Source organism: Prionailurus viverrinus, chromosome D2 (assembly GCF_022837055.1).
Source record: "Prionailurus viverrinus isolate Anna chromosome D2, UM_Priviv_1.0, whole genome shotgun sequence".
NCBI classification, from domain to species: domain Eukaryota; kingdom Metazoa; phylum Chordata; class Mammalia; order Carnivora; family Felidae; genus Prionailurus; species Prionailurus viverrinus.
This window is the reverse complement of record NC_062571.1, coordinates 7,360,461-7,431,013: the sequence shown is the minus strand read 5'-3', so window position 1 is coordinate 7,431,013 and position 70,553 is coordinate 7,360,461. Positions and strand designations below refer to the sequence as shown.

The window sequence follows — 70,553 nt, the reverse complement described above, 5'->3', positions numbered from 1 at the left end:
GCTCAAATGGAACCCCTTACAGGCCTCCGGAGTTTGGAGCAAAGCCCCTCTCTGAGCTCCTACAGTTGCTCGTTCTCAACCATGGAGCTGGAGTAGGGTTTCCGGCAGCTCGTGTCCTCTGCCGGACCCTGAATCCCTGACTGAAAGGAAATATTTAGAGTCTGAACACAGGTCACAGAGCAATAAGGGTCAAGAGGAAGGAAATGTGTGAGGACCGGTGACCCAGAGAGCAGAGTGGGGGGTGTATCTGCCCAAGCAAAGACCAGAGGGTTTCAAGAGTTACTGACTTCGCCCCTCAGCAGAGCCTTAGTGTGGCTGCTTTTAGGGCCCGCCTCTCCCACCTGTCCGGGTTTCTCACTTTCGTTCACCTATTCATTTAACAAAATCGTGTCACCTGTCCAGGGGCACCTGGCTGGTTCAGTTGGTGGAGTGTGTGACTCTCGATCTCCGGCTTGTGGGTTCGAGCCCCACTTTGGGTGTCGAGATTACTTACAAATTAAAAATCAATACATAAAATATAGAAAAACGGAGCGCCCGTGTGGTACCAACATGGCAGGGATGCTGGGGAGATAAACAATGAGACCGCTCTCACCCAGGAGTAGTTTGGGGGCGGAGTTTGGGGGCGGGATTGCACGGGAGGGGTGGTGTAGGGTCAAGGAAGCCTCCAAAAGGAAGTGAGGTTTAGTCTGGGGTCCGACAGCCGGCTAAGGGCTGGCCAGGTAAGGAGAGACGAGTTCGTGATGCGGAACCCGGTCTCTTTAGTTTTTTGAACACACTGAGCTTATTACCATCCAGTCCCTGGAAATCTCCATTCCCGCTATCTGGAATGCTATGCTTCCCCATCTTTACGTGGATGGCTTCTCTTCATCTCGGATGTCACCTTCACAGAGAAACCGGCCGTAACTACCCCACCCGGGGGATCCCCTTTCCAAACACTCTCTAGCACGGTGCTCCTCAAACATGAACATGTGTAGGAATCATGGGGATGGTGAGGGGGATCTGGTTAAGGTGCAGACTCTGATTCGGGCGTCTCCTGAGATTCTGCATCGTAACAAGCTCACTGCCAATGATACGCCAGCGATATGATGCCGCTGACCCAGGGGCCAGGCTACGGGCAGCTCTAGCTGCGACACATCGTCGTGTCTGCTTGTACTTCGTAGCCCTTAACACTGCAAAATCTCCGTGTTCGTTAACTTCCTCTCTTTATTTATTTTCTCCTACCCGCTAGGCCTCTAGCCTAGCTAGACATCAGCCCTCCATGACAGACCAGCGTGGGAAATCTTGAGTATCAGCCAGTGTCATGAGGGTGGGTCAGCGTGAGCCAGGGGTCCGCGGTTCCTGCCTCATTATTCCCCCCAGCAGCCATCCTGAGCTCTTCTCAGTGCTGGGAACGCTCTGTCCTTTCCTGCTCTGTTTCCAGGGTAAGCCCTCGGTGTTTCCGGTCTCAGCTACCCTCTCATCTGAACCTTGCCCCGGTAGAATTCTTGTACTCTATACCATCTTTCCTTTAGTCTGTCTGGCTTCTACTAGGCCCCATGGGCAACAGCTCTTGAAATCGTTCTTGAACAAGCTTCTCTCTGGCGAGATCACGTGTCTCATTCCGCTGCTGCTCAACGAGCCTTTCAGTCGGGGGTGGGGCACACTTTCCTTTTTTCGGGCCCCCGTCTTCTTCCTCCCTGACCCCCGTGGGCACAGATCGTCCCTTCCAAGCAGAGGAGCATCAGCTCAAGGTCAAGCGCAGTGCTTGGACCGTAGAACTCCAGGGCACAGACAGGATCCTGGTCCCTGGAGACCGAAGGCTGGACCACAGAGGGAAGTCGGCCCCCACACAGGAAGAGCGATAACCTCCCAACGCAGGACACAGAGAGTGCACGTGGGGCCACGCATGAGTGAGATGGGCTCAGAAAGTCCACTTTCCTCACCCCACACGGCTCTCTGGCTTCTCCTCACCAACTACGCCTTCTTGGTCCCTTCTACGGCAGTTCTCCCCCTCGCCCTAACTGCTGACGTGATCTGCGTCTAGCCTTGTTTCCTTCCACCTTTATCCTGTCCTGCTCTTAGAAATCCCAGCCCTTCCCAAGACCTTAAATGGTATCTCTACGCTGTCAGCTGCCTGATTTCAGTCTTTATTCCAGATAGGAAGGATCCGTCAACAACAAGATCGTGTAATCGACTATTGGGTTAATATCACCACCTAGATGTCTCACGCTTAACATACGCAAGACGTCGCAAGTGTGACATATTGCAAACCGAAAGTTTTGGATTTCACCTGTCTGTCTCTGTCTCTCTGTCTGTTTCTCACTCGCTCACTCACTCACACACATACAAACACATACATGTATTGACACACACCACCCCTGTTTAAATTTCGCTCCTCACCCAGTTTTCCAATTACCTACTTGCTCAGGGCCACAAAAAAACCTCAGACTATCTGATGCTCCTTCCTTGCTTCCCCTATGTCCAACCTGAATCCATTAGAATACGCTTGGGAGGAGATAAACAGAACGTAACTTGCAATGATTTAACCACATGAGAGTCTGACCACGCTTCTCACAAATGAAGGCCAAAGAGGGGTAGTCCAGGGTACGGCGGAGGCTCCAGAATGTTATCAGAGATCTGTCTCCTAACTTTCTGTTTCCCGACGGGCCACTGTCCTCACACTCGCTGCCCCTTGTCCGCAAGACGGCTGCTCTACCCACACCGGTGTCTGCAGCCAGGGCAGGAAGGAAGGGAGTAGCAAAGGGAAAAAGATGACTTGACGGCTGAATATCCAGGAAAACCTTGGATTGCCAGTGACTTGTTCTGCGAATGTTCCGCAAGACAAGCAAACATTTCTAATAAATTGTAACTTTATAAACAAGCCGTGCCTTGCAATATGAGTCGAACGGGATGCCCAACGTCACAGGATCGGAGCTGAGCCAATGGTTTCTTGAAATTCGCCTTGATAGACGGGTGCTTCAGATGACAAGCCTGTTTCTGGAACGAATTATGCTCGCAAACCAAGGTTTTACTGGACTTTCTCTTAAAGAGCTTTGCAAGACGCCCTGACCAGCAACTCCCTCTGATGTCTTGTTGACTAGAACCGTATCGCATGGCCTCCCTTAGTTGCAACAGAAGCTGGAAAATACAGATTATTCTTTTAATTAGGTACATTGTCACCCCCCCAAAACATTTCTATTATAGCAGTTATATAATTTACATTATGTAGCATTAAATTAGTGAGGAGCAAGGAGAGAGTGGATATTGGGAAATCAGTCTGAGGTATCTGCCACACAACCCCTCAACAAGTCATTATTCCTACCTCCCAAGGTATCACAAATTCATCCCTTTCTCTGTCTCCACTGCCACCAGCACATGTCCCTCCTTTCTACAAGTCACTGCGATAGCCGTTTAAGTGACTTTGATTCTCCGATTGCACGTCTCCGATTCTTTTCACACCACAGGCCAGAGTCGTCCTTTCAAAGCGTGTCTCACATCATGTAATTCTTCTGTTGACATAATTCTTGTGTTGCCCTCTTACCTGCCACCGCACGCAGACTACAACCCGGGCACCCATCTTAACCCACAGCCCCTGTATGATTTCACCCCTACTCGCCACCTCTCCGGTCTCTTTGCATTGCACTGTTTACTCATCCACCCGTGCATTCGTTCCCGGAAATGGATTCACCGAGCGCCTACTAGGTCGTAAGCACTGCTTTAGGCACTGGGGATAAAAGAGCAAACCAATGAGACAAAAGCGCCCTCCTTCGCGGAGCTCACACTCCAATGGAGGGAGACAAACTACCCAAAATAGGTGAGTGAGAGACTTAGGGTGTTGGGTGGTCATAGCCACTCACCCTACTCCAGCCTCACTGACTTCCTCCATCATTCTGGCTCTTCTCACTGAGGGGCTCATCTGCCCCAAATATTCTTTCCTCAGCAGCCCCACTGCCCTTCACTTGCATCCTGTGGTATCGGCTTGAAGGTCGCTTCTCCAAAGAAGCTTTCTCGGAACATCTGTTCTAAAATGGGACCACCTCGGTATTCTCCTTTGTAGCACTTACCGCGCTTCGAAATTGGATGGATGGACAGATAATTCGTGAGATCATACGTTTACTTGTCTCTCACACCGAAAATTCACTTCTGCAATTGCAGAGACCATGTCAACTTGATTCCAGCCCCGGGGCTTAGAACAGCCAGTGCCTGACACACGGAAGGCTTAATAAATATTTGTTGATGGATGAGTAAATCAGTGAATGAGTGAAGCGGATGGGACAGGGTCCTTTGAAAAGTAATACAAGTAGATGATAAGCAGAGAGAGAGAGGGAAAAAGTTTTTCTTAGAGGGAATGAAGTGGGCAAAGACAGAGAGGCAGAAATCGGGTTGGTCTGCAGGGCAGTTGGCAATTTGGGACCAGAATCTCCAAGAGGAGGGGCGCCTGGGTGGCTCAGGTTGGTTGAGCATATGACGTTTTTGTTTTTGTTTTGTTTATTCTTGTAATGTTTATTTATTTTTGAGAGAGAGAGAGACAGAAAGACAAAGTGTGAGCAGGGGAGGCGCAGAGAGAGAGGGAGACACAGAATCCGAAGCAGGCTCCAGGCTCTGAGCTGTCCGCATGGAGCCGGACACGGGGCTTGAACTCACGGACCGCGAGATCATGACCTGAGCCGAAGTCGGATGCTCAACCGACTGAGCCACCCAGACGCCCCAGCATATGACTCTTGATTTCGGCTCAGGTCATGATCCCAGGGTCATGGGGTCGAGCCCTACGTCGGGCTCCACGTTGAGCAATGAGCCTCCCTCTGCCTCTCTCCTGTACTCTCTCTCTAAAATAAAAAATAATCATAGTAATAAATATAAAAAAACTTTTTAACGGAAAACAAGCACCCCTTCACAGACCAGAACCACATGTCCTTGGAACAACACGCATACCCAGCCCAAAGTCACCACAACAAGCCACCTGGAAATCCAAAGGCAAGATAAGTCCACGTGGAATTACCCCATGCTTGGCTTACAAATAGCTTCTTTCTTGCTACCAGCTTAATATATTTTTTTATTTTAATTAATACATATGTATTCTAGAAAATTTGGAAGTCACAGAAAATGGAATATCCGTCCTGTGAGCATGAAGACAGGCTTTCACCAACCAGGGAGCCCCTTCCTCGGGGCTCCGCACAGCGCACGGGAGGGGTGGCCGTGGCCGTGACTAAATCCAGGACAACCGCTGGAAGAATGGCCCCCCCAGTCCCGATGAGTTCCTGCCGTGGGTGACACTGCAAATTGTCCTCTCCCCTGTACTCTTGGTTCCTCGCCAGTCAGAGAAGGAATTTTCTGATCAGCGGTTTTCAAGGTGTGTTCCCTAGAGTCTTGTGGAGTTTTCAGAAAGGCTGGTGGGGGAACGGGGAACGTCTCCAGGCAGTGGAGTTCCATAACTACCTGTGTCTCGTTTTGGATTTTGGCCTAGGTTCTGTACATTGGATTTTTTGGTTGTTGTTTTAGTTTGCCTTGCTTTTAACAACAGATGGGGGCGGGGGGGAACTAACACAAGATTGTCATTAATTTTTCCAAGTCCTCAATAAAGTTACTTCCAACTCTGACTTTTAACGAGGATTTGAATTCCTTTCTGGTAGAAAGCAGTACAGTCATGAACTAGGCACGATGGAAGGCGTCTTTTCCTAGGGGTCTAGAGGAACTTAGAGCAGATTCTTTAGGACATCGAGGTGTCCTAAATAGAGTAGCTGCTATTGGCTTAGCTACAGCTGTATATGACCTCAGACGAAACATTTAACCTCCCCACGCTTCAGTCTTTTCATCCTAAAGAGAAGGATTGTATCACCTCCTGTACTGGAGGCAGGGAAAAGAAAATCATATCGCGTACATAAAAATGCCCCACACGCAACAAGGATCGTAGCCGGAGCTTACGTTCCCTGACTTCCTACTGTGTGCCAGGATCTGGCATACATTCCAACGTTCCACCTGCTCACACGCCTATGAGGCAGGCGCTTTTTAAGAAGCGTCTATTACTGTCCCCACTTTGCAGATGGGAAAGTGAAGTTCGATGAGATCACGCAGCTCCCTTTTTGTAACTTCGCACAGATCTTTGGTTCATGAGACTAACCACAGCGCGCCTGTCTTGCGCGCTTGCGTGATGGGAGATCCTGTTATGAGGCTTTGGCTCATTTAATCCTTAGGTCAATCCAATGGGGCAAGCACTACTTTTACAGGCTGGGAAACTGAGTCACGGGGAGGCTGAGTGCTATGGCGCCTCTGCTCTTTTTTCAGTCGACTGCTTAGAACTGGCTGTACTTTCTCGACCGGACATTAGAAGCCTGTACAATTCGTCGTCTAAATGATCTTCGCAAAAACAAGGAAGAGGAATTATCCTCTCAAATGAGAATTCCCAGGGCAGGGAGGGCGTTAACTCAAAACTTACAGCAGGACAGGGCAACCATCCCCCGGGCCCTCCCCTGCTGCTGCCAACATCCATTCAGCTACGGGTCCTTCGGTCTCACCTCCTGAAGACCTGAATATTTCTCAGGTGTAACCCTTCCCCTCCGTCCAGCCCCACTGCTCGTTTGGCCCATTTGGACTCTCCCAGCTCGTGGCCCTGCTGCAAGCCCGGCCGCTCGTAGCCCCCCCCTAAACCCGCCCACCACACTGAAACGGCTCCCCCATGACCCTCAGAAGAAAGTCAAGTCCGTACTCCCACGTTTGTGTCCAGCCTCATTTCCTAGCCTCGACCCCGCACCTCAACGCCAACCAGTCGCTCGCAGGACCTCTCCCCCACGTGGCTGCTTCCCACCTTCGTGTCTTTTCACGTGTTCGCCCTGCACAGAAACCTTTCCTGTCCTTCTGCACGTTTGCTCTTCCTTCCCCGCAGAGCCAGGCTGACCCGTGCGCCTCTCCGCCAGGCAGCGAACCAAGGCTGCATCCTTGACACATGAAGCCGAACCTGTCCACTTTTGTGTCTGTCTACACGACCCCCCGACCCGCACTCGTGCATTTCCCCAGGGCGGGACCCGCAGAGTTTTATCCCTCCCCGCATCCGTGACCCTTGTACAGTGTGTGACATAGAGGAAGCACGCGATAAACATCTGCTGAGGAATCGAACCAGTCAGGAAACTAGAGAGTATAATGGCCACTGTGCAAACTCGTAAGCATGTCATCAGGTGTACTTATCACTCAAAGTCTCCTGAGCTTGAATACTGGCCTCAAGCAGCTCACCCCAACCATCTGTCCCTCTAAGCACTTTTTTTCTCGTTTCATCTTCCCGGTAGTCCCATGGGGTGCCGTTACTGTCCCCAGTTCACAGATGCAAACACCAAGAGAAATGAAGCAGCTTTCCCAGGGTCGCAGACCTCAGAAGTGGGAGGGCTGTGGCTCGACTCTGCCCGCGGGGTCCCGTTGTGACCCAAGAGGCACAGGGCCGTCATGAGCGCCAAAAAGCTTGTGTCATAAACTCAAGGCAAGGGCTGCCAGTGCGGCCTACGTGGGGGCAAAAGTACGGGGTCATATCCGTCTTGAAAAGAGAACCAAGAGAGACCCGTAACCTGCATGGGTCGTCAGGGCAGGGCTCGGGTCCAGAAGAGAGAGTCACCGGGCTTACAGCTCTCCAAGCAGCTCTGTTCCTCCAAAATGAGCATCTGGTGCTATGGCCGCATCCACGTAAGCCACCGTTGGGCCGTGGACAGTGAAGTCAAGTGGAGTCCCACAGACCCAGATGGAAAGCTCAATTCCAGGGATGCCTGGGTGGCTCGGTCGGTTCAGCGTCCGACTTCGGCTCAGCTCACGATCTCACCATGCGTGGGTTCGAGCCCCACTTCGGGCTCTGCACTGACAGCTCAGAGCCTGCTTGGGATTCCTTCCTTCTCTCTCTCTCTCTGACCCTCCCCTGCTGGCTCTCTCTCTCTCTCTCTCTCTCAAGATAAATAAATAAATAAGCATTTTTTTAAAAGTTTCAATTCCATTCACTTGAGCAGCAAATCCAGGACTTTGTCTAAGCCTCAGTATCCTCATCTGCAAACTAGAGATAATGACACTTACCCCGTTTTGAGGACTAAAGGAAATAATATAAGTATCTAGTGATGTGCGTGACTCATAGAAGGCAGTGCGAGCAGCTACTGTCGTTGTTGTGGAGCTGATTATGGCCACGCAGACACCGAATCAGGAACCGTCCTGGGAAGAGGGAGGTCACACTGTGCGCATGGGTGCTGGGCATCCATCCTTCCCTCTGGCAGCGGGGTCCCTCGTGACCTGGGAAGATACCCCTAGAGGATCTGGTGGACGATACCACCAGAGACAGCCGAGCGCACGTGCTCCGGGAGAGGCATGAATAACCCAGCAGGACTCACGACACAGCCTGAGGAAAAGGCCCCCACAAGCGTCCGGTTTCGCGTGTCTCTTTATTTCCTTTTAAAAGTTAGTGGGTCAGAAATGCAAGGATGGGTCAGAAAAATGACGTCTTCCAGGTCTCCCCACCTCTGCCGGTCGCTGGTCAGAACATCCCGGAAGAATCGTTTTCCATCCAGCCCCCGGGAAAGGTGATGTTTGGATGCCCTGAATTCTCATCACTGGTATTGACGTGATCAGCTGCTGGTAAACCCTGGTCTTGGCAAAGTCTTCTTCTGCTAGCAAGGCATTGTAGGTGGCGGACTGGGGCGCTATTTGAAAGCCCCATTTGTGAGGGGCTACTCAAGACTCTCCTTGTAAAAATCCTGTGACTTAACCGGAGCGGGATCGGAAGCCATGAAACAACCAACAGGAAAGGGCTGAAGGAGACTGTTCAGCCGTCAACCTTTGGCGATGCTGGGAAGGGGCCCCACCACCAACAGCGCCCTCCGCATGTCGAACATAAGGGGTCCTTCTTCTCCTCTGCAACATCTCCTCCCTGCTTCCTATCTCACCCGCTCTACCTCTCCTGCTGTCCAAGTCCAGGAGCACCGGGATAATAGAAAAGCACATCCTCATGGGTAACTGCGCTCCCTTCACTCCCCTCCCACTAGATTTTGTAGGAGAAAATTCCTTTTGATCCATTTAAGAACGCAACATCTGAGCATGTCAAGGAGTGTTTATACACCTCCTTGACTCAACCGTAACAATAATTTTTTAAAAGCTAATATTCCTTGAGTGTTTACTGTGTTCCAAGATCTGTGTTGAGAGCTTTTTACATATGTCGTTTTATTTCATCCTCAAGATAACCTCTGAGGGAGGTACAGGTATTACCCCTGTTTTATAACCAAGGAAACAGAACTTGAGAGGTAATAAATGACTCATCCAAGTCACACAGCTAGTAAAAAGAGGTGGTTTTTAAACTCAAATGTGCTAAAATCTACAGTAATACTCTTAACCTAGAACCTTCTACTCTACTCCAATGCACATTGTTTACTGACTGTGCTATTACAAAGCTACTCAAGGGACTCTGACATCAGATGATGTGACCGGATCTGAGAGTCCCTCTATCTTTCTGAGATCGATGCAGAAAAATAAACTCTTTCCGGGTGGCCGTTTCTCTTACGAAACCTGCCCCACCACTTAAAAAGTACAAGAGCATGGGCAGAACACTCGTGCAGACTGGCCTGGGTGGGGGCGTCTACGCTGATCATTCTTGACCTCTTCAGCCTGTCCTCTGCCTATGCATTGGTTACTGGGTTTAAGCCCAAGGCTGCTTCTTGAAGTCCTGCCAAGATGAAGAGTCACCAAACACAGGCACTTTCCTGGTACCACTTTTTAGATTTAGTTTGAGGGCTTCAGTCTATGCCTGGCACCACCATTTTAGAAATTTATGGCACCAAAACTTTCTCCTCTAGAAGGAAAAGCACATCAGCGGGTTCTCCTCGGTTCAGAGTTGGCATGGGTCGGGGCACTGTCGATACATTATTTCATTTAGTCTTTATGTCCACTCTGTGAGGTCTGTGCAGACAAGAGAGCTGAGATCGAGAGAAGTCAAGTGACTGGTTCAGGGCCTCACAACTCGTTAGTAGCAAGATTTTGACTCAGGTGGTCTGACGCTTCTACTCTTTACTACCTCTTTATTCTATACTCAATGAGAAAATGAAGTGACCAAGATCCACATCTTCAATGTGGCACAAGGCCGCCATCTTCATCAAAGACCCATAGGCTCCCAGATGGATGCTATATTCCAACCCATTCGAGTTAAGAATTTCCCTTGACTGTTGTGGCTCAGCTTTTACATGTTTTAAAGCCGTCCTTTGCTGGAAGAAGACCCCACAAACACCACCAAATAAGCAACAGTGGATATCCAAGATTAGCTACTGGGTGTATTTTTAGTTGACAGCTCCTCAATCTCCATGGTGGCGTCCTGGATTGCTCCCAGAAAGAGGGATCCTTTCCAAGACTGGATATGTGAGAAAGAAATGGACAGAATACAGAAACTAACATTGGAATACTGCAGTGTTTCCATGAGGGAATTCCCCCTCCCTCCAGCGTATCCCTAGAAATTGTGTTATTTTTCTGAATCCCAAATCCCAAGAAGAGTTGGTCAAGAAATTGAGCCAATGGGGGAAAGTATTATAATCACACTGAGAGAACTGAAGTTTGGCCATCAACAGAAAGCCACTACTGATTTAACGGAATCCATTGACATCAAGTAGGAATCAAGAGCGGCATAGCTATCAACACGAGCAGCCAGGGGTTAAGGCCAACATTTCAAGGAATCAGGATCAGCACAAGTAGGAGAGGAACTGCCCCAACCCAGTTGATCTTGCTTGTAGCGGTTTCCATGTTTTGAGTGTGTGTTCACGGCCCCCTTTGCAGTCAATGGGGGGTCGTGTGGGGGAATAAACAGCAATATTAATAGGGGTGCCTGGGTGGCTCAGTCGGTTGAGCGTCTGACCCTTGATTTCAGCTCAGGTCATGATCTCACAGTTCGTGGGTTCGAGCCCCACCTTGGGCTCTGCACTGACAGTGCGGAGCCTGCTTGGGATTCTCTTTCTCTCCCTCTGTCTCTGCCCTTCCCCTGCTTGCACTCTCTCTCTCTCTCTCTCTCTCTCTCTCAAAATAAATAAACTTTTTAACAAATTTATGTACACATAGACTTATAAAAGATCCCATGAAACCAAAATATGCACCAAAATATAAACCATCTCAGAAGGAAAATGAGTTCTTAAATTGTCAGTTTTGACATGATATTCTGCGTTATGCGGTTAACATTTCCTGTAGATCCAATCTTACATTATTCAAATACTGACCATTAATGTTTGCTGGCGTTTTCAAGCATTTGAATATTTGCTATAAACTACAGTTCCTTGCAAATACTCTAAACTTGATGTTACTTACGTATTAAGTGCATTTTCTTAGATAACCATCCTAATAAGAATATGAAAACGTTGGAATATTTCAAGAATAACTTAGGACTTGAGGACTTCCTAAGAATTTCTGGGAGGTCTGATTTCTCACCCTTGAATCCCAGAAATTAAGATCTGTTGGAAATTTGGAAACACTAAGATTCTTAAATGAAATGGTTGGAGCTGGAAAGGTGGAGTGCCCTTCTGCACGCTCTAGAGCCTACTCTTTTTAGCTTTTGGGAGCCACAGCAGCAGCCCCCAACCCAAGTCATCCCACCAGCTGATTGCTAACATGTCACTGCTGCTGTGAGCTCTGGGACAAGACACTCGGGATGAGCTATGAAGTGGGGGTGCTCACTGCAGTGCCCAGAACTCAGCCTGCTTTGGTTGAGGCAACGCCACACTGTCCATATCATCCCTCGTAGGTTCTTGGTTGGCCCTTTGAGGACCCATAAAACCAAGAGGAAGCCAATCCTAAATCCAAAGGCAAGAACGAGCTCGATTTTCCAGAGACAACACGTGAAACTTAGACAAAAATTTCCCCCCCCCCCCGATTTGTAGAGAGGGGACCGAGGAGTCGGAGCCTGCCACGAGCTGTAAAATCGGAGGAGACACAGACCCCAGAGAATATCCCACAGACGGTGAGCGCTGAAGGCTCCCTGAGAACTAGGTTGGACGCCAGTGAGTTCAGGACAACAGAGAAGCTGACACACCTCTTCTCCCTTATTTTTGTCCCTGCCACCTGTTTGTGGCCAACACTGAGCTCTAGAACACCTTGTCTTGGCCTCGTCCTCTGTATGGCCAGTGCCTGTCCTTTGAGAGAAGACACGTCTTTGAGAGGTAATTCTATCTGAATTTTCCTTATGCATCTGTTCACCTTACCCCCCACACCGAGCTTGGCAGCCTACCCACTCACCTGTGTACCTGTATATAGAAGTAAATATATACATATATTATATATACATGCATATATAGTATATACATACACACACATACATATATATATAGTTAACATATATGCAATATGCAATAGACGTGAATATATATAAAGATAGGTAGATATTGCCAAAAAATGTTAAGTTCGAGGGCAGTGATTCATCAAGAAAAGTCCACTGTTGGAGTAGACTTCTGTCTGTGCCTGGACGTTCTATCCAGTTTCCTCCCGTACGAATGCACTGCAGAAACAGAGCTCTATCTGCCTGAAAGTTCTTCATGTAGCTGCTACTCCCCAAAATGGAACTATTAAGAAGTAGGTTATCTGCGTGCAAGGATCTACGCCAATCCATTCTCCATGCATTCAGTGTGAATGCGTGTATTGCCAGAATGTGGTCTTGAGTTCATTTTATTAATAAATCCAAGCGTTTCTCCAGAAAAAGAGGCAGCGGTGGCACTTTTTTTAAGGAGCAAACAGCAGCCTTCACAAGACAGGCCCCACCTGACCAGCCGGCGAGGACTCGGGTAAGCCCCAAACCCAAGAGTGACACTCAGAGTGACCTGGCATGGGGTGTTCAGGCAGAGGAATTTGGTCTTTATTCTGGGGAGAACGGAAAGCCCTTGCGAGGTCTGCATAACATGCCCAAGGCAATATTTTCGGAAGATAAATTTGCCTCTTGAATGGGACGATACAGTCATCTGTCGGCCAGCAGTTGGCCCATTACCGAAAGTACCTCTCTACAAACTAGTTTTATGGTTTTTAGCCGATTGGAGGGTACGGGGAAAGAGGCTACAATACGCTATTACATAAATTGCTAGGAAGTAGGAGACCTGATGGAAGCCAGAGACTCAGTGGCCGGATGGAAGAATGGGCAAGTCTTCATCCATAAAATGAGAGTCACATTCCTACCGCGTGAGACTGGGAGTCAAATGCTCGGCAAGGTGCCTACCGCACAAGTGTCAGACGTAGGGCCTCCGGAATGAGCCTTCCCAGAATCTCTTGAAATCCTCTCCGCAGGCAGCTCTTTATTGCCCTTCAGAGGATCCCTCACTGTGCCGTTCTCCAGCTTGGACAAGTTCCAGTCGGGGGTAGAATCTGAGGAAATCATGACAAAGGCTGAGGGTGTCGACCAGGGAAACAAATTAAGTGCTCATGCAAGCTCAATGGCGATCCCCAGAAAATGTAAATTGGCTGGACACCCCTCGGGTTATGCAGGCATCCCTTACAGATGCGAATCCACCCCGTGGGGGCCCCTTTCCAAAGGGCATCAACCAACAAATAGCCTTGCTTAAATCCACCTTAAGAGAATTCTCCAGAAACGGCCATGCCCTGTGCTCTTCCAAGAACCGAGTTGGTTAGGATCAATTTGTTTCCTACTCAGTTCGTCTTTTACCCCCAAACACATTCTCTTGGAGCAGTCTTCCTCTTTAGAAGTTCCTCTCTTGGGTTTTAGAGAACATTTTGGCTTGGACTCTTTCTAAAATTGAAGCCAAGTGCTGCCCCTCTCAGATGCAGTGATATTTCGCTCTGACCAGAGCTGACTATCACAGACGCATCCCAAACCACATAAGTTCTTACTGTGGAAACTGTCCTAAGCAGCTGTTAAAACATACCCTGAGATATCAAAGCCACTCTAATTAACTTCCTGCTTCTCTGGGACTTCAAAGTCTTTCAAAAAGTTTTAAATAGGGTTTTTATAGGGAATTTGACCTAATATTTAAAGAAAATTTTGCAAGCTTGCCCAAGAGACTCCAGCTTCTTCCCTTTTCCGCCACCCTCCCCTCCTTACTCTTGGAATTCTGGAACTATCGGGGAGAAGTGAGGAGAAGAATCTAAACCTTCCATAACCAAAAGGATGCGTCTCTAGGCACATCCAGGTTATTTCTCTGCTCAGTAGTTGACATCCTGCCTGAATGGCTTTCCCTGACCCTCCCTTCTCAACCTGGCAAGCCTTTCCCATCCTTCAAGGCACAGCTCAAAGGCACCTTCTCTGGGAAGTGCCCCTCCCAGAGCCCACGCAATCTCCACACCTCTGCCAGGGCGTGACCGACCGGATGAACTGGAATGCGGTCATTTGAGTGCCTGTCTCCCTGTGTCGACTGGGAGATCCACAGGGCAGGAGCTGTTCTGTATGAAGCTTCGTGCTCCCGAGGGGTTCTGCACATCCACAGTCAGGGCTCAACAGGTGTCTGATAACTGACTGAATCCCAACTCATTCTGGGCAAGATAGGGTTGCTTTTCAATGGATCCATTTCTCACTCATTTTGATCTCCCTCCCTTGGCCTTCTTCATAACAAAGTCATTGGACTTAGCGATCAGAACTCTAAGAAACAGTGTCATAAAAATAGCCAAAACTTAGAAATAAAACCAAAAAAGGGCTGGGGGGGGGGGGGGGCTGCGTATCTTTCCAAGGCCTCTTTATTGGAGCATGCCATCAGCTCATCTCCTTGTTCCTATCGACATAAAGACCCCCCCGACTTAGTGAAGTTACCTGTTGTCTCACAGATTTCTGTCTGGAAGAGAAGCAAATAGTTTCTGCCCAGTGGAACAGATAGCCCCTAGGATTTACCGCCTGTTGGCCACTAACCGGTTTACACGTAACTCAAATCCTACCCCTACATTTCTGTATTAAATTGCCTGTAAATAGGGGCAGCCGGGTGGCTCAGTCAGGCAAGCATCCGACTCTTGGTTTCGGCTCAGGTCATGATCTCGCAGTCCGTGGGATCGAGCTCCGTGTCAGGCTCTGTGCTGACAGCAGGGAGCCTGTTTGGGGCTCTGTCTCCCCCTCTCTGTGTCTGCACCTCGCCTGCTCACTTTCTGTCTCTCAAAATACGTAAGTAAATAAACTTTGAATAAATAAATAAATAAATAAATTGCCTGGAAATACCCTCATTTCTTTGGTAGTTTTTGGGCAGGTCATAACATGTTACTGGTTCCTTCATTAAACAGCGAGTGAAATAAACTCGTTGCTTGTGTTCCTTTTACATTTCTCTGAAAGTCAAAATTTCACCTTTCTGAAAATTATTTGTTAACTCAGTGCGTGAGCCGGAGCGACAAGTATGAAAGCAAAAGCTCAGTGGGGCAAGTGGTGTGGAGAAGGCGAGAGCCCTGGGCTGGGAATCCAAGATCCTGGCTCTCTGAGGAGCTTCCTGAAACTTCTGCACAACCAGATGCACGGTTCACTTGAAGCACTTTGCACAAGTCTAAAGCCATGTCCCCCATGAGGTGCTGGTAAAGGATGGCCGGCTTTCCCCTCGGGAAGCGGTGGTGGGTCAAGACCCGGGAGGAGACCGGAATGAACACAGACAGGAGGAGCTGCCGCCATTCCCCAGGCGAGGCCACCGTCACCTCCTGCGCGGACATCAGCCAGAGCCTTCTAAAGCTTCCGTCTTTACTGTTGTCTCCAGCCGTTCACCTCATGGCGGCTGGTGTTCTGTCAAAACCGAAAGGGAGATCATGTCACGCCCCTGCTTCAAGCTCTCCCGTGGCTTCCCAGCACTGGCGAGGATAACACTTAAGCCCCTTTCCGGCCCTACGAGGTGCTCTGCGACCCAGCCCAACGGCTAACTCCCCAAGTTCACCTCAAGCCTTTCACCCCCTCACTCACTTTTTCCCCGGCTCATCTCAGGCGTCAAAGTGAGCCTCTTCAGACGTGCTTAGCATTCTGACCTCAGGGCCTTTGCACTTGCTGTTTCTTCCGCCAGAAAAGCTCACCCCCACCCCCCTTTCTTCACATGACTAGCTTCTTCCTTTGATTTTAACTTCAATCTCTCCCCCCCACGATGGTCATCCCTACCCATCCCTTCTAAAGGATGCCTGCCGTTTTTCTATCTCTCGGGACCCCCTTCTTTGCCTGCCCGGAACCGCCAGAATGTGACTGTAGGCGTGTGTTGTTCTCTCCCCCACCCACTGCGAGCACTACATCGGCAGAGACTTGGGTTCGCCTGCGTGCCTGGCACAGACTGGGCGCTTGGGACGTGCGTGTTGAATTAGTGAGTGTGAAGGCAGGAGAAATCCAGCTGGCTCCGAGTAAAGGTTCCCCGCACTGTCTGCATGGACGTCTGACCCAGCGCGATGCCAGCTCCTCAATCTCGAGCGCATCTCGAAAGCCCGCAGGCAAGACGAAAACCCTGAGAGCCCGCAGACAGCATCTCAGAGCCTCCCACCGAGGATTCAACGTTACCCAGACCCATGGCCGCCTCTGCACGCGAGGCCTGGGCGTGAAGCGGACGATGGAAACACCAGCGGGAGTTCAAGCCCATTTCAACGGCAGGGCAGGGCGGGGAGGGAAGGGCCCGGGCCACCCCGCTCGCTTCAGGGCATCGGCTAACTTGGGTCCCCTCTACCGGCGGGTCGGAGCCAGAGGGCACAGCTCCGCTTCCAGGGGCTTTCGGCTCCACGAGTTCTGTGATGGCTCTTCCCGGGCACGCCCGCCACTTCTGCAAAACGCCTCGTCCCCTTCAAGATTCTCCCATGAGCCCCTGGGCCCAGCCGCGCCTCCCGAGCCGAGATGTGTCCAAGGCCGGGTCCTAGTCCCCAGGCGTTACTGCTCGACTAATGCTTGTCTGCCCTTCGGGTCCCTCGAAGCGAGGATGTCACACGGCGGCCAGCGGGGGCGTGGCAGCAAGAGCTGTTTCCTGGAAAGGTGTCTGGTGGAGGGAAGGGCCAGGAAGGGTTCAGTCTCCCCCCACCCCCGGGCGGCTGGCCCCCGGCAGACGGGCCTTGACCAGCCTCCGCTGGAAGTCTTCCCCTGAAGTCCTCCCCCCGCAAGGCTTGTGGCCACCCGGAACACTGAGTCAGGGGTGCTACAGGGGCTGCCTTGCTCTGGGGGAGAAGCTGACCTTAGGATCCGAGATAGGTTTGGGACCGGCAAAGGACACCTGTCTCCGGCTGTTTTCCCTTTACAGGTGCAAAAGGCATTTTTCTCCTCTCCGGCCTGTCTGCCTGCATGCAAATCTAAGCTGCAGCCTTTACCGCCGGCACCCGCCCGTCCACGCCACCCCTGCCCAGCCCTCGCCCGTCCACGCCGCCCTGCCCAGCGCCCTCGAGTCCCAACCTGGGAATCGTCGCCAAACGGCCCCTCTTATCACTCCCAGAGGCTCCGGCTTCTCCCCCCGCAAAGCACCTTGAACTCTTAAAACTTCTTCAAACTCAGAAAACGTACACCCATGCTGCCGTGCTTTGTTCGATTTTTTTTTTCCCCCTCAGAAATATTCTGGTGGCCAAAAATAGAACATTTTCCATTCTGAGGACCAAGCGGCATCCTTGGGAATTAAAGTAGTGCTTCATGCCTCTCCAGAAGATTCCTGCCAAGCACGCACACGCATGCACACATAAGCCGCCTGCAAGTTCTAAGAAGCTGCTGTCTGTAGGTACAGGGGTGGTCAGGAGCCAAAAGCCCTCTGTTTGTTTTCTATCCAAGAACGTTACCCAAAAAGAGCACAAGGGCACCTCAAGAACGCTTTACAGGGAAAGGCCAACTGTGCCTAGTGCAGTGACTTTGAAAACGGCCCCATTGTCCACCCCTCCCCCCCGCCCACCATCATCCCAGAATCCCTCCCAAGACTTACTCCTCTAAGAGTCCAAAGCTCCTCTCGGCACAAAGTTCATGGCCTTTATGCCAGCGAGCCGCCGAGGGGTTCGCCGTAAGCTCGCTCTAAACCCATTCCCGTGGCGGAACCGGAAATCCCACATTCGGGAAGACATGTTCAAGCTTCAGCAGCGAACCAGACGGACTGGTCAAGTCAGACAAGGCTGAAGTGTCAGAATCATGGCAATGCAGAACACGATGTTGCTAGCACAAGGCAGGGGGGATGTTTGGTACATGCCGTTCTAGAAGTTTGTCACTCTCAGCGCTTCTGGATTCCTCTTGAACGGCACTTACGCGGCTACGACGCCTTCCGTGGTTTTGTGCTTGAACACGCAACCCTTCGCACACCCTCCGGCCGTGCCCCCAAACAGAGAGTGTGGGGTTAGCTGTGAGATCAGCGGGGCTGCGTTGTATACGCAGCTGGTAAGCACCCGGTTACTGCTGAGAAACACGAGGAGCCCTTTAGAACAATGACCTGCCGCTCACACCCCAAGTTGCAAAGACCCGGAAGCCAATGTAGGGAGAGTGAAGGAGGGCGCCAAAAAGTGGGTGTGCTGGGGGGGCCGAAGCATGAGAATAAGAGAGGAAAGAGGAAGCAGGAGATGGGGAAGAATCAGAAGGTCAGGCATTAGTTGGTGGCGAGTGGAGGCCAACAGAAGCGGGTGGAAAGGTCCAGGATGGGCCCAGGACAGACAAGCAGGGACAGACAGAGAGGAGGGGGAACAGAGCAGGGCTGGGGGCAGTACTTCCTGGCGGCTAGAGGTCAGCCATTCACCAGCTAGGTCGCACTGAGATAGTGCACCGCTCTGAGCTTCCTTTGCGTCGTGTATTGGCGGAGATAACAGCATCTCTCGGAGGTGCGTGAGGATTTGAGGCGTCAATGGCTGGTGCTGAGGAACCGTCAACAAAGGCCGGGCATCTTCCCTACTGAATGGCAAACACTCCGCCTGATTCCATCAGAGAACATTCGCTTCTCAGCCGGACCTCCCCTGACATCACCCCCGAGTTCTTCTGGGACGCACAGAGGCACGACGGTCAGCTGTGAACCCAGCAAACGTGGGTGGCAGGAGAAGCTTCAGGGTCACAGCCCAGACGCTACTGAGTATCTGGAGCCCTGCGCGAGCCCCCCGCCTGCAAGGGGAAGGGGTTCCTAGCTGCCAGAGAGCCGCAATCATTCCCCGAAGCTTCATTAGCTCCCGTACTCAGCGAACAAGGCCGTGCAACACGTTAAGCCTGCACGCACACCGAGAACCCCCCTAGCTTCTCTTCCTGGCCCCAGCGTGGGCTCCGTCCACCCACCTCACCACTGCACACCTGCACCAGGGTAAGTGTTCAATATGGGTTCCTTCCGATCCTGCCCTTGTTTGTCTGCTCAGGCTACCCAGCCTGGATTTCTCTTTCCTTTTCCTTCCGTCTAGCAAAATACGACTCAGCCGTCGGGCCAAAGGCGGTGGGTTTTTGTGTCCGGGAGAGTGACTCCCCCCCCCCCCGCCTCGCTGCCCCTGGCATACACACAGTAAATACACATACCTTGCTGTGGGTTGAAGATTCCCTTACGGCTCTCAGAAGGAGCCAACGTGGCCAACAGCTCGATTTTGGACTTCTAGCCCCTAAAACTGTGAGACACTAAAGCTGCCCCGTTCATGGTTCTTTGTCATGTCCTCTCCATCACAACACGTGAGCTCCTTGAGGTCAGGGACTGAGTCTTACTTGCCTTTGGGTGCTCAGGCCTCTTTAGGGATCTGGCTGGTAAAAGGATCTCTAAACTTGAAATTCTCATGAAGTAACGCTTTAAGAATTCAAAATCTAGAACACAGGCAGCCAGCTGTGGCTCACGGGTCAAATCCCGCCCACTCTGCCTGTTTTGGTAAATAAAGTTTTATTGGAACACAGCCACACTCCATTCGCTCATGTTTCGTCTACGGCCAATTTCACGCTATAACCGCAGAGTTGAGTAGTTAGTTGTAGCAGAGATCATATGGCCCACAAAACCTAAAGTATTTACTCTCTGGCCCTCTACCAAAAAAGTTTACTGACTCCCGGTCCAGAAGAAAAGAAACATAAATGAAGCGTAGCGATAGCATAAAATAAATGTTATAACAAGGCCCAGATCGTCCAGCATAAAGAAGGACGGGTTGAAACGAAGCCTTCACAGGGAAGGTGACATTTGAGAAGGGAGAGAGCTTTTACTCAGAAAAGACAAAACACTTCATTTTTTCACTCTGCCGTGCCACCTGGACCGATCGTGTCTGCACTAGTCCTTGCCTGGGGGTTAAGGGTCGCCGTCGGCTGGTTTGGGGGGGAAGTGATGACAGGCTCTGTTCTCTGCACACTGGGCTTGATTCGTGAGAGGCGCACCCACGAGAAGGGGCCCCGCCATGGGCGCTGCTGAGCAGTCTGGGTCAGGGGCAGCGATGTGGGATTCGACAACGGAGGTGGCTCCGGAAAGAAGTGCGAAATGGGTAAAGAAGACGGTTGCACATGCAACTCGGGGAGCTTCAGAGCTCCGTGACAGGCACAGGAAGAGAAGAAGCCCCAAGGGACTCGAGGACAGGCGAAACAGGAAGAAAGGACGTCGTGTCCCCGAGTCCCAGGAAGGCGAGGGTTCAGCGGTGTCAAAGGCTGCCAGAGGCCAGGACGACCAATTCATCAGACTTCGCGACGAAGGGACCTTGCGGCGCGGTGACAGTCATGTTACCCGCTCGCCACAAATTATCCCTGCAACTAAACCATGAGGAAAAGCATACTTCAGTTGCTTGAGTTATTAGTAAGAGGAAAAAGAAAGAAGGAGACGAGTACACAGACAGGAAAGAAGAAACAAGGAGATGAGAAAAAACAGAAATTGACGATACCTGGGCTGAAATTAATGATTCATCCCTAAAAATCGAAATACTATACTATTTCTATATAGATTCTGTACAGAGGCCATCCTTCGTCTAAATTCAGCAGGGCTGAAAATTACTAAGGGGCACAGGGTCCGTCACCGTAGACAGCCCAGCCCCCTGAACAACCGACATCCCTGCGCCCAGATACTAACGGCAGAGTAACAGTCAAGGAGACAAGGACAACTACACAGTAGTGGCCGCCTGCCCGGCCAGGCAGTGCGAGTCGCTTCGCACGGATTACTCTTTTGATCTCCACTAAACCCCTGCGGACTGACTATATAGTAACGTATCATCTGTATTTTTTTTCAGATGAGGGCCCTGAGACTCAGATAGCTCACACAATCTATAGTGAGAAAAAATAATAATAAATAAAGTATTAAGTTTAAAGTAAAAGCAAGCAAGCAAGCAAGAAAGAAAGAGAAAGGGAGAGAAAGAAAGAAAGAAAGAAAGAAAGAGATGGAGGGAGGGAAGGAGGGAGGAAGGAAGGAAGGAAGGAAGAGAGAAGGAGGGAGGGAGTGAGGGAGGGAGAAAGAAAGAAAGAAAGAGGGAGGAAGGAAGGAAGGAAGGAAGGAAGAAGGAAGAAAGAAAAAAGAAAGGAAAGAAAGAAAGAAAGAAAGAAAGAAAGAAAGAAAAAAGAGAAAGGGAGAAAGATAGAAAGAAAGAAAGAAAGAAAGAAGAAAGAAAAAACAAAGAAAGGAAAGAAAGAGGAAGAAAGAAAGAAAGAAAGAAAGAGATGGAGGGAGGGAAGGAGGGAGGAAGGAAGGAAGGAAGGAAGGAAGAGAGAAGGAGGGAGGGAGGGAGGGAGAAAGAAAGAAAGAAAGAAAGAGGAAGAAAGAAAGAAAGAAAGAAAGAAAGAAAGAAAGAAAAAGGGAGGAAGAAAGAAAGAAAGAAGGAGGAAGGAAGGAAGGAAGGAAGGAGGAAGAAAAAAGAAAGAAAGAAAGAAAGAAAGAAAGAAAGAAGAAAGAAAGGAAAGGAAGAGGAAGGAAGAAAGAAAGAAAGAAAGAAAGAAAGAAAGAAAGAGACAGAGAGAGAGGGAGGGAGGGAAGGAGGGAGGGAGGAAGGAAGGAAGGAAGGAAGGAAGGAAGGAAGGAAGGAAGAAGGAAGGAAAGAAAGAAAAAAGAAAGGAAACCAATCATTCGCCATCCCAGGTGGAAGAAAGCTCAGGGAACGTGCGGACCCGGAGGAAATGGAAGCCAGTATCTACTGAGCGCTTACTCTGGGGACGTATGTTACATACGTTAGCTCACCGAAGCCTCCCAGGAACCTAGGTGGAAGAGGAGGAGGTCAGGAAATGAACTTGGAGAGGTTTGATCCAGTGCCAAAGGGCAAAATATTAAGGGAAAAACTTCTTGGTTTTCCAAAGAAATCCTTCAGAATTCGGTGGCAAACTAGATATTGAGGTATTTGAAGGTAGCATCAGCCTAAGTCACTGCTAAAATAATGCAAAATAACTCTGGTGACATCTTAGAAGGGTTCCTCTGACCACGAATGAAAGATAACAGCAACTCAGCTCCTGCACGGCCACCCCCAGAACAGGGAAATGCCCCTCCCCTAGCAGGCAGCTGCCCTGACTTCGTGCTCCTCCAGTTTGAAATCAGGTGGGGGCTAGATGACCCCAAAGGTTTTTGTTCCCAGCATGAAACGTTGGTGTTTCCAAGCACATGATAGAGTCCTGCTCGTAAAGGGTGGACAGTGCTTATTAAATAAGCAGTTCAACGGAGACTCAGAAAAAGACCCTGGCAAAGAATTTTTGGGAAACCTTTCCATTGTCAAAAACTACTCCCGCTGTTTCTGGAGGACGGTCTTCTCCGGGGTTTCCATTCACCTGCTTCACTCCCAGCGAGGGGTTGCGGGTTCACGTTCTCTCCCCGCCCTCATTCACGCATTCATTCCGCAAACGAAAAATTCTTCTTGGAAATGTAGGCGGCACAACGGAGTCAACCCTTACAAGATGATCCTGAAAAAGTGCGTGCTAAAACAAAAAGAAAACCTTCTGCTTAAGGACCACCGACGTTCAGAGGCGCCTGGGTGGCTCAGTCGGTTAACCCTGTGACTTTGGCTCAGGTCAGGATCTCGTGGCTCGTGGGTTTGAGACCCGTCGGGCTCTGTGCTGGCAGCTCGGAGCCTGGACCCTGCTGCGGATTCTGTGTCTCCCTCTCTCTGCCCCTCCCCAGCTCACGCTCTGTCCCTCACTCTCTCTGTCCAAAATAAATAAACATTTTTTAAAAATTAAAAAAAAAATTTTTTTAAAGAGCCACCGATGTTCACAATGCCTGATGGAAGACAAGGAAATAGAGGACTAGTCGTGTATCATGGTTCTCTAAGGATTCAGGGTTTTCGGGGTTGACTGCGCTGAAATAAACCCACTTCCTCTGCTAGCACAAGCACTCACTGCTTCTGGAAAACCGTCTGGCAATTCTTATCATGAGTTCTAAAATAAATCAAGCCCTTTGACCTCAGAATTTTCCTTCTAAGGATATGAACTTCAGGAAAGCAGGCTAAGCAGTACAGTGCCTTGTTTGACCTCTGGATTTAGAGTGTCTGTATCTCACCAGCTGTGCAACTTTGCAAGGGGGACTCAACCTCTCTGGACCTTGGGTTCCTCGCCTACAAAGTGGGGATAACTGGCTCTGCGTCACGGAGGTGTGAAGACGACTGAGTTATTAAATGTCACATCTTTATTTGTATACACCTTCTCGTTTATTTTTCATGAAAACTCCACACGGAAGGCAAGAAAAATATTAGCCTGATCCGGTCAGCAATAAGCAGTCAATTAAGTGTGGACTCTTTTTATTGTTACCGTGTCCATCGCGGAGACACAAATGTGGCCGTGGCAACATTGTCTCTTACGGGGAAAATGTGTTAAAAATAAGCTGTCCCACAATGAGAGAATGGTTACATAGACGATATTTCCACACAATCAAATAGGCATCTACTTAAAATGTTTTCAAAGAAAGGTTCACGAGATGGGGACAATTCACCAAAGAACGTTCAGCAAAAAAAAGTGGGCTTGAAGTTGTATGTGATGTGGGGGGTGGGGGGGATCCCAATGTGGATGCAATGTGGTAGATCATGTGTCTTCACCCAAGTCCCTTCTCTGGAGCCCTGATCCCTCCCCGGCTGCTGGGACGTCACTGCTGATAGCTCACAGCTGCACCCCTCACTGGGAATTGTTCTGGGCCCCAGGAAGTAGACGCATCCAAAATTAGCCCCTCCGGGCAGGGGGGGGAGGGGGGGAGGGGGGGAGCAGTGACTTGCTGAGGCAGGGCCACAAAGGCCCATCCACTTACCTTCCTTTGGAAGCATTCTGGAAGGCCAGGCCCGCTCAGCCCCGGCCAGTGGGAGCCACATTTGGAGCCAGAGTCTCCCTCTGCGAGCTTCTCCCTCCCTTTCGTCCAGGGGAGTCTCCCCAAGATACACTCCGCATGCAACTTTTATCTCGGACTCTGTTTCCAGGGAACCCAATCAGATATTATGAGGGAACATCTCTGAGAGACAAAGTTCCTGGGTTTCCCCAATTCCCTGGGATGCGTCTGTATTATTTTAAACGGATAAGATGGCATTGTTTTAAAAGAGGCAAGGTCCTCCCTGGAGTGTTAAAATTAATCAAGCCCAGGAATTTGCAATACATACATTTTATTCTTCTTCCTGATCTCAGACTTTTTTTTTAATGTTTATTTATTTTTGAGAATGCAAAAATGCATTCGAGCTGTCAGCACAGAGCCCCATGTGGACCTCGAACTCACGAACTGAGAGATCATGACCTGAGCTGACTCAGACGCTTAACTGACTGAGCCACCCAGGCGCCCCTGATCTCATACTTAAAAAAAAAAAAAAGTGACTATTTTATTTTAAATAATATCACTAGTAAGTAATGAGCCGAGGCTAAATGCTTCAGAGCATATACTTCCCCAACCTGGTGTCACATGGGTGATGCTTCCGTCCCAAAGATGCTGCTGTGGCTTACAGCGTAATTCTTTTCTCTTGGAGAACTGTCTCCATACACTCGGCTACCGACTAGTCGCACCAGAAAGTCACCCCGTGGCCTTACGACAGTTTTATTAGTCTCGTCCACCTGCTCACCAACCCCACGGTCCACTCAGATTTTATCCTGAATACCACTGAAAGGCTCCCAAGATCCAACTCTTCCTCGAAGGATGAAGCCTGTTCTTTTTTTTTGTTTTTCTTCATGGAGGATATTCACAAGACTCTGACAGCCGTTTTCAAGAGCGGAGGCCTGAAACCATCTTGAGTGATGATACATCTTTGGAATAAGTGCTCGGCCATCCACAGTGGCTCCTTGGAGGGGACAGTGCTTTTTATGGATCAGCGTTGGATGTTTGTTTAGAACGAAATCGGCCACATCACGTTCAGAGTCATTTTCATGTTCAGCGTGACGCTCCAGGTCTAATGCCGCAGGCTGCCTGTCAACATCTTTGGCTAAACAATGATGAAACTTTCGAAGTAACCGAGTCAGACTTTGTACGTGGAGGGACCGGACGTGACCTCCTATAGATAAATGCCAAACCGTTGTAAGGACGCCAGCTTGTAGAAAACTCCCAGCCAAACAGTACGCGCTGCCCGCAGATAAGCGTTACTGTAACAACTGATAAATGGGCAGAGAAGACGCCACAGAGAGGGTAGGGAAACAGCTTGTTTTTAAGACGGCAGTCTTACAAGCGATCCCGATCCTGGGAGTCTATCTCAAGACAACAGTCAGAAACGGCGGGGCAACTTTCATGCACAAGGATGTCATCACAATGCTATCGTTCATTTATGACGAAGGGAATACGCTAAGTGCTCAACGCAAGGGAGATGGTTGCATAAACGGCCGCATTGAACTAAGGGTTCTGAAGACTTGAGGATAATCAGGAAACATACTCAGCCACAGTGTTGAACGAACGAAGCAGGATATTCGCTTTTATGGCTGATGCAATGTCAGCTATATAAAAATATACAAAAGCTGGGGCGCCTGGGTGGCTCAGTCGGTTGAGCGGCCGACTTCGGCTCAGGTCACGATCTCACGGTCTGTGAGTTCGAGCCCCGCGTCGGGCTCTATGCTGACAGCTCGGAGCCCGGAGCCTGTTTCCGATTCTGTGTCTCCCTCTCTCTGACCCTCCCCCGTTCACGCTCTGTCTCTCTCTGTCTCAAAAATAAATAAACGTTAAAAATATATATATATATATATATATATACAAAAGCTATGTAAGCACGAAGAACCAACTTGAGAAAGAACAAAATGTCACCAACCAGTGGATGTCTTAGCACGGTGAGGTGATGCATGATTTCCTTTCCTTCCTTCTGCTTCATCTCATGTTATGGATTCTCTATGATGGAATAAAGATTATAAACTTTATATGATAACAATTGAAGGAGGAGGAGGTGAAGGAAGAACATGGTTGTCCTTCACCCCGGTTTCCGAGGTAATGAGAAACAGTCAATCTGAGGCATCGTAGTTGGAACGGGGCCCCAGGCTACTGCAAAATAGGGTGGAAAACCGACAGTGTGAGAAATGGACCCACACAAACACATTAAAACAAAGGGGAAAGGGGAACCACGGTGAGAATCTGCATTGGGGTGATATTTTGAAATGTGAGCCAATGTGATTTTCTTGTGTTTCTTTGTTCCAGATCTTTCTTCCATTTAGTCAGCTTTGTGCTCTGAAGCACTCGTCCAGACGGTAGGGGAACCACGAGTCTGTCCTTGGCTTGAGTTTTAGAACCCAAAGCCTCTGAGGAGCTGCAAAACTTGGGGAGGGGAGTAAGAGACAGGCTCTCTGGCCCTCCAGGTTAGAAGGCATTGCCCAGACCAGGAGGACAGGGCAGGCTGGAGAGGAGGCCAGGAGGGACCTCAACAGGGGGTCCTGCAGCACAGCCCCCTCCCCTCATCGTGCAGAGATGGAAGAGGAACAACCAGAAACCCCACCCAGGCCGGAGGACACGCGTACCCCTTCCCCAGGTGGAGCCAGGGAGGCCACGAGATGCCAGAGTGGAAACATGGCAGGGTCTAGGTCTCCCCGTTCCAAAGAGATGGCAAAGGGAAGCTGGATCCTACATGCCTAAGAGCAGTGGGAAGAGTGAATTCCACCCAGGGCCCAAGAGGATGCCAACTGCCCTTCCTGCTCCAGAGAGCCCACCGAGGGGCCCAGGGCCTCACCAGCTCAGAGTCTTCGCTGCCAGGGAGGTGGACCCCAAGCCCACTTGAACTAGCAGAAAGATCCCCCCAACTCTGAAAGAGGCCTGAGATGAGAACAGGAAAAGGACCCAGCAGCGATCTGTGTGGCATCAGACATGGCCATCTCGGCGGCTGCCAGCACAGAGAGAAACTCATGCCCAACAAACACAGTGTCCTCAGTCTAAATGGTAGCTGTGGGTAAGCCCCCAGGAATGCAGTGTAATCATGGGGAGGGGTGCTGCTGAACTGGCAGAAATTTAATTTCTAATACCCAAAGGAATGGGAACTCAAATGAGAAAGTAGCTATTTCATTGATACTCAGAAGCCATCGATTGTAAAATGCATCATTAATTTATGTACCACTAAGAAAGAAAGACGCCAATTAATCTATGAAACAATGCTTTCTCATCACTTAAAATCTGTATTTTATGCTTGCTGAAAAAGCTTTTCTAGACTTACTGGGTCAGAGGCTTTTATTATACATCACACTCACACGTACACAAAAAAGAAAATAAATTCGTTAAGAAATTCCCAAAGTTATCTTCGCATTCAGAGTTTACGCATTCGGAATCAGTGTTCATATTTTTCTGCACGGCGCTGTCCTCTGTATTGATGATGAAACATTTCTTACAAGTGTCCCCACTGTTGGCTCCAGGTTTTCTTCCGAGATGCTGCCATCCATTCTAAAAGGTCTGATGTGGGTGCTTGCTTGCTTGACGTGTGCAAACAAGCATTGCCTTTGTACACAACTCAGTAACAAAATGATCACAGTTTCAAACGCTTGTAGTAATCTACATCTATTACCGTGTATGAGGTTGTTGCTTTTCAGCGACCCCCCCAACACAAATACCTGCTTCACTAATATCATATTTGCACCCCACTGCTCTGTTTCCAAACCTTTCTGTTGACGATAACTTTTCATCTCAAACCTGAAACTTGGGATGATCTTTTTGAAAACATTTCAAACAGCAACTAAACTCAACTTGGGTCCTACCAACAATGCACAGACGTCAACAGAAGGGACGGTCATAGGAATGCCTGTGAACAAGTTTAGACATGCACGGGCCATTCCGTCCACCCTGCCACCCGGGAAATAGCGATTCAAAGATGCCATCAGTGAGAAGATCCTGATTTCTGAGACGCTAACGCACGAAAAGGCATGTATTGGAATTAATGAAGTATGACAACTTGAGTTAAAGAAATACTTAAAGGTGCATATCTTGCACGGTGGACTGGGTAAAATGAAGTTATGCCCATTACACAGGTTTAGCAATGGGAGATCCAAGGGTCCGTGAGCAGCCCGGCCACAGAGAAGGGTCCGATGTCCTTGGTCTAACGTGGCCTCACGATATCTGGCGGGAATTAGTTCAGCCGGAACAGCATCCCCGAGCTGCTGACATGAAAACAGAGGCTATATGGTTTCACAGAGGAAGTATCACAGCCATCCATCTTCCTGCCCCTTCAAATAATCCACTTTCAGCCCAGCCCTTGATCAGGTGGTGAGTCCTCCTGACAAAGAGCAGACCAGAACCTTCCCTTCATGGCCCGGCTATGGTACACTATACATTCGACACAAAACAAGCAAACACTGACAATGAACTGACAGATGAAGGGAAGAAAGGGAGTGTGTGGTTAACAGCTTGCAACTGACGTGGGTTTGGGTCCCCGAGCTGTAATATTTATTATCTTATGAGTCACTTAGCCTTTGAGAGACAGAAACTAGCTGCTCACCGACACCATTTCCTCTTCTTCCTGGGCATTTGCCAAGACCATGCATCCCAGCCCCCTTGCCTTTCGATGGGGTCATGGAATCGACACCTGGCCGATGGAATCTGAGCACAGGGAGGAAATAGACCACTTCTCGACTTGGAATCTAAACCCTTCTGCCTGATCCTCACATTCCCTCCCCTTTCTCTTATCAACTACCACCAGATTCACAGGGGCCAAAAGGAGGATTCTGATGCCCTACTGGCTTTCTATATGAAAGGAGCCTGAAGCCCCAAATAACTGTGTTCAGTAGATAACCTTGACCACCAGACTACATGGACGCCACAGTGGCAAAATATAAGTTACCCCACTCTAGGTAATACACCTCTCATGCTGCAGCGTCCTCATCTAGGGGGAAGGATAGATTAGTTACCTAGACCAGTCAGCCCCGTGCCCGCCATACAGGAAGTACTACCTAAACAGCGGCCATGTTACCATTGTTGTTGGTCCTGTCATTCATTGCCCTTGTGGAGGCAAAGAACGCAGATAGAGAATTCTAACAGGCAGGAGGCTTTTTGCAGCATAGAGGGAAGTAAAACTTCTATAAATATCAACTCGTACCGACTATATTTCAAGTGAAATTTGAGCAATCACATTTTCAGAGTCTGAGAATTATCTGTAACTAGTAATAAAGACCCCGAAACGGCACACCCGGGGGGCTCAGTCGGTCAAGCATCTGACTTCGGCTCAGGTCATGATCTCGTGGTTCGTGGGTTCGAGCCCCGCATCGGGCTCTGTGCTGACAGCTCGGAGCCTGGAGCCTGCTTCCGATTCTGTGTCTCCCTCTCTCTCTACCCCTCCCCCACTCGTGGTCCTTCTGTCTGTCTCTCTCTCAAAACTAAAATAAACATTAAAAAAAAAAGTCGCTGTACCCAGCTTTCTTTCTAGCTGTGCCTGCAATGTGTTCTCCTGACACCTGAGAGTTTCCCAGCCAATCTCTCATTCATTGGTTCGTTCATTGATTCATTAAAGAAACATTTACTGAGCACCTTCTATGCACCAGGCACTGTGTTCGCTTCTGGAGATACAGCAATTCCAAACCACACACAGCCCCTGCTCTTCTCGTTCTTACAGCTCAGTATGAGAAGACAGACTAGAAACAGATAAACAAATCACATATGTAGAAAAAGTGTTCTAAAAGTGGGGGGAAAAATAAAATCATAGTGTCCTCTGACTAGGGAAGAACAGGAGGGACTCCAGAGATCAACCAAACACCCCCCTGAGATGATACTTAAATCATTTGGTCTACACGTGCCTTCTCTCCTCAATAGACTGTAAATACCCTCGGAAGGGATTCCTGCAGCATTTGGCAATGTCCCCACACATAATAGGTGCTCATTAAATTCGTCGATAAGGCAGCTGGCTTTTGGTCTTCCAGACAGCGTCAGCCCGACCTGGGTTTTGACCTTGTCTTCTGCCCATCTACTGCTTTTCTTCCATCGGCAGCCCCCACTTCAAGGAGATGGCCATATTTTTCCATCATCTTATTCTTTTGTGAGATGCACACCGGTGGCCTCTCAGGCAGGACTGATCTTTGTGGTCTCCAGCAAGCTAGAGGATGTTTGGGAATAATCTTGGTAACAGCCATCTCTCGCGCGTCAGCCTCGGCGGGTGGCGCAGAGATCCTGGGAAGGTTTACGGGATTGTCTCCTCTTTGGGAGACTTGTTCGTAGCTTAGTCGTTCTTTATCCACTCTCTTAAAATAAAAAAAAAAAAATTAAAAAAACACAACAGTCGGAGTCATTATTAAAAGGGAAAAATCAAACATTAATAACACTCCAGAGACACCAGAAGTATTATGAAAAGGAAGTGTTTAAGTGGAAAATACTGAGCTTTGGAAATAAAACTGCAGGCATCTGAACTTACGTATGAAACCCAGGAAGGGATGTGAGAAATGGTGAGAAGGTCTTTTGCCATTGAGTCAGGTCTCTGGCAAATGATCCCTGATGAATCCACATTTGCTCTGGGATTTGAAACTTTCCATGCTCTTATATTTCATCAGCTGCTTTGAGTTACTTTTAAAGAAACACATTTTTAATGAGAAATTTTTGACAGAGAATGCAGTGCAGATGTAATTCTTTGGAACAATTATTTCCTTTGTTGATAGTTCTTTTTTTTTTTTTCCACAGCACCCACTTGGAATTACAAATAAAACAGTAATTAAAACTTTAAATTCACTCAAAATTACCATCCCATCGGTCACCTCCAGATATCCTTGAAATGTCATTCTGGAAAGAATGTCTTATTAAAGATGTAATGTGCTAAGACAGAGGGTTTAGATTTTTCTGATTTGTAGTCATAAATCGATAGTATGTGGGAAATTTTTAACAGACTTGAAAATTATCACAATAAATTAAAAATCTAAGTCAAGAGACCCTAGGATAGCCGAACTGTCTTGGCGGGGGGGGGGGGGGGGGGGTGGGTAGGCGGAGGGGGGACAAAAGGAGGTTAAGTTGGGTTTTGTTGGGTTTTATTTTTTTTACATTTCTATACAAATTGCAAGCACATTCAAGGATTTAGTGACATATATGTTATAAACCAACACACTTCCCCCAGTGCAGACATGAAACGCTTGGTCTAATTTAGCCATGATCTACGCGTATTTTTTTGAGTCTCCCCCTGAGACAGGGTGTGTTGAAATCTGATGGTAACTCATCAACTGAGTCTTTGAAGATTTTTAAAGTGATCCAAGAAGTGCCTCTCTCCCCCCATTCCTCCTCCTCTTCCCCATCCCCTCCCCCTCTGGCATTTCCCACTTTCCTAAAAGTCACCGTCCCTCTTCCACAACGCCATAAACAAGCAACTTCCAAGAGTAGCTCCGACTGCCTCTGTCCTTGGCCCAGGTAGGTCACTCATCTACCCTGGTCTTGTGTCCGATCTCCTCCCTCCGGTCCTCACAAAGCCCGGCCCTCCCCGAAGGCTCTGATGAATCACTCTCTTGTTCCTAAAACCGATGCCCTCTCTGCCCACGCAAGGAACACTGCAGGATGTAGCCTCGGTTTACCTTCCTGTCCTTGGCTCTCCGTATAGACGGCAAGCTTGACCACCCCACGCTGTCCGCTGTGAGTTGTGCTACCGTCCCCACAGGGAGCATCTTTCCTCTCGTGTGGGCACGTCCATCCACATCCTGCCGGCCCTTCAGTCCCCACAGGAGAAAAGCTGCCCAACGGGCAGCGGGCTCCACAGGAATCCGGGGCGTTCGGAAAATTCCCGGTGCTGATGTCCATCACAAAAAAGCCTTCTTTCCTCCACTAAGCTGAGATCAGAAAGGTTCTCCTGATGCGCTCACTCCCTACAATCAATTCTCACCTTTTGTTCTTTTGCTCTTTTGTTTCCAAAGAATGGGACTGGGGCTGGGTGGCCCAGTGGGTGGCTCAGATCATGATCACGTGCTGACTTCAAGCCCCACATGGGCTCTGTGCTGACAGCTCGGAGCCTGGAGCTGCTTCGGGTTCTGTATCCCTCCTCAGCTCACTCCCTCTGCCTCTCTCTCAAAATAAATAAATAAACATTAAAAAAAAAATGGGACTGAGAGCGAGTGGCACTGTCACTGTGGCAGTTCCAGGGGTGTGAGGGGACATGTAGGAGACCGGCTCCCCAGCCCCGCTGGTAAATAACCATTCATGACTTGAGAGCACCGGACGAGCCCTCCTGGAGCTAAAGGATGATCTCCAGGCCTCCCAGGTTTGAGTGTGAAGAGGTCCAGGCCCTGCTGGCAAACTTTAAAGCCTCAAGCCCTGGACAGTCCCAGACATGCTAGTGTCTGACAGGGTTCCCGTGAGGTGGGCAGATTCGGAACAGCAGGGTGAGAGTAAAGGTCCCACTGCCTGTCGAAGGGGGTTCTCAAACTGTCAGCGTCCGGGGCCGGGTCTTTTGACTGCGAGGACACACAGACTAGCACCTGCAGGTGGGCAACGTGAGAATCCACAGGAGTCACAGGGAACACGGGGACACGAAGCAAACACACATGCGGACGCCTCCAAGAACCACAACTGGGAGACATCAGAACCTCAGTCTGTATTTCTCCGGACTTACCCACTCTGCTCAGCACATCTGCTCCTTTCTTGTCCTTTCGCCGTCCACTCACTGCCCGTTTCCTCGTAGTCTTTCCTCTCTCGTAATTTTACTTGTCCTTGGCTTTTCAAGACCTCTCTTGCCCCTAGTTGACCTGGGATCTTCGTGTCCATTTCCTGACTGGCTTGGTCTTTCAGCCCCAAATCTGTCTTGTTGAGAGAGCAGTGTGATTGACCCAAAAACACTTTGAACAAGGTCACTGAAGAGCCTAAGTTCGGTTCCCACTCAGCCTGTGACGTGTTAGCACAACGGGACAATAGTAACGACGGGTGACATGGTGGCTGTGACCACGCGCTCTGAGAAACTTCACCTCTTAGCAGGGCTGTGATTGGAACAGGCTCTGAGACCCTTCGCGGCTCCCCTGCTAAAGACGCTGGAGGTTTTGAGTGTGGCAGCCTAGGGTTCTATCAGAGTCTCCAGATCTGCCTCCACTGAGCATGTTTTTGGGGAGCAAGCACGATCTGAATCCTCTCTCACAGTTCGATAACCTTAGGGCTCATCATTAGGGCCTTAACATGTTTAGCTGTTGTCTAACCCTGTAGTTAAATACCAAGAAAGGCCTTTAGAATCACACACTCAGTGGAAAGATGGCTCACCTTCCATGACTGAATTCTTAAAAAAAAAAATATATATATATATATACATATATATATATACATATATATACATATATATATATGTATATATATATATATCACACACAATTCATTAGCTTGTATTAAGTTAGAAAGGTCCAGGATGTACCTTGAGGAAATAATTGTGAACATAGGAGATAATTGGGCACATTAGCCAAACAGCATTCACGAGAAAAGCATTTCCCCATGGCTGGTGGAAATCCTGAGGCTTAGTCCTAAGCATTTAGCATTAAGGAAAATGGCCAAATATGAAGTATTTCAGAATCAAAACCACTACTCAGAAAACAAACAAAATGGGAGGAGGGTAAGAAGTTACAGTAGAGAGTCTTCATTAGCTCGGCCCCGGCACCCACTCTGGGCATGTTGACCTGGCAAAGAGCACACCTGGGGTGTCTGTGCCCAGTTGTTTAGCCGGTAAAGAGCCAGAGTGATGGTTTCCGTCCTGTTCCCCAGTTGGTCTGTTCTCATCCATTGGCTATAACATGTGCCCGGTTCTGCAGGACCTTGTTCTCTTTGCCATTGGGTGACACTTTTGGAGAGTGACTTCTTCCCATGACTGACAACTAACCAACCAACCAACAACAACAACCAGAAAATCAGACTCCCGTCCATTCATCTCGCCATCTTCAATGGCAGGGGACACCCTATCACCTGTCACCCAGGGGCTCGTTTTCAGCCTGCTCTGCAAAGATGACAGGAGACAATGAAAGAAAACCAAGGACAAAAGGTTGACACTGACCTCCCTCAATTAGGAAATGCATTTATTTCATGAAGTCAAAGGGGAAAAATTGACTTTCTGAATAAAGGTCAAAAGGAATTTGATAAAAATTCAACCTCAATACCTATTTTTTAAAAATGGCTTAGTAATCTAGAAATAGAGGGAACAAAGAGACAGAACCCCAACAAGATAAAGAAGGTTTAGGGGCGCTTAGTGGAGCATTTGCCTCTTGCTTTTGGCTCAGGTCACTGTTTGTGAGTTCAAGTCCCGCCTAGAGCTCTGCACAGATAGGGTGGAGCCTGCTTGGGATCCTCTCTCCCTTTCTCTCTGCCCCTTCCCTGCTTGTTTGCTTGTTCTTTCTCTCTCTCAAAATAAATAAATAAAGATTTTTTTAAATGTCTTTATAAAGCCAACAGCTAATATGATATGCATGGTGAAAAAGTGAGTCCTGTTAACATCAAAAATAAGATAAAGATGTCCTCTCTCACCATGTTTAACATAGTCTAGAATTTCTAGCCTCTGAAATAAGACAATGAAAATAAAAGTGAGGAAAGGAGGTAAAATTGTTGTTTGTATGTGCTATCACTGTTTATCCAAAAAAACCCAAAGCAATTAATGAAAAACTATCAGTCTGAAAAAGAGAATTTAATAGGGCAGAAAGATACAAGGTAGACATAAATTTTTTTCTTAGGTATAGCAGCAATGGCATTGGAACTGGATCAAGGTGATAGATCGAAGAACACACATGACTGTCAGATTTTTAGTACGACAGGGATAAACCCAACAAGCAGTGGAAAATACAAGAAAGTCTCATCAGTGATTAGTTCTTTGGAAATAGAAACATACACAAGAGAAAAATAGTGTGAAGAGGAGAACAGATACAAGAACCTCAATTCAGATTGAAGAAATATGGAGAGCCAGAGGGGGATGTGGTTCAATCAATATATAATTAAGAGTTCATAAGCAAATTTCACTTATGAACTGATACTGGGAGAGTATTTAAAAACTGAATCCAGGGGCGCCTGGGTGGCGCAGTCGGTTAAGCGTCCGACTTCAGCCAGGTCACGATCTCGCGGTCCGTGAGTTCGAGCCCCACGTCGGGCTCTGGGCCGATGGCTCAGAGCCTGGAGCCTGTTTCCGATTCTGTGTCTCCCTCTCTCTCTGCCCCTCCCCCGTTCATGCTCTGTCTCTCTCTGTCCCAAAAATAAATAAAAACGTTGATAAAAACTGAATCCAGCAGAATATTAAGAGAATAACATTATGGCCAAGTAGAATTTATTCTGTAGAGTATGTAGAATATATTCATATAATCCGCTACAATATAACAGATCAAAGGGAAAAATATATGAGTTTTAATAGACTTGAAAAGGCATTTGGTAAATTTCAATACCTATTCTAATTTGAAAAGGAAGAAACCTTAGAAAAGGAATAAAAGGAAATTTCCTTAACAAAGGCACCATAGTCCCGTAAGAGACACAATTGGACAGTGAACATAGGAGGCTTAGGAGTTGGGAAAATGCAACTTAAAACAATAAAAATATAATTTTTCCCGTAAGATAAAAGAAATTTAAAAGATTAATCATATGCCATGCCAGCAAACCTGTAAAGAAACCTTATTACTGGAAGCAAAATTTTTAAAAGTATGACAAAACCCTTTTGCAGAGCATTTTGCAAACGTGGGACTAGCATTTCCACAATTTGTGAAAACACAGGCGTGAAAGAGATGTTAATTGAAGTACTTTTTTTAAATCGTAGTACATCCCTTCAGGGAACTCAACGCCCACGTGATTCTCAAGCACACTGCTCTCTCCCGGTTGTCACTGCAGAAAATGCACAGAGTACATCCTCGGCCACAGGGTCACTTTTTGGGCCTCCATCACAGAGAGTCTAGGATCTAAGAGGCACAGAAAACAGAAAGAGCAGGGACTCACCACCCACCCCGCTGGCTGCCCGGTCTCAACAGCTGTTTAAATACTCCAAGGTCAGATCAGAGAGCTTGAGCCAACCAGGTGGCCTCCACATAAACATGACTGTGACCCATGGTCTCGTCAATCCTGCCTCCAGTGGATGGAGAAAAACCGGAAAGTGAAATGAAGATGTGCCTTATTTATTGAAATTCCCGGCTGTGGCTGCAACTCGGTTTAACAAGCATTAACCCAGACACGACATGGGTTCGGTGCTAGGGACACATGGATAAGTAAGACATAATTCGTGACCCCTAATCATTTAAATCTCAGTTGTGTTTTTGATTCCAGATACTTAGATATAATTGGAATTCCCGGGGCCAAAGCTAGTTACTCTAAACCAGTGGTTCTCAAAGTGAGGCCCTGGGACCAACACGGTCAGCTTGTCTGAGAACCTTGTCAGAGATGCAAATTCTCAGTCCCCACTCCAAACCCATCGAATCAGAACTGCTGGGGGGCGAAGTCTGAAATACACTTCAATTTGAGGACCGTTACTTTATATTAAGCACTAAGCAATGCCTAGATTATTTTCCTTGTGAAAATTTTGCTAAAGATCACCTGTGTGTGTATATATGTGTAACGTGTATATATGTTATTTCGTTATAAGATGCTAGCACACCCTTTGTGTGGATGACTTCTGAAAACATACCAGTATCACAGAGCTAGTCTCTGCAGAATGTTCCTAGAGCAGACACCCTCATGTACTGCTAGATCAATGCATAAATATTTATTGAGCTCCTATTATTTATCTGATACGTACATCATGATGCCGCGAACCATTTCACGCATATACCCTTTTTTTTTTTTCTGAATTAATTCCATGGGATAAATTTCCAGGCATGGGATAACCGTGTGGGGAAAAAAGAATAGGAACATCTTTATAGTTGTTGGGGCATGTTGTCATGCTGTTTTGCAAGTGGGTTTGCCCTCAAATGATGCCAGCTGTCCTGTGAGGGGTAAACTTCATCACCAACTTCCCCGCACAGGACAAAATCATTCTATCTTTATGTGTTTAAAATGTTGCCTCAAGGCTGCTCAATTCTACTTTCTTTGTTGTCTAATGAGGTCGTAGATTTTTCCCATGTGTTTCTTTAATACTTGCATTGACTCTTGTATGACTCATCTGCGGATGATTTCTTGGCTATCAGAGATATCACTAAAAAATACCCACTCAAGAATTTCTTACTAGACTCTGGAAACAGTCATGTTTCAGGTTTGCTCTAAGTAAATGAGAGCTTGGAATTATCTATCAAAAAATAAGGAATACCTCATCTGGCCACTGGTAGAGTGTCTACTGAGGTATCTTTTTGAGTTTTTCCAGGGCTGCTTCTAGCGGATAAGGAGTATGTCTGTATGAATTAGAAAGAAAAAAAAAAAAGAAGAAAAGAAAAAAGAAAAAAAGATGTCTCTTGCTGGAGTTTCAAACCCATGGCCCAGGGACGAGGTCTGATAAGCAGAGAGCTCCAGTCTTCATTTGCTCCCGAGCCCACGTGCCCCTACACAGTGAACAATCTGCTTGATCTTATCCTACTGCCCTGGGTTGGTCACTCCTGTTTTCTATAAAGAACTCCTGGTTTTCTGAAAACCAGAACAAAGCAGGAGGAATTCTGCTACTTCCCCACTTTTATGGCCTAAGTTTCTTGCATGATGGTTTCAGATTGGAGGTCAGCACCACCACTTCTGGTTGTCTTCTCAACCAGGATCAGGAAGGAAGGAAGGAAGGAAGGAAGGTTTGGTTTAGAAGGAAGCCCTGTGCCTAATGAAGCAAGTTGGACACTAAGAAGGATCCAGGAGTTGGAAGGCATCTCCTTCCATGGCTCATGGAAGTAAGGGCTGAGTGTGCCCCAGTTTCTTATTAGTGAGGAAGTGGGGAGAGTATGCTGCTAAGGTCTTGGTGGTGTCTAAGGCAATTCCCTGCAGGACTCCCTCTCCGTCAGCTTAGGTTGTTCAAAGAACTTTCTAGGTCTACCTCACCTTGTCCCTGACCATTGAACTCTTAATATCTCTCCTTGCTCTTCCAGATGTTGACACTCATTTGCACCATCAGCTTAACGTGCTCAGCCTTTCTTAGCTTACAAGAAAAATCCTTTGCTCTATGCAGCCCTTCCTCCATCCCTTGACAGCTGAACTTCTGAACGAATCAACACACGAATCTATACTCCCTCACCTCCATTCACCACTTAGCCTGTGGAGACAGGGGCCTCCACTCCAACAAGCCCTTTAGAGCTGTTCTCACAAGCCTACCAGCTTAGCGCTTTCCTTGTCAAGCTCAGTGGACGTTTTCCAGTCCTTTTTGCCATTGGCCTTGAGAATGTGTATGCTCCATACAGACAGAGCCCTGTCTGTTTTTCACGAACATGTCCCAAGTGTATCCTAAAACAACAGTACCTGGTCCACAATAGGCTCTAAACAAATATTTGCTGAATTAAGTACTCTCTCCCGCTTCTCCTGCTTATCTGGACATTCTCTTTGAATGTCCTTTCACCTGAGGATTCTGCTTCAGCTTCTGAAAGACCAAATAACTAAATACCAACTTCATTGTCATTTCTGGCATCCCTGAACTTGTGCCCACCAATAATCGTGTGGTGGCACAGGTTTCCTTCATAGCTGATCACGTCACCGTAATACAGGAAGAGCATGTCATTCAGATTTATTGTTAATATCAAAATATTCAGTTTCAGGGGCGTCTGGGTGGCTCAGTTGGGAAGCGTCTGACTTCGGCTCAGGTCATGATCACACGGTTTGTGGGTTCAAGCCCCGCGTCGGGCTCCGTGCTGACAGCTCAGAGCCTGGAGCCCGCTTCAGATTCTGTGTCTCCCTCTCTCTCTGCCCCTCCCCAACTCGTGCTCTGTCTCTCTCTCCTTCAAAAATAAACATTAAAAAAATTTTTTTAATGTTTATAATGTTTTAAATACAATTTCAATTAATAATACAGGTCAAAATAGTAAAGATAACGTGCCACCATTTCAGGCTTTGTGAGACTAATTGGTAGGCTAGCATTCGTGAAAATAAATAAAATCACTTTTAAGAGCTATACTTCACGTGCAGTTGCTTAATCACATTAGGCCGTAAGTCTTTCAAGAAAAAGTCTTACTTGGGAACCCTTGCATGCCTTGTAAGGACAAATTAAAAGGACAATGACACCTTGACCGCCTCCAAGTTTCACAAGTAAAGCTTTCCAAAATCTGGACACTGCCGCCATCAGTTATCTTGGTGCACACACAAGACAGAATAGAAAGAAAGCAAAGAAAAAAGTATCAGAGAGCAGTAGGGCTCCCCAGAATTCTGGTTCCTCTACTGGCCTCAACTGAAAGCGAACAACAATTCAGTATCGCAAATGTGCACACACTTGGCCAGAGTCCAGGAAGAGACGGCACCAAGGGCTGATGGCTTCTACTCTAGCACTCGAAGTGCTCCAATCTGACTGCTTGGTTTTTAAACAACAAAAGAGCAATAATTATTAGAGTTAAAAATACGAATTCAAATGTATTCTTATATACCAGGATTTCATTCTGTTGTAGTGTACTGGTTTGGGCCAAGTACCGATCTTAACACTAGCAAAAGTATCTATTTGTAAGCTCTCTTTCTCTGATGACACTTTAAATATTGATGTCTGTGAGAAATACAGAGAAGATGAGACACATTAAATAATACTGCAATCATCAAAAAATAGACTGTGGAACAAAACAAACTACCTCAACAAATAAATGTAAAACCTTTAAAAAAAAAAAAAGGATGAACCCACAGGTGGAGACCTAATGGTTATATTAACTAATTGCAATATATACACCTTAGTAGGAACATGACTCAAATAAACAAATAATATAACAAATAAATATATGTATATGTATGTACATTTATGGAGAAATATGCAAAATGGGGAAATTTTAATACTGACCAGATATTGGATTCTATCAAAAAAAAATACCGTTCACTTTTCAGATACCTATTGAAAATGCTTAATAATAAAATGGTACAATATTGAGGATTTCTTCCAAAACAATGTAGGCAAGGGGCCGTGAGTTGAGGGTATAGAGGAAATAAGACTGGCTGGGAGTGATAGGGTCACCAGCTTCCAAGATGACCCCAATGACCGCCACCTCTTAGTATTCATGCTCTTGTGTGATCTTCTCCCACAGTGAACAGAGTTGACCTGTGTAGCCACAAGACACTGTGGAAGTGAAGGCGTCTGACTGCCAAGGATAGGTCACATACATCTTCTGCCTTGCTATCTCTAAAGGTGACTCACTTGGGGAGAAGCCAGCAGGCACATCATAAAGACCCTTGAATAAGACGTCCTGCCAATGGCTGGCACTAACTTGCCAAGCATGTGAGCGAATCACCTTGGAAGCAGATCTTCAAGCCCCAGTCAAGCTTCCTGATGACCACAGTTCCAGATCCACACAGCTGAGGCGTTCCTGGATTTATGACCCACCAAAATGGTATGCAATAATAAATATTTACTGTTCAGTTTCTAAGTTTTGGGGTGATTTGTTCTATGCAATAGAAAGCTAACGAACATGAAATCGCTGAAGCATGATGATGGTTGTGCAGAGTTCATGACACCATTCTCTCAGTTTTATATGTTTGAAATTTCATGATCAAAATATTTGAAGACCAACAGTAAATAGATAGATAGATAGATGCTTCATCGAAGTCCATTATCTATCCTGTTCTCTACGCTCTACTTCTATGCTTAAATGAATCATTTCATACCTTCATACGTTTATCGTCTCCCAAATGTCTAAATCCCAGACCTTCACTAAGTCAGATCCATACCCCTAACACCAAACATCCTGCTCCTCTTCTGGTTCCATCATGGAATGTTACCATCATCTGACCAGTCACCCAAGGCAGGAATCAGGAGCCATGCTGGACCGCTCTCACCCACGAAGCCAACCACTTTCCAGCACTTGTTTTTTCTGTCTTCTAAACAGCCATTTACTCCCTCTCCTCCTGCTTCTCGATCCTCACTTCTATGACCCCAGCTGAAACTTTCATTTACTTACACCAACCTCTTATGTCACTAAGATTATGATTAGGGTAGCTGAGCTATGCTGATAGATTCATATACACAAGGGCGCACATTAAGAAATGTTTATTTCTGGCTCACATATGGTCCAGGGTATGTTTCCAGACAGTAGGGAGGCCTGTGCTGATGGCAGCTCCAGCATCTTCCTGACTTGGTTTCCAAGGTCTCAACCCAGTCGGCCAGGAAGAGGAAAAGCATAAAGCCCAGCACAGGGTAGGTCCCAAAGGCCCCATCTCACCAAAATGAAGCACGATTCACTTCTGCACACATTGCTTAGATTGGAATAAGGACACGCAGCCACACCTAATGGCAAGAGAGACAGAAATGTGGTCGAGTTGCGACTGGAGGCAGAAGCAGCACGTTTTGGAAAAGAGCTAGTTCCCTGTGAAACATCTCTTATGTATTCATCCTTCACTCTGCCACCAGAGTGGTCCAACATGGAACTCAGATGATATTTGTTGAGTGAGCAAGAGAGTGGTATCTAAAAAGGATCTCCTCAAAATTTACCAAGGTCTCCCCATCAATTATAGGGTGAACATTGTCACTGCTCTATCTCTCGTTTCCTTCTTGGCATCATTTCACATCATTCTGTCCTTCTGACACTTATGTTCAACAAGATGGGACCATGTGCTCTCATAGGTCATGTCTCTACACACTTTATCTTCTCACTCTTCCATGCACCCTTCAAGAGTCAGGTCAAGAGTCGCTTCCTCTTGGAAGCCCTCATGAATACCCCACCTCCACTTACACCCAGGCAGAGTTGGAAGCTGGCTCCCCCTTCAGCTTCTTAGCAGCTGGCACTGACCTCTTCCATGACTATCACTTTGTCTTGCTATTCTGTGCTAGCATACGTGTCTCTCCCACAGGAAATGAGGCAGCTAATGGGGAGAGCGGTGGGTGTGTCCTATCTACTCTCTTCCTATCAGTAATGGGGCATCAACCAGATAGACAGCTTTAGCTTTCTCCATTTCAAACTCCACTAGCAGCCAAAAATAAAACTCTACATGGAAAATATCAGAGAGGTCAATAAAAAGCTCCCTCCTCCTGTTGGGTAAATGGCACCATGACCATCCAATGGGGATTTCTGCATCTCCCCTCATGATGTACATTAAAATCACCAAATCCTAGGGGCGCCTGGCTGTGCTCAGTCAGTTAAGCACCGTCTGACTTGGGCTTGGGCCATGATGTCACAGTTCGTGAGTTCGAGCCACAGTTCGGGCTCTGTGCTGACAGCTTGGAGCCTGGATGGAGCCTGCTTCGGATCCTGTGTCTCCCTCTCTCTCTGCCCCTCCCCTGCTCGCTCTCTCTCTCTCTCTCTCTCTCTCAAAAATAAACATTAAAAAAATCTCCAAATCCTATCCATTCAACGTTCTTGATGTCACTAGGTTCCCCTCCTCACTGCGTGCTCCTCCCTGGGGAGTCCTGCCCTTCTCCCCACTGTCTCCTCCTTCTAATCAACCTCCCTGTCTTCAGTCTCCCCCTTACACCACATTTTCACGCTGGTGCAGACCCCCGAGGGAACTCTCAATGACACTGTCCCCATCCTAGCGTCCTAGCCGAGGCCAGCTCTTCGTCCTAAGCGCTAGGAGGTCCCCAACTCTTTCGAGCTTCATCCCCTGCACACCTGCCATCCACTGATGTTCTATCCCCAAAGAGCTGTTTGTGATTCCTCAACTCCAACATAAGCTTTGAGCCCTCTAAGTTTTTTCCCCTCTCTTTCAAAGCACCCTTCCTCCCCTACCCCCCCCCCCCGCCTTTTCCTACCATAGAACTATTCATTATGAAGCAGCTCAAACAATAGCTTCTTCTGATGGCATCTCAGCGCACAGAGGTCCGTGCAACCTGCTCTCGTAGGACTTAGCACAGACAGACTACATCACAGTACAGTCCTGGCTTACCCATCTCTCTCCTAGTGCTGTACTCTGTATTACAAGGAACTTCTTCCTCCCTTTCCTCCAGTTCTGGATGGGTTGGGCCTGTGAAGACACCAGTGAAAGATGAGAAAGCTAGAAACCCAAAGGAGTCAGGATATCTCTCCCCTCCTCTCAGCTTTCTGTGATGCTCCTGGACACCCCACAACAACCCCCCCCCCACTAGTTCCCCCCGGCCCTCTGCAGCCCTGGGGCCGAAGCAGTTGCCTGCTCTTACGATAACCCCTGGGTGGCCTTACCACCCACTTTGGCATCTCGGTTTCCCCCTCATCAGGTAACCAATTCCCTGTAGTAAATGCCCTCCGGTTTAAAACGTAGAGAGATTCTGTTTGGCTAAGGGGATCCTGTCTCAGATACACCATCTCTAAATCAAGATCGTCAAAGACAGGAGGCATGGAGGCAACCAGTGCTTAATAAATGTTCATGTAAAGAATGAGTAGAGCCCTATTAAGCTCTATCTCAAGTTAGGCAACATAGGGAAAAAGGAGGAAGCATATCTCTGGAGATGTGAGTGGCTCCCACGGGTAGGTGATCACATGAAACATTTCCATCAGGCCGAGAAAGAAGTGTTTTATGTAGGGGCCTCTACAGAAACAGGCAGAAAATTCTCCCAAACTGACCCTGACCCCTGGCCTTCTTCGCTAAGATCAACCAGTATTCCATTAAAAAGTTTCAGCCACAAAACGGGGCATTCTTTCCTTGTGATTCACATTACCCAGAAGCCTCTGGTTTCCCGGAATTTGTGTTAAGTAGTAGCTTTCAAAGATGATAATATTTGCCAACAATCCCTGGGGCACCACTTTACGTTTTCCTAAAACAAAAAGGGGATTATTTTGTCCGTCTTTCTCATTTCCACGGGCTTTTGCATATGGTAGCTCTTCCCCCTCTGGCATTAAATAGCAATTTCTCCCATTAAATTACGAGAATGATGCTTCGCCTTTTAAACATCAGTTGTCAATTAAGGTTGACAAACAAGCTTCCTGACCTTCTCGTGAACATCTTACCCAGCATGTGGTTACTAATTTCTCACTCCTTTTGTGAAACACTGGTCACAGACAAGCAGGCAGAAATAAATAGGGGAGCGTTTTCACCAGCTTCCTAACATCACTGTCTCAGTTCTCTGCGCCTGCATGGTCATCCAAACAATGATCTTTGAAGATCTGTAGGCAAAAAAAATGATTAGATCATTGCGGATCTAATCAAATCGAACAACGCTCTGTTGACAACTTGTTGTTTTTCTCCTCCTGCCTTTCTCCATCCTTCTTCATAACGCAGGGGGTGTTTAATCACTCCCCCTGCTGCCCGTGGATTAGTACGTCCAGATTCTGGCTTTCCGGTAAGGTCCAGTTCAAACACCAACATCTCCTCCCTGAGACGCCCAGCATGCTGTCCTCAGGGGAACTCCTCCTCCACTATCTTAGGCTGCATTCGTGGACATGACGTTCGTGAGCTTCATGAGGGCAGACATGAGGTCTCTATGCCCCTGTGGCTCGTACGTAGTAAGTGCTCCACACATAGATACCGAATTAATTCTTCAAGATCCACACCCCTTTCTGTATATATGTTTATCCATATGTGTTCACATACTTCCTTTTTTTAATATTTTAATGTTTATTTTATTTATTTATTTATTTTTGAGAGAGAGAGAGAGAGATTGAGAGACACAGTGCGAGCAGAGTGGGGGCAGAGAGAGAGAATGGAAGCAGGCTCCAGGCTCTGAACTGCCAGTACAGAGCCCAGCTCGGGGCTCAAACTCGTGAGCTGCGAGATCATGACCTGAGCCGAAGTCGGCCGCTTAACCAACCGAGCCACCCAGGCACCCCTCACAAACTTTCTTTGGATAATTCAATACAGCAATCATCCAAAGCAAGCATCGTATCCCCATTTTATAGAGGTGCAAACTGAGGGTCAGAGACCGTTCAGTAATCAGGTTACAGGCTGGTTGAGTTGCAGACCTTGCACTGAAATTCAAATGTGCCTGATTACTCAGGGCTTTTTTTTTTACTACAGCACAGTGTCTCTTATGACTTCAAGAGGCTTGGCGTTTTCTCCACTTTCCAAAATCAACAGCACAGCACTATAATCCTTCTAGGGTTAGCATTAATTTTAATATCCATATTCCTTTGGGATTGTTTCTCTTCCTGCTCTTTACCTCGTGGTATGTGATGCTTGGGAAAGCCTTCTGCCTGTGAAGACAGCCTGTGATCTAGTTTTGTCCTCCCTTGGTTTCCTTTTCCATAGAGAACGTGTTCTTGGACTTCTCTCAATTCTTATGGTTTAATAAAGCTTTCCCCAAACACACTGAAGGTTTTGTTGTCTGTATGCACGTCTCGTCCTTCCTACTGGTCACCCCTCCCTTACGATGGGCTGTGTCTTTACTAATAACATTTCACTTGAGTGTGAATTGACCGGCTTCCCCTTCGCTTTTTTAATTATACAAGCAATACGAGTCCATTGTAGAAATGACAGAAAATTCATATAAATGAAAGGAAAATAGTAATAATTAGAAATCCCACCACTAGGGGCGCCTGGGTGGCTCAGTCGGTTGAGCATCAGACTTCGGCTCAGGTCATGATCTCACAGTTCATGGGTTCGAGCCCTGCCGTGTCGGGCTCTGTGCTGTCAGCTCAGAGCCTGGAGCCTGCTTCCGATTCTGTGTCTCCCTCTCTCTCTGCCCCTCCCCTGCTCACACTCTGTCTCTCTCTCAAAAACAAATAAACATTAAAAAAACAAAAAAAAAACAAAAGAAATCCCACCACTCAGAGAAAACACTCTTACTACTCCAGTCTCCATTTTGCATTATTTTTACCCACATAAATACATTTGTGGGGTACCTGGCGGCTCAGTCCATACACTCTTGATTTCAGCTCAGGTCATTATCTCATGGTTTGTGGGATCGAGCCCCATGTAGAGCTCTGTGCTGTCAGCACACAGCCTGCTTGGGAATCTGTCTCTCTCTCTCTGCCCCTACCCCACTCACATTCTCTCTCAAAATAAGTACATAAATTTAAAAATAAATATATTTGTATATATCTACACATATTTTTAAGATAAAATTATATTATGTGCATAAGTTATTTTTAATTTAAAACTTGTTATTTAGTGTTCCATGGACCTTAAAAAGAAGAACAAAATGTTTTATGTATTTAAAGAAATCTGATTGATTTATATGAAATTTATCTATAATCATAGATATAATCATAGATCTCTTTGGTCAGGTAAAAATTCAAAGGAATGATGCTAGTGTTTCCTTCCTCTGTTGTTTTGATTCTTTTCTTCACACATTATAAATAGATTTCGTATGATGTATTTTGTTGTTCAGTACACATTACAGTAATTTTATTGAAGTTTGTATGTCAACAATAAAACTGCAACCCTCCGCCTTAGTTGTTTTTATAAGAACCTAAAAATTTTTTTATGTTAAAACTGGCCTAGGTGCATTGAGTCCCTACTGTGTACAAGACACAGAGGACACAGAAAGTCACCAACATGCGTCCAGGTTGCTAGTCTTGTCGTTAATTCGTGCACGGGCGTATGTGGATCCATTGGCTCCATTTCCTCTCTCCCTCTCAGGACCGTCCGCCATCTGTCCACACCGCACTCTTTCTTGTCTATCTATCACATGCCCGGCGTGTCCTTCCAGTTCCCTTTCCCTCTGTGTTCTCAGAGCATCCTTTACCTGCCTTTCACTGAACTGACTTTATTCTTGGCAGCGTTGACTCTGTTCCTCATGGCTTCCGATGCCGTCGGAATTTCTGTCCTGGTCTTACTGTCCCCCTGCATTTGAGTCTACATTCCCTTTCGTCCACATTTTGCTGTCTCTCCGTAACATCTTTCTTCTCTTCTTCAGAGACTTCACAATTTCTTTAAGGGCCCCGAGAGAGAGCAAATGCTCCCTAAAATGTCATCGTCTTTCCTGAAATACACTCATCCTTTGTATTTGAATCGATGGCAATCCTGTTTGCAGCAGAATGTTTTGATAGGTCCTGTTTTCGTTTTGTTTTATTGCTGCTTGCTTATTTTTAAAATCATTCCTTGAATTGAAAAATGTATTGAGGATCTCCACAGGGCAGGCACCGGAAGGATAAGGTTGAAAGGGGAAAAAAAAAAATCCTAGAACTAGCTTCTAGTCTCATTCTCTGGTGTGAAAGATAGACTTTAAGCAAGTAAGAAAACAGATATGAATTAGGGCCAGGTATTAAAGAAAAAGAAGGGAGTCCTATGAGAGACCTACCCGGGGAAACTGCCTTAGATTGGGTGACCCTCTAAACCTCTTGGGAAGTGACATTTGAGATGAGATTTCATGGATGAAAATGAGCAATCCATATGAAGAGAGAGTGTAGGTGTGAACCAGGTAAAAAGAACAGCACGTGCAAATGCCCTGAGGCCAGAAACCCTCTTGCTTTTCTCTGCCCTGATCACTCTGCAGGAGTTGCAGTGAAAGAGGCGGGCAAGGGGCGCCTGGGTGGCGCAGTCGGTTAAGCGTCCGACTTCAGCCAGGTCACGATCTCCCGGTCCGTGAGTTCGAGCCCCGCGTCAGGCTCTGGGCTGATGGCTCAGAGCCTGGAGCCTGTTTCCGATTCTGTGTCTCCCTCTCTCTCTGCCCCTCCCCCGTTCATGCTCTGTCTCTCTCTGTCCCAAAAATAAATAAACGTTGAAAAAAAAAATTTTTTTTAAAAGAAAGAGGCGGGCAAAACCAGGCCACACCCAGGCTGGTACAAGCTTGGGTGTTCTTGGAGATGCTACGAGAATTCACTAGGATCTCCAAGGAAAGGAGTGTGTGATCTGACTGACGCTTTAAATCCGTTGTGGCTGCTGCTGGGAAGCAGGGGGTGGAAAGCCAAGTAGTCGAAGCAGAAAGTCTGTTAGGCTGCAAAGTCAGTGATCCGAATAAGAAATTATAGTAGTTTAGAGTATGGCAAAAGGATTCAAGATATATTTTGGAATTGGAATTTTGGATTAAGTGAACTGGGGTTAAATGGGGGTGCAGAGAGGTTTGTTAAACAAAAGGAAGAGGGGGTGCCAGGGTGGTTCACTCGGTTGAGCGTCCAACTCTTGATTTTGGCTCAGGTCATGATCCCAGGGCCATGGGATTAAGCCTCAAGTCGGGCTATGCACTAAGCATGGAGCCTCCTTAAGATTCTCTGACTCTCTCTCTCCCCCTCCCCCTCTGCCCCTCTCCCCCACTCACACACATGCTTTCTCTCTAAAATAAAAACAAACAAACAAGAGGAAGAAATTGCCAGGCTTCAGGCTCAAGCAACCGGGTGGATGGCACCACTGTAATTGAGATGTGAAAGTCCTGCAGAAAAACAGCTTTAGCACTGAGAATCAGGAGTTCAGTTTGAGACATGGTGAGTTTGTGATGCATTTGAAAAATAGACAAGATCAGGTCTTTACAGGGAAATCTTGGATGAAATTAAAAGTTGGGGAGTCCTCAGGACACAGAAGGTATTTATCATCACATGGATGGATTAGAGAATCGTGGGTAGAGAGATAGAGAGAGATGAGTAGGTAGCCACACACCACAGCCTGAGGGACTCCCAAATTCAGACGTGTTGTAGGACAGAAAGAGGGAAGAGAAGAACCCACACACTAGAGTCACAGGAGCAAGGAAAGAAGGTGTTTGAAGAAGACAGAGTGGTTGACCTCTGTGTAAAATGGCAACGTAAAGATCCTTCTGCACACCTTTCCTCTTAGAAATCTGCACTGAACAAGAAAAATGAGAACAGAAACACAGACTCACAGATTCCAACCATAATGAATCCTGGAAATGTCTGTAGGCCACAAAAATATGAAGAACAGAAAAGATAGGGCGGGACGGTTAGCACCTGTCAGAGCAGTGAAATGTGACACTTCAGTGTGTGCCACGAGAGGCACTGACGAGAACGAGGTCAAACCCTGAAAAGATGCCAGAAGCAGAGGCGTCTGGTGTTGTGCAGGCGCACGGGGAGCTTTGGGATTTGGGATGTCTTGCTTGTCCATATGGATGGACACCTGATATGCGGAAAGACATCTCCACTAGAGGACAACCCATGAAGATCAATGGAATGTCTCGGGGAAAATCAATGAAATGGGTAGGTTACAGGTGAATTTGACTCTGTGGAACATTATATTGAAAGGAAGGAGAAATATTAGCAAAAGTACAAGGTACAAGGAAATGGGCAAGTGAAATAAATCAGGCAATTACTAACTACAGGAAAAGCAAAAGTCGTGTAAGAAGCAATCAGTATGCTGCTTGGCAAAGCAGAGGGCAGTGTTTATTTAGTCCAGTGATATGAATACTTCATAGTGATTTAACTAAAACCTGTGGTATAACCAGGAGGACTGGAAAAGCATCAGAATTGGTGTTTGGGGAATGTGTGTGCTAAACAGCATCTACCAAAATAGGAGGTCAATATAAGCTCTAAAATGAAAAAATAAAGAGATTGTGTACTGACATACTTACAAACATGGAGGTAAATACCAGATCCAATATTTGCCCCCAAATAATGTACATGGACTCTCCTTGAGTCTCCTCACTGTTCCTGGGCGCCCTTTAAACCTCCCCTTAAACATCAGCTGGAGGGCCGATGATATATGTTCTCATAACCATTTTAAAAGAAGTCTATAGAAGGCCGGAAAGAACTGAGGCCAAAGTCTGCCCCGGGTCACACTGGGGTGGGGTCATTTGTCTTTGTTGGTTGACTTCCATATTTCATTCCCTGTCATAGGAAGGCCATTTTCCACATCAGTTTACTGTTTGGCTTGGTAGCTACTCTTGGTACATCCACTCATTTGGAACAGTGTCCCATCCTCTTGACGAGAAAGTAGGCATTCATGGCCCTCCTGCTTGGGAAAGTCCTTATCTGTCTCTATGTGAAACCCGACGTCACTGAGACAATGGATCAGAGAAAATCCCCAACCTGCTTTTCATTGCTGTAAGCCGTGTGTCATATTCTTAATTTAGCCTTGTCTCCCACCCTACATCAGCCTCGATCAGTGACTTAAAGGGATGCTGATAGAACCTGAAGAATTTCCTTCCTCCTCTGTGACTTCCATCTGGTCCCACTGCACTGGACTTAATAGGTATACCTTGAATTTCATGCAGTGTGGTTGGCATCATTCCCTGGTTTCCACACAAATTAGCCGGGGGCATTTTGTTTTTGTTCCTTTAATGTCTTTTGGTCATTTCCAATTCTGAGAAAAGCTTCAGAAACCTACACATAAGTTACCATCTTTGCCAAAAGTCTGTGGCAACAGGCACAGCTTCCTGATTCTCCGAAATGTGCTTCATTCATATCTGAATATTCTTGTAAAATGTGTTAAAAATAGACCTTTTCAAATTCACAACCTAAAAAGGACTTATGTTTTAATGTGTACGAGACCACACCACCTCATCCTGTACCGATTCAATTACACATTGTTAGCAAGGATGTTTAAAATTCTAATGCAGGGGCGCCTGGGTGGCGCAGTCGGTTAAGCATCCGACTTCAGCCAGGTCATGATCTCGCGGTCCGGGAGTTCGAGCCCCGCGTCGGGCTCTGGGCTGATGGCTCAGAGCCTGGAGCCTGCTTCCGATTCTGTGTCTCCCTCTCTCTCTGCCCCTCCCCCGTTCATGCTCTGTCTCTCTCTGTCCCAGAAATAAACAAACGTTGAAAAAAAAAATTTTTTAAATAAAAAAAAATAAAAAAAAAAAAAAATAAAATAAAATTCTAAATGCAAATGAAAAGTGGTGTATTATTCAACCGCAAAAAGGAGTGAAGTATAACATGGATGAAACTGGAAAACAGTACGCTACGGGAAAGAAGCCAGACACAAAAGACCACATATTACATGAGTTCATTTCTATAAAATGTCAACTGCACATATCTATAGAGTCAGCAGATGTGTTAGGGGAAATGGGGTGACTCCTAATGGATACAGGTAATGGAAATGCTTTGGAATTAGGAAGTGGTGATGTTCGCACAACTTTAATAAATACATTAAAAACCACTTAAAGTGCATATTTTGAAAGTGTGTGGGGCACCTGGGTGCCTCAGTCGGTTAAGCGACTGCCTCTTGATTTCATCTCAGGTCATGGTCTCACAGTCATGAGTTCGAGCCCCACATCAGGCTCTGCACTGGGCTTGGAGCCTGTTTGGGATTCTGTCTCTCTCTCTTCTGCTCCTCCCTCGCTTGCACACGTGTGCGCGCTCTCTCAAAAAAAAAAAAAAAAAGTGAATAAATAAATAAATAAAAATTAAAAATTGAAAAAATAAAAACAAAAAAGAAAGGGTAAATTTTATGGTATGTGAATTACATCCTAATAATTAAAAAAAAAATTCTCATGCGATCTCAATGGGGCTTGAAACTTTCTGAAGAATTTCAAGCCATGGCATGCACAATTGAATACAAAAAAGAATCCATAGAACTACGGACAAAGTGCCATGCCCTAAAGCTTACCTAATCTGGGGTTTTGTGTACCAATAATGGAATCAAAAATATTATTAAATGGTACCCCCCAAAATTCTGAAATGGGTACCGTGTGCTACTATTTGTATAGAAAAGGGGAAAAGTGGATACATAAACCTTTTATATATGCATAAAATATCTTTAGGCAATACAGAAGAATTGGTAACAGTGTTACCTCCAAGGAAAACTGGCTAAGGAGCGAGTAACAAGGTGGCGAGATTTTTCACCATATCTTTATGCTGTATATACCATATACACTATGTGCTTTTCACCTCTGATTTTCAGCCATGTGAACGGAATAACCACTCAAAATAAATCAAAATTAAATTATTTTTGCCTGCTTACAGTTTAGGTCATATTTCCAGATTCAATTGCCACTATAAGTGTGGATTTCTCTATTTCTCCTTTCAATGCCACTGGCTTTTGTTTCATATATTCAAAGCTCTGTTATTACATTTATACACATTTAAAGCAATTATGGCTTCTTGATGAATTGGCCTCTCTTACATTAAGAAATGCTCCTCTTTCCCTCTTTATCCTTCATAATAGTCCTTGTGTTTAAGTTTACATTGTGTTGTTTGCTTTGTATTTAAAAATCAGTTATCCAATTTGACAATCGTATTCTCTTTTACATTATTTAACACATGATAACAGTTATAGAAACTATTTTGAAATTATTTTCTTTCTTCCATTTTTTAATGTTTATTTATTTTGAGAGAGAGAGAAAGAGAAAGAGAAGGAGACACACAGAGCATGAGCGAGGGAGAGGCAAAGACAGAGAGAGATAAGAGAATCCCAAGCAGGTTCTATGCTGTCAGTGCAGAGCCCGACTCAGGCTCAAACCCACGAAGCGTGAGATCATGACCTGTGCCAAAGTCAAGAGTTGGATGCTTAACCAACCAAGCCACCCAGGCACCCCTTAGGATTATTTTCTATTAACTTTATTAACCATTATTGCTGGGCCTGGTTCTCTTGGTTGATTTTTTTTTAATAGCCTTTAAAAAATTTTTTTTCAATTTTATTTTTCTGAGAGAGACAGACAGAGCATGAGTGGGAGAGGGGCAGAGATAGAGGGAGACAGAACCCAAAGCAGGCTGTAGGCTCTGAGCTGTCAGCACAGAGCCCTTGCCGAGCTCGAGCCCACGAACCGTGACATCATAACCTGAGCCGAAGTCAGACGCTTAACCTACTGAGCCACCCAGGTGCCCCATAGTCTTTTTTTTTTTTAAGTAGTTCTAGATTCACAGCAAAATTTAATGGAATGTGCTCCTACACCCCCTGCCTCAACAAATGCATAGTCTCCTCCACTCCTCCTAGGCCAGGGTGGAAATTTTGTTACACCCAATGAACCTACATTGATATGTCATTGTCATCCAAAGTCCACAGTTTAAATTAGAGATCACTCAGTGTGTTCACATTCTATGGGTTTTGACAAATGTGTAATGACATACAACTGTCGTTATAGCATCATACAAAATAGTTTCACTGCCCTAAAATTTTCTTTGCTTCACCCATCCATTCCTCCTTCGCCCTTAACTCCTGGCAACCACTGATCCTGTAACTGCCTCCATATTGTTCCTTTCCCAGAATGTCATATAATTGGAATATATAGCCTTTTCAGATTGGCTTCTTTCACTTAGTAATATATGTTTAAGGTTCTTCCAGGTCTTTTCAGGGTTGTATATTTCATTTCTTTTTAGCGTTGAATAATATTCTATCGTCTGATGGACCACAGTTTATTTACCCATTCACCTACTGAAGGACATCTTGGTTGCCTCCAAGTTTGGGCAATAAAAATAAATAAAACTGCTATACACATTTGCGTGCAGGTTTCTGTGTGGATATAAGTTGTCAACTCCTTTGGGTAAATCCCAAGGAGCCCGATCGCTAGATCATACGGTAAGACTATATTTAGCTTTGTAAAACACCACCCAACTGTCTTCCAAAGTGGCGGCACCATTTTGCATTCCCGCCAGCAGTGCATGAGAGCTCCCACTGGTCTCCATCCTCACCAGCATTTCGTGCTCTCAGTGTTTTGGATTTTCCCCTCTGTAATAAGTGTGTGGGGGTATCTCACTGTGGTTTTAATTTGCAGTTCCTTGGAGACACAGAATGTGGAACAGCTTGTCCCCTGCCATCTGAGTATCTTGTTTGGTGAGGTGCCTACTTGGATCTCTTGCCACTTGTTTATTTATTTTTGTTCTTGTTCTCTAATTTTTTGTATGTTTCTGTATATTTTGAATAATAGTTCTTGATCCAATGTGACTTTTGCAAATATTTTCTCTCAGTGTGTGGCTCAATTTCCCATTCTCTTGACAGTGTTTTTCGCAGAGCAGAGGCTTTAGTTTGAATGACGTCCAGCTTATCAAACGTTTTTTTTTTTCGTGGATTGCGCTTTAGGTGTTGTATCTAAAAAGTTATCACCGCACCCAAGATCATCTAGATTTCTTCTTATGTTATTGTCCAAGAGTTTTACACTTTTACATTTTACATGTAGGTCTCTGAACTACTTTCAGTTAATTTTTGTGATGGGTGTGAGGTATGTATTTAGATTCAGTTTTTGCACGTGGATGTCCAGTGTTTCAGCACCAGTTGTTGGAAAGACTATCTTGTGGTGCCTGGGTGGCTCAGTCGGTTAAGCATCCAACTCTTGGTTTTGGCTTAGGTCATGATCTCACGGTTCTTGAGTTTGAGCCCCACATCAGACTCTGTGCTGACAGTGTGGAGACTGCTTGGGATTCTGTCTGTCTGTCTGTCTGTCTCTCTCTCTCTCTGCCCCTCCCCCGTTTGCTGTCTATCTCTCTCTCAAATAAATAAAAATAAACCTAGGGAAAAAAAGGATTTTTTCCATCATATTGCCTTTCTATCCTTGTCAAAGATCAGTTGATTATATTCACAGGGGTCTATTTCTGGGTTCTCTAATCCTGTTTTACTGATATATTTGTTTATTCTTCCGCCAAGAGTATACTGTCTTCATTGCTGCAAATTTATAGTGAGTCTTGAAGTGGGATAGTGTCAGTCCTCTGATTTTGTTCTTTTCCTTCAATTTTGTGTTGGTTATTCTGGGTGTTTTGCTTCTCCACATATATTTTAGAATCATTTTGTCCATATCCACAAATTGAGATATTGATTAGGATTGCATTGACTAGGTAGACATGTTAACAAGATTGAGTCTCCTTATCTTTAAAAATGGAAAATTTCCCCAATAATGTAGTTCTTCTTTGATTTCCTTAGTCAAGTTTATAATGTTCCTTATACTGATCTTGTTACTATGTTTTTAAGATTTATATGTAAGTATTTCACTTTGGGGGTGGGTGTTGTTAATGTAAATTGTATTGTGTATTTACTTTAATTCCACCGGCTCATTGCTGGCATACAGGAAAGCGATTGGCTTTTTATATTAAACTTGTATCCTGCAAACTTGCTATAATCAGGTATTAGTTCCAGGAGGTTTTTGTTGATTCTTTTGGATTTTCTACATAGACAATCACGTCATCTGCAAACAAAGACAGTTCTATTTCTTCCTTCCCAAACTCTATACCATTTATTTGTTTGTTTGTTTGTTTTTACCTTATTGCATTAGCTAGGACTTCCAGTATGATGTTGAAAACGAGGAGTGAGAGGGCTCATTCTTACCTTATCCCTGATGTTAGCAGGAAAGCTCCTAGTTTCTCACCAGTAGGGATGATGTCAGCTTTGGTTTTTTGTAGATGTTCTTTATCAAGTTGAAAATGTTCCCCTCTACTCCTAGTTTGCTGAGGCTTTTTATCATGAGTGGGTTATTGGTTGATTTTTCTCCCGGTTCTGGGCCATATCTCCCTGAGTTTTGTACACTGAATGTAATCAGACACCTGGACGTACACAGCAGAAGGGCTACTTGGCAAATAGCCAGTTGTCTAGGGTGACTGGAAAGTAGGATGTGGGAAGATGAAAATGGAAAGATAAGAGCAGCCAGAGCATGGACGTTTTTGTAGGCTACGCTAAGGATTGAAGAGTTTACCTGGAAGAAATACCCAAGCTTGTTTGTGTGCTAATGGCAACAATCCATCAAGTACAGTGGAAAAATTGCCGAACAAAGAGATGAGATGATTGAAAAAAAAAGTTTGTGACCACTAGAAGAGATAGCATTCGGGCCCATATGAAGAACTTGGTCTTTGAAATGAACTAAGTTTTCCCTTTCGTTGTAACCGAGAAAAGAATCCGAGAGCATGGGTACTGATTCTAGGAGGTTATTCGATTCTGTGGTAGCAATATGAGCACTAGCATGAAATTACTTAAATGCCGTCCATAAAATAGAAGTTTAGGTCATCAGTCAAGGTTATAGAGGTCTGAAGAGTGAGAAGATATGAAGTAGTCACCTTGGAGAGTGAGAAAGTAAATTTGCCAGGAAAAAATAGGACTGCCGACTGGTGGGAATGTTTCGGTGGTGGCAGTCAATGCAGAGTGAGACCAGAAAGCACAGTTGTGTTCTACCCTTTGATGTTCAGCTGCCGACACATAGACAGATAGATTGGAATTTGCCAGGCACATGACTGAGAAAGAAAGTGTCAAAGAAATCAAGAATGTGCTCCAAAAGAATGATTATAATGAAGAACCATGAAATGGGTATGAATATATGTAAGGATATAAGGGGAGAAATTAATAATAAAAAAAGTGGGAGGGTCAATAGTGGTGGTACAAGACAAAATGAGTACAAATATCGGAGTCATACAGGGTAGGAGGCTCAAAACCAGAGATTCGGGTGACTGACAATTAGAACTAACAGGATGATAATGGGAGCTGCTGGTCGAGGCAGAGGGGAGAAAACAACGGATAGAAGTGATTGGGTCCGGGAACTGTTGCACAGAAAACCTACCAGAAATCACGGCAGGATTAAGGGATGGGGGAAACAGTAAGCAAGATACTGTAGTCCTCAGGGAAGAAGAGTAGATGACCAGGAAATTGCACCATGAAGGGGTTCGGATTGGAAAATCTGACGGTATACACTTCAGAGGAGATGGACACGTGTGTGTGTGTGTGTGTGTGTGTGTGTGTGTGTGTGTTGTGTGTGTGTGTGTGTGTGTATGTGTGTGTGTGTGCGCATGTGTGCACACGTTGTTTTTTGGTTTTCCGGACAAGAGAGGTAACAATGAGGAGCAAGATCCCTATCCCATCATCCCACCCCTACAGAATCTTACAAAAGGAAAGGAAAGGTAAAATCAGCTTCCACCTTACATACACACACAATAGAATATTACTCAGCAATGGAAAAGAATGAAATCTTGCCGTTTGCAACAACGTGGATGGAACTGGAGTGTATTATACTAAGTGAAATAAGTCAGAGAAAGACAAATATTATATGATTTCACTCATACGTGGGATTTAAGAAACAAAACAGATGAGGGGCGCCCGAGCGGCTCAGTCAGATAGGCATCCGACTCTTGATTTCAGCTCAGGTCATGATCTTGCACTTTGTGGGTTTGAGCCCCATGTCAGGCTTCTCTGCTCCAAGCGGGGGAGCCTGCTTGAGATTCTCTCTCTCGGCCCCTCCCCCCATCTCAAGATAAATAAACATTAGAAAAAAGAAATGCAACAGATGAACATAGGGGAAGGGAAGGAATAAACAAGATAAAAACAGAGAGGGAGGCAAACCATAAGAGACTCTTAAATACAGAGAACAAACTGACGGGTTCTGGAGGGGAGGTGGGGGGGGATGGGCTAAATGGGTGATGGTCATTGAGGACGGCACTTGTTGGGATGAGCACTGGGTGTTGTATGTAAATAATGAATCACTGGGTTCTACTCCCGAAACCAATACTACACTGTATGTTAACTAACTTAAATTTAAAGAAGTGAGGTTTTTTTAATAAAAAAAATCACCTCCCATTAGAGAAGACTACAGGGGAAGCTGTGCCTTTGGGGTACAGCCAGCTATAAGCTGTGGAGTACTAATACCAGTGAATATCATGAAATAGAAGAAATCATCAAGGAAGGCTGTTGGTATAGAAGAAAGGAAGAGGGAGAGGTTTTGAATCCTGGAGAACAGTGACATCAAAATCTTACCCCTAAGTTTTAAATATTATGTATGAAAATAACACGTGCATAATTTTAAATCTCAAACAATACTCGAAAGTTTATCATAAAAAAACCAGATTCCTACCTTTGCCCCTCTCCATGACTACAGTCTCCAGAGACAATGTCTCAATTGGACCCTCACCTTTTCTTGTTAATCTGTCTCTACATATTGAACTCCACATCATAGTTCTACCTCTTTATTCATCGATATCAGGTGTTAGGTATTAGCTGGTGACTTCCTAACGATGGCGGAGAAAGACTTAGCTCTTGCACAACTCACCTCTCTACCCCACCACACCACCCAACCAACATCTCAGCGATTTTTGGTGAAATCATTAATCGGTGTTTACACTTTAATAATGTATAGTAATGCTTCTGAGGAAACTGATAGTCAATTTGTAAGCATAGATCCTATCTTACTCAACATTTCATTTTTCCGGGAGCTGATAATTACCCCATGTTTTCATTTGCTTGACACTCTAACGTGCCTCTGACACTCTGACATATTTTTTTTACAAAATTCTCCAGCATCTCTGTCACCTACCTACTGATAACTTTTTGCCTGCCCTCAAACACACTGGTTCCATTTTTTCCCTCCTGGAGACCTGAGTCCTCCCTGAGGACTCCACATTTCTGATTCAATCTGGACTGGTTTTTCTCTAGGCCTGCTATGTAGCTTTTATTTTTAGGACTTCCCTTTGCTGCCCTCCCTCCCCTTTCCTAGATCCTGTGTCTTCCTGTTTCTTGGTTTACTTCTGCATTTTCATAGAACATATTCTCCCACACCTTGCCAGGAAAGTTGCATAGGAGATAAAGATTCTGAATCCCTAAATATCTGAAAATATGTATATTCCACTACTATACTTGATTGATAACTTGATGAGGTCTAAAATATTTCTAAATAGACATATTATTCTACATGTGATTCTTGAATGCATTTGTAACTAAATTAATATGGCAAATGTTATAAATAGGAAAATGAGTGAATGAGATGTGAGGAAGTTGAGACAAGGGTAAATTTTTTTTTAACTTGATTTTAAAAAGACAGAGGAGAGGGGGATGGACAAAAAGGATGAAGGGAAGTGGGAGATACAGGCTTTCAGTTATGGAATGAATAAGTCATGAGAATAAAAGGCACAGCACAGGGACTCTAGCTAATGGTACTGTAATAGCGTTGTGTGGTGACAGATGGTAACCACACTTGTGGTGAACATAGCGTGATGTATAGAGATATCGAATCACCGGGTGCCTGGGTGACCCCATTGGTTAAGCCTCAGACTCTTGATTTTGGCTCAGGTCATGATCTCATGGTTTGTGGGATCGAGCCCCACCTCAGGGATGCCTGCTTGGGATTCTCTCCCTCTCTCTCTGCTCCTCCCCTGCTCACGTGCTCCCCCCCTCTCTCTTTCTGTCTCTCAAAATAAATAAATAAATAAATAAATAAATAAATAAATAAATAAAACAAGCTTTTTAAAAAAGAGATGTCAAATCACTATGTTATACACCTGAAGCTAATGTAACATTGTGTATCAACTATACTTCAATAAAAAATTAAAAGTTAATAAAAAAAAAAATAGAGAGAGGAGAGTGATACCTAAACAGAATGCAAGGTAGGGAAGGTTTTTTTCTTCCTTTGCAAAAAAAAAAAAAAAAAAAAAAAAAAAGATTTAAGAATATTTAAAAGAATATTTAATAAACTCTTTAAGAAATGACCAAAGGAGATCGAAATGTCAAAAATAAGATGAAAAAGAGGTAATTCAATAAAAAATGGTCTAGGTCCTGGGGAAGAGAGGACTAAGAACATGGTAGAGAAGTCTGCCTTCAGCAAGAGGAAGAGTAGGTTTCGTTTTGCATCTCAGGGAGGCGGACCGAAGGAGGGAGAGGGCTGGGTGATGATGGAAGGGCAGAAGTTGGGAGCCTTTGGTTCTCCAGTAAAAGATCAGGCCAAGGTAGGTCTGGGGGAGAGAAGGGGGGGAGGTGAGAGGGACAGAATGGGCAGATGGAGAAGGTTTGGGGAAGGGGAGAGAGCTGGGTGGAGGGGAGGGAAGGAGCAGTGATTGCGGGCAGTCCTGGGTTACAAAAATTATCACTACTCATCACCCAGGCCTCCGCTGCAGAATCCTAAGGGTCAGATGGCAGGCACATGAGATCAACACTTGACAGGCAGGGGCGGGTCTGCATGGGAGGTGCAGGACTGGAGAGAGAGCGCCTCTGCTCTCTTTGCACCTAAGGGGTCCACTTCCCCACAAGTGGACCTCCCACCAGGAGATGGGGAGATGGGGTGGTTAAGGGCCTCCCGGCAGGTCTGCTTCAGTGACGAGCCCTGTGGAGCCGTTTCAGAATCATGCTGCACAGGTGGTTAGGGGACACAAGGAAGTGAGAACACGCTTACCAACTTCACAGGCAAGGTGTTTTACGAAGGTTTTGTCGTTGTGTGTAGTTTTCTCTTGCAAGACGCGACTCACACAAGAGCACTGCAGAGTAAGTTTCGTAGCTCGCCGCATGTCCAGAGAAATCTAGTGCATGCTCTGAAAAGTTGCACCTGCGGACTCTGCATTTTACAGACCAAGACCTTGGGGCACCGAATGGATAGGTAAGGAAAGCCACAGAGCTAGAAAATGCTGGCAATGAGCTGATGCAAAGCCTGAGTCTTAAACCATCATCCATTTTACCTGAAATACCCACACACATTTTGTACGCTCTCGTTCACTGAATTAGTACACACTGAACATTCTCTGCTTGAATCCGGGAATGGAGGAAAGTCCCCCGTGTCCTATGTCAGGCATTCCTTTGGGCCGTTTCCCTCACCTACTAACACTGACAAATCCTGGGAGCAGAGCTGAAAGGACCTTAGCACTCACCCAAGTGCAGATGGAGAACCCAGTATAGCCCAGCTGCATAGCACACGCAGTCTTCTGTGAGGCTGTCTTCTCAAAACTGTGACCCGGGTTCTGCTTGCCAACCTCAAAAAGTAAAATTAAAAGTAAATTTATGTTCTTCTTCAAGTTACTGTTCTTTTGTTGGAAACTCTGTTAGCTAGAACAGCACTGACTAAAAGAAATATAACGTGAGCCATCTATGTAATTTTATGCTCTCTAGTAGCCAGGTATTTTTTAAAAATACCGATGAAATTAATTTAATAATACTTAACATAGCCCAATGCATCCAGAACTTATCTTTTGTAACATGAAATTAATATGAAAATTACTGATGGGGTATTTTACATTCTATTTTTCATATGAAGTCTTCAAAATCTGGTGTGTAACTTACACTGAGAGCAAATCGCAATTTAGACTAGTCCTAGTTTGAGTGCTCAATAGCCATGTTGAGGCTAGTGGCTTCAGTAATGGACCTCACGGAGATAGTAAGTTATCCACCGTGAGGCAAACTGGCATCTCCAAAATCCCATTGGTCAATTCTGGTTACGCTCCATGGCATAAGAGAGCACAACTCCATCCCTTTCAGAGGCCTTAACTTCTTTAATATGACAGATATCAAGCGTAGGTCTAGAATCGAAGTCACTTGCCCAAGGGCAGCCACTGAGTTGGTGGAAAACCAGGATGAACACATTTTCAAGTGTCCCGACTCCTAATGCTATGATCTTCCCATAATGCCATGCTACTTCCTCATATGTGCCCCTCAGAGCTGCCATTTTCCAAACACCACATTTTGCATATGGTAGGTATTCTATACATTTTCTTTTATGAGAAATTATATTATGTATAATTTATGTTTGATTTTCTGATCAAAAGCAACATGTGCCATTTTGTACAAGCAGTACCCACACAAATTACTCTTCAACTGTCTTTATGTAGTTATTCAAATAGCTCAGTGTATATACCATGTGACACATTGTGTCACATGATCAGAAAGAAAAAACGATATTGGAGATGACCTCCTAGCCTTCACCGCATCTGGCAATCACAGAATTATTTTGTAATGTTAAGCTACCTGCTACGGAATATCCCGTAGTCTTTTTCTGGGAATCAGAGTTACCCAGAATACATCCCTCTGGGGAGGCAAGGCAGTCTTTTCTCATTCTTAGATGTCTGAACTCTCTCCCATTCCCCCACTGCTAGTGATTCTGAGACCTCGTCTTCAAGTTCCTTCAGCACCCTGAAAATTAATTTGTTTGGACCTTTAGACAAATGTTTTCTCACTTGCTTCTCCCCAATCTAAGCTCTTACGCCAGTGACCCTCAAAGTGTGGCCTATGGCCCCAGTGGGATACCGAGACCCTTTTGGAAAAACAATTAACAGTATGTATTTTCGGTGATAAAATTCAAGCTTTCAAGTAAAAATAAATATTTTAAATAACTTGTTTCTGCTACTATGAACTTGACAGCTTCCCAGTATTTAAAGACTTTTCTGCTGAGCTCAAGATGATATTAGCAATGTGCTTTTCCCTTTTTTTACATTTACAATGAAATGTGTCCACATTTGGAAGATCTATACAAATCAGTGAGCCAATATGTTCCAAATAATCCATGCATGATGTTACAAAATTATACATGGGTAAAAGACCATTCAAAGAACAAGATAAAAGCAACAGGTTTGAATTAAACAGAGCACAAAAAGTTCGATGAGGTTTCCCAATCCCACACTGCAACAACCTTTTTAAAAATGACAACTTGAGTTTGATGATATCAGGTAAGAATACCTACAACTATCTGAAAAGGCTCTTAAAATACTTCTCCCTTTCTAACTACACATCTGTGTACAGAAGCTCTATTTTCTTTATATACTACAACCAAAACAACATATCACAACTGATTAAATGCAGAAGCATATGTGAAAACCCAGCTGTTTTCTATTAAGCCAAGTATTAATAGACACTTGGGGAAGAAATGTACTTTCTTTTTAAAGAAGCCATCCTCATCACCAAAGTTTTGTTTTGGAAAGCATAATTATCTTCATTAAAAAATGTTATTTATGTTAATACGTACTGAGTTTATTGTTATTTTTAATTAATAAATATTTCTCAGGTAATAATGTCTCGGATTTAATTTCGAATAGAGTAAAATATCAGTAAGTATAAATAACCCACATAAACAAAAGCTCTTTGAGGTCCTCAAGAAATTTCAGGAGTTTAAAAGAATCCTGAGACTGTGCTCGCTTTGGCAACACATATACTAAAATTGGAAACGATACAGAAAGATTAGCATGGCCCCTGCACAAGGATGACACGCAAATTCGTGAAGCGTTCCATATTTTTAATAAACCCTTTTTGCGGCCAAAAAAGAAGAATCCTGAGACCAAAAAACACGAGAACCACTGCTTTGACTACTATTCTACCCTTTGCGGCTTGAAGGCTATGCCCTTTTAAAATAACCTGAGCGGTGCCTGGGTGGCTCAGTTGGTCAAGCATTCGACTCTTGGTTTCTGCTCAGGTCGTGATCTCGTGGTTCGTGGGATCAAGCCCTGCATCAGTCTCTGCGCTGACAGTGTGGAGCCTGCTTGGGATTCTCTCCCTCTCTCTTTGCCCCTCCCCTGCTCATGCTCGTTCTCTCTCACACACAAACTTAAAAAAAAAAAAAAAAAAAAACGAAACATGAAATCTCTCCTTTAGTTGCTATAGGAAGTAACATATGTAACACGTGGTTAGTGGCTTAGGCTTGGCGATCAGGCTGACCTGAACTTCAGTCCTGGCTCTACCACTTACTAGTTTTTCTAGGCTCAACGGTTACTGAACGTTTCTATACCTCGATTCCTCATGCATAAGATGGATATAACTGTGCTTCCTATCTTATAAGAATTAAATGGCAACACTTGTTAAACTCTTAAATCCAGAATTATCACCAGCATTACAAGAATTTACACTACCTCTTAAGAGCAATATGGTGCTAATGTAACAATGGGAGGTATTCTAAAGCCTTGAAATTCTCTTCCTTCAGCAGGAAGTCATTTTTCCAAACATAATATACCAGTTCAATCTTACTCCAAATTCACCTTAATGATTTCTCATAACAGATTCCTAAGTACTAACAGTATTTTTTTGTTGTTGTTGTTCTAAAATTGAAAAGCATGTATTGTGCCTACAAGATAGGTCAATTTTCATACAGCATCACTGTAATAACATCTATATTTAGGGAGAGGTCCTATTACAAAAGCTGAATCAAAGAGTTAACATGAGCAGGCGAGCCAATCAATTTCCCAGGCGCTGACTCTGATGATGAGTTTGGCAATTACCTAGTGATGACACTCCTATGTTTCAAAACTGCTTTGACTGCAGGTACACAACTTAATGGAGCCGATTAGGAAACTTTTCTTTGTCAATGCATGCATCACCTTGGACATTGTAAGTCGCAGAACATACGTGATATGTTTTCTACATAGTAAGCCTGTGTAAGATGCTGTAGTAGAAAACTTGCATAATCATTACAGTTGGGCCTATGATAATGCTAATTCCTTACTCAACGTCATTGACAAACAGCAGGAACTTCTTCGTATGTATCTCAGGAAGCCACAAGAATGTACTTGGATTAATATCTTATTGGGGCTCCCTGTTTTTACAGTCAGATACATTTTGCTTTTCAAAGCCTCATCCACCTTTAAGACTTTTAAGGCATCATTAAAGTTGGACACTTACTAATTTACTTTCAAGTTTGCTGACTCTTTCATTTCCATTTTTCTATTGCCCATCTAGTCGTTTTTAAGTTCAGATATTGTATCTTTTGCTATAGAATTTCCATGTGATTCTTTTTTACAATTTCTCTGCTGAGAACTTCTATCTTTCTGTTCAAGTGTGTTCATCTTCCATCTCATGGGCCATAATTATAACAGTTGCTTTTATGTCTGATAATTCTAACATCTGGTTTATCTCGAGGCTGGTATCTCTTGATTGACTTTTTCCTTGGAAATTGGTCACATTATCCTGGTCTTCCTACTTAAGCAATTTTGGATACTGGGCTGTGTCAACTCTGGGTCTTACTAAAATTGTCTGAGAAATATTTTGTTTGTTTAAGCAGGCAATCAACCCAATTAGGCTCAGATTGCAAATCCTGTGTCACTTTCTACGAACAGTAGTTTTGATCTCATTTTCATTTCTTGTCGACTTTGCCAGAGTTCCTTGGGTCTGTCTTGTGCATACCAGCTCAGGAGTGAGCCCAGGACATGTGGAAAGTCATACACACAGTGAGAGACGGTCCACCTTTCCAGCTCTCCCCTCTTTAGGATTTTCCCATTCCCCCCACTCCATGCTCTTTGGCCAACAGGAGAGGCTTCTCCTGGCTCTTTGGACTGGCAGCTGGATTTCTTGCATAGAAAATCCAGAGTAAACCTCCACTGCTGTGCATCTCCATAAGTGGGGCTGACCCCTGGCACAAACCTGTAAGAGAAAAGAGAAAGAAAAAGAAAAAGGGAAGGGAAGCATCCTCATAGAGGCTGCTTTTCCAAGTTCTGAGTCTCCTTCACAATCTGTCTGAGTTCTTAGGTATTTGCTTTTTTGTGTGTGGTCCAGAAATGTTTAGTTGCTGTTCACAGAAGAAATGGGCTTGAGAGGAATCAGAAGCTTCCCCACCTACTTCTCCAAGTTTTGTCTTCCACGCCTCTCCATGTCCCTCTCCCTGTTCTAGTTTTTCTCTTCTTACAGCTTCCTCAACGGCCAGGTTTGTTCCCACAACAAGCCACTCTGCTTGCTCTGCCCTCTGCGTAAACTCTGTCTCCCAGTCTGAAATCTAAATGACCTGCTCTGACTCCATACCACCATAATTCCAACTAGATACCAGGCATGTGGCATATACAGATGCACCTGATAGATGGCTAGATGGCCTGCTTAACGGGAACCAATTGCTTTAAACAACAGTGTATTTGAAGTTCAGTTGAAAATAAGGTACAAGTTCATTCAACAGATTTAAGACCAAAACAGCAAACTTTGCTCTCATTCTGAGTCTTGATACAAACACATGTGCCAACACCTTACCATCTTACCTCCCAAGAACTTTGCAAGATTGAGTTGTTTCTCTTTCATGGCGCGAACAGCGATTAAGTATTTCTCTTCTTTGTTCATCTTGCAGGACTTAAAACCTTGTACTCAAATTTGCTTTTCTTCTGTCAGTAATAAAGGATACAGGCATGACTCCATTACGATCGGTTGTTCACGCTTTTGTTTTTGGTTTGCTTTGTGAATTTGATTTTAGTTAAGAGGTGGTATCATAGTATGGTAAAAATTTGAACCTGGGTTCAAAGTCAGTTCCCTACTTACTAGCTGTGAGGCCTGGGCAGCTTGAACACTCTTTCAGTTTCTGTGGACAAGTTGGGATGAAACCACACACCTTGAAGGGTGGGTAAGGCATAGGAAACATCAACTACAGTGTTGGGCACAAGAGACGGGCACCAAATATTTTCCTACAAGTCCTCCAGTACTAAGAGTTAGCATGAGCTCCCCCCCCACCCCCCCAGGGCTCTTTTCTTCCCTTTTCCCCCCTTTCTCACCGCAGCTTCCTTTCTCTCTGCTCTGTTATTTTGGTCTCTAGGTAGGTGACTTATCACAGAACTCCTATGAATTTTAGACATGCATTTCCAGGTTTTCTGAGAGAGCTGTGTTGGACTTTCTTGAGGAAGATTCAAGTTGCTCGAGATTTTCAAGTACCTCCTCGCAGGGATTTTACCTCAGTTGATCATGTTTATAGTGGTATTTTTGTTTTAACATTATTGGATTTTTTTGTTGTTGTTAATGGAAACAATGGCCTCAGTCTTCTCCAAGGACAACTCAACACATGAAATGGTGTCTGCTGAGTCTGGCAAACGGGAAATTTAATTTATGCCTAGTCTTTTACCAAAGACTAAGAGTTATTTCCCCTTTCAAACATTCATTTGATGTACAGTACTAATAATTCTGAGAAGCCCATGCATTATTCATATGAATTGTGATGGCTATACGCAGTAAATAAGGATTAGCTAATTAATGACTTAAAGAACACTTACAGTTCCCTTGTTGAAGATAACCATGTAAAATGTTGAGCTGCCCTGCCAATGATATCTTCATGAAAATATTGAATAAAATGAAATAGTTTGCTAATTTTCACATCCACCCGTAAAACTTATATACATTGGTCTTCCTTACAGATAAGGATTGGAAAATTAGGAGATCTGTAATTTCAAAAACATGATTATAATTGAAAAGAGAAGCATAAACATGACTCTCATCTGTTATTTTTCCTAACTTACAGGTCACGATGTATCCCAGTATCAGTTGTTTGGACTACTTGAGCTCAGTTTTAATACATAAAAAGCATCGTCATACTTAGGGTATTTTTATAGACTATATTTTTGATAAGCTTCGTAATCTCTACAGGTCACATTTAATGGAGTATTATTAAATAGAAAAGCATAACTAAATCTTGCCCCAAGTCTCCGGTATTTCAAGTGGAGTAAAAATATGGCTAATTCGTTGCAAATTAAGTTTGAGGCTTATTTATCATTACTATTGGAATATTCTTCCAAATTCCAATGAGGTAGGTTTAAGAGACATGCCCAGTAAATAATGTTTAATCTTTAGGCCAAGACCAAAGGATGTACACAAATATTTCTTCTAAACTTACATGACCATTTTTCTCATGTTGGGGAAACCTATTCAGCTACCTTAAGTTTTTTCTAAAGCAAAATAAAATGTAAAAAACAAAAACAAAAACAAAAACAAAAAAAAAACAACTCATCAGAGTCAGAATAGAAACGAAATGCAAAATTTCCAAAGGAAAGTGTCTTTAAAATCACTTAGAATTGTATTTTAAACTAAGAAAAGAGGAAAAGCTAATAGTTTACATTTTCTTTCAAAATTTCATGCCCCAGGTGCCTGCCCGGACGGAAGAAACCGATCAACAGCAAATACCATAAGATGATGCTCCAAGTCTCTATCTTATCAAATTAACTCAATTATAATATTTGCCCATCATCATAAATTTAAATTTTGTGGATCTTGAAATGAGGTAGGGGAAGGAAGGGTTTCCTCCTTTGTGAAAAAAGTTTCTTTTACTATTTAGATATTGGTGTTTTTCAAGAAACTTTTGTTCGTGAGTTAAGAATTAAAGCATATAGCACTAGGCCATAAATTTCACCCCTTTTGTTTCTGAAGTAACTCAAAATTTATAGCTTGTTTCCCATTGATAAATCATATACGGCATTTCCTTTCAGCTTTACAGAAATGTTTAAGGCCATAACTTCTACTGAAAAGCGGTTATCAAGTATTTTTGAGACATACACAGATTTCACAAGAAAAAATTTAAAATGAACTAAACTCTGAGAATGAAGAGGAACCTATATTGTTTATATGGATTTTGCCAAACCAGTTTAGAAAACAGAATGATTTAGATTATTTTGGGTGTCATTCTCAAAAGTTACCCCTAGATAGATATACCAATAATGATCTTATAAAAACCCAGGAACTAATACAGAGTTGTAGGTGAGAATAAAATTTTATAAAGGATAATGGGGTGCATCGTGCTGTTTGATAGGATGGGAAAAAATTCTAATGCCACGGTTTCAGGGCTCTGTTGAGTCCTCACCTTCCCAGTGAGGGCTTTTCCAGACTGTCCTATCACCACTGCAATCTCATCACTTCTGCAAACCTGAACCCACCCCCCGCTCCACAATCCCCCAGCCAGCCACCCGCATTGCCTTATAACTGGCCAAGTGCTCGCTGTTTATCACCTAGTATCCCTCGCTGGGATGTAAACCTCATGGGAACGGGGATCTGCCGTTTGCCCATTGGTCTCAGGTATCTAAAACAGTGCCTGGCAGGTGATCCATAACGACTGACCTGCAATTTAGTTTCTTTATTGCACCATGTTGTTGGTTTTAAGACATTGCCCTTTGTTTGGCTTAATTTTAAATCCCCCTTCCCCGCTTCCTTCTCTGACCCTTCCAAAGCATGTCAGAATATAATTAATTACGCTATGGCAACAAGTCGTCCCAGGATCTCGGTCTAACTTAGTATCGGTTTCTTGCTCATGCTAATGTCTAACATGTTTGATTTGAAGAAGTTCTGCTCCGTAAAGTCACTCAAGACCCAGGCTGACAGAGCTGCACCATCTGAAATGTGTCCAGTCCCTGGTCACTGCCAGAGGGGAAGAAAGGAACCCACGGAGTGTGTGAGGAACTTAATTTGTAATGCCTTTCCTCAGAAGTGTCACCTCACTTTCACCGTCTGTTCATTGGAACTGACTAGTTACCATGGCCCCAGCCAAGCTCAAGGGGGTCGAAGTCGAGGGGAGCATATGAGAGGCTTGGTGGTCATTACTGTATCACATGTAACTCCTATTTCACAGCACGGATCACATTTTATTTTAATAAAACATTATTTCCTCTCCTGGCGTGGAAACTCCTGAGGGCAAAAGAGGGTATGTCTGTTTTGATCACTAATATTTTCCAAACATCTTATAAAAGGAAGGGACTTGATAAATACTTGTTGAATAAAAAATTTTAAACCAAATATTCAAAATAATTAACTTTTTTAATTTTTTAAAGAAAAAAATACTCTCCATAGGAAAGCATTTGTTTTTATGTCCATCAGTAGCCAAATGGAACTTGATATAAACATTTCCAATACACCAACTTTGGTTAAATGCACAAGTTTGAAAATAACTCAATGCACACATCAGATGCTACTAACAAGTTCATTAATATCCAAGATTCATTCCTGTATGTCAAAGGTCATCCAAGGTAAACATTTTTTTCATTACAATGAACTATGAGATTCCAGTGAGAACGGTTTGCCTCAAAGGATTTAGTCTCTGAACTTGGGAGTCTAGCATTCAAAAATTTAATTCACCCACCCACCCATCCATCCACACTCGCATTTATAAACTTCCCATTACGGCAATTTAATGACAGGAGAAAGTAAAAACTGAAAGGGCATTTGTAACCACTGGGTATCATTTGGACGACTGGATAGGGTGGGCAGAAAATACTAAAGGTGCACATAAATTAATGCCAATAAATGACAGGCTTCAGAAAGCCACACCTAAACATTTCCAGAATTTCACTAAACAGTTGACAACCTGAAACAGTAGAGCCGTGACTACAAGCCTTGCTCCATTCCAAACAAAACCTCTAACCATTTCAAGAACAGAGGAGAATCCACATGCAACAAGACAGACATTATCTTTAATTAAATATATATATATATATATATATATATATATATATATATATATATATATAAATCCTTAACACTTCATTTAAAAATATGTGGCTGTATTTTAAAATCTGGTAATGCTCAAAGCTGGCAGCTGACCTCACTCATATATGTAAAAATGCTCTTGAAATATCAATATGTTGGTTTATACGTTACGTACTGCCCTGCAGCTAAATCTTTCTCACCAAAATTCTCAAATGACTATCAAAAAAAGAGCCGCATGTTCTAAGCCCCCAGGACACTAAAGACGGTAAGTTCCAGAACTAAAGGTGAACCATTCATGAAATACTATTTCTGAGATGCTGGAAACCACACTAGCACAGAGACTTAAAGACAATTGACAGACAAGTGGTAGCTTTTTCTTTTTTTTTTTTTTTTTGCAGGTGTTAAACTAACTCACTCTACATTGAACTGTTTGGGAACTATAAAAACTGAAAAGCTCATCCTCTTTTCCAACCTAGGAGGGAAACTGAAAGGTAACAGTGAAGTGAACTACTCATATAGTGTCTCACATATTCCGCTTAACTATTTAACACATAATTCCAAAATGCAAATATTTAAAATGGCTTTTGAGGAGATGTATCTGCAATGTTAAGCTTGTCTATGCTAAATAAGTGTAACTATTTTATTTACTTAGACATGTATCATCCTGATGCCAACAGTATCTAAACATTCATAATTAAGCAACCGACTTGGAAAGGGCTCTCAGTAACTGCATATAATCTGCATCTGTAGCATTAGAAAGAATCAATTCACTGCTCATTTTCTGATGTAACTGAATACTGTAAGTCTACGTCAGAAATACTAACCTTATGGGCTTTGAGAGTATGCACAGTACAAATTTTATTACTGAAGAAAAAATATATATGAATATACAGAAAAAAACGTATAGTCACTGAAGAATCAATAATGGCCATGTCTCCACATGGGGGAACTAGGAGTGATTAT

General features: G+C 45.0%; 1 long non-coding RNA gene and 1 other non-coding gene across 2 annotated transcripts; one reads left to right on the top strand and one right to left on the bottom strand.

Annotated features, from left to right (window-relative positions):
• Positions 1-41,272: 41,272 nt before the first annotated feature.
• On the bottom strand, positions 41,273-60,427 carry LOC125147502 (uncharacterized). Its single transcript, XR_007145220.1, has 3 exons — positions 60,335-60,427; positions 42,954-43,031; positions 41,273-41,358 (listed from the first exon to the last, which is right to left on the bottom strand). It is a non-coding gene; the product is annotated as an uncharacterized LOC125147502 (long non-coding RNA).
• Positions 60,428-62,580: 2,153 nt separating this feature from the next.
• LOC125148488 (U6 spliceosomal RNA) lies at positions 62,581-62,687 on the top strand. Its single transcript, XR_007145571.1, has one exon. It is a non-coding gene; the product is annotated as a U6 spliceosomal RNA (small nuclear RNA).
• The last annotated feature ends 7,866 nt before the right edge of the window (positions 62,688-70,553 follow it).